General features: G+C 35.8%; 7 protein-coding genes and 1 long non-coding RNA gene across 16 annotated transcripts; 3 read left to right on the forward strand and 5 right to left on the reverse strand.

Annotated features, from left to right (window-relative positions):
- Nucleotides 1–17,835: 17,835 nt before the first annotated feature.
- On the forward strand, nucleotides 17,836–20,070 carry LOC112727873 (dynamin-related protein 12A). Of its 5 annotated transcripts, none has more exons than XR_003166016.3 (5): nucleotides 17,836–18,736; nucleotides 18,997–19,069; nucleotides 19,346–19,447; nucleotides 19,564–19,614; nucleotides 19,719–20,070. XR_003166016.3 is itself a non-coding variant. In XM_025777796.3 (5 exons), exons 2-5 carry the CDS (start codon nucleotides 19,036–19,038, stop codon nucleotides 19,791–19,793), a joined length of 252 nt encoding a protein of 83 aa, XP_025633581.1. In that variant the 5' UTR covers nucleotides 17,848–18,736; nucleotides 18,997–19,035; the 3' UTR covers nucleotides 19,794–20,070. The 5 variants fall into 5 exon arrangements, 2 of the variants coding, with proteins under 2 accessions (XP_025633581.1, XP_025633580.1); XM_025777796.3 differs by having other exon boundaries at nucleotides 17,848–18,736; nucleotides 19,729–20,070; XR_003166017.3 differs by lacking the exon at nucleotides 19,564–19,614 and having other exon boundaries at nucleotides 17,858–18,736.
- A 620-nt stretch (nucleotides 20,071–20,690) lies between these two features.
- On the reverse strand, nucleotides 20,691–23,910 carry LOC112727874 (uncharacterized). 4 transcript variants are annotated; one of them, XR_011868778.1, is made up of 7 exons: nucleotides 23,497–23,910; nucleotides 22,214–22,360; nucleotides 22,026–22,120; nucleotides 21,799–21,910; nucleotides 21,498–21,603; nucleotides 21,151–21,392; nucleotides 20,691–21,029 (listed from the first exon to the last, which is right to left on the reverse strand). It is a non-coding gene; the product is annotated as an uncharacterized lncRNA (long non-coding RNA). The 4 variants fall into 4 exon arrangements; XR_011868777.1 differs by having other exon boundaries at nucleotides 21,508–21,611; XR_011868776.1 differs by having other exon boundaries at nucleotides 21,498–21,611.
- A 266-nt stretch (nucleotides 23,911–24,176) lies between these two features.
- On the forward strand, nucleotides 24,177–26,193 carry LOC140177089 (serine/threonine-protein phosphatase 7 long form homolog). Its single transcript, XM_072209562.1, has 3 exons — nucleotides 24,177–24,382; nucleotides 25,172–25,887; nucleotides 25,971–26,193. The coding sequence occupies exons 1-3, from the start codon at nucleotides 24,305–24,307 to the stop codon at nucleotides 26,086–26,088; spliced, it is 912 nt and encodes a 303-aa protein (XP_072065663.1). The 5' UTR covers nucleotides 24,177–24,304; the 3' UTR covers nucleotides 26,089–26,193.
- A 3,070-nt stretch (nucleotides 26,194–29,263) lies between these two features.
- LOC112727875 (uncharacterized) lies at nucleotides 29,264–31,568 on the reverse strand. Its single transcript, XM_025777799.3, has 4 exons — nucleotides 31,408–31,568; nucleotides 30,601–30,657; nucleotides 29,907–29,973; nucleotides 29,264–29,784 (listed from the first exon to the last, which is right to left on the reverse strand). The coding sequence occupies exon 4, from the start codon at nucleotides 29,779–29,781 to the stop codon at nucleotides 29,287–29,289; it is 495 nt and encodes a 164-aa protein (XP_025633584.1). The 5' UTR covers nucleotides 29,782–29,784; nucleotides 29,907–29,973; nucleotides 30,601–30,657; nucleotides 31,408–31,568; the 3' UTR covers nucleotides 29,264–29,286.
- Nucleotides 31,569–33,188: 1,620 nt separating this feature from the next.
- On the reverse strand, nucleotides 33,189–40,073 carry LOC112727876 (N-carbamoylputrescine amidase). Of its 2 annotated transcripts, none has more exons than XM_025777800.3 (10): nucleotides 39,377–40,073; nucleotides 36,837–36,925; nucleotides 35,768–35,816; nucleotides 35,274–35,365; nucleotides 34,977–35,128; nucleotides 34,853–34,899; nucleotides 34,706–34,739; nucleotides 34,283–34,449; nucleotides 33,840–33,936; nucleotides 33,189–33,708 (listed from the first exon to the last, which is right to left on the reverse strand). In XM_025777800.3, the coding sequence occupies exons 2-10, from the start codon at nucleotides 36,914–36,916 to the stop codon at nucleotides 33,533–33,535; spliced, it is 894 nt and encodes a 297-aa protein (XP_025633585.1). In that variant the 5' UTR covers nucleotides 36,917–36,925; nucleotides 39,377–40,073; the 3' UTR covers nucleotides 33,189–33,532. The 2 variants fall into 2 exon arrangements, with proteins under 2 accessions (XP_025633585.1, XP_025633587.1); XM_025777802.3 differs by lacking the exon at nucleotides 39,377–40,073 and adding an exon at nucleotides 37,174–37,916.
- Nucleotides 40,074–40,260: 187 nt separating this feature from the next.
- LOC112727877 (uncharacterized) lies at nucleotides 40,261–42,842 on the forward strand. Its single transcript, XM_029290792.2, has 4 exons — nucleotides 40,261–40,312; nucleotides 40,405–40,583; nucleotides 41,209–41,548; nucleotides 42,061–42,842. Exons 1-4 carry the CDS (start codon nucleotides 40,298–40,300, stop codon nucleotides 42,139–42,141), a joined length of 615 nt encoding a protein of 204 aa, XP_029146625.1. The 5' UTR covers nucleotides 40,261–40,297; the 3' UTR covers nucleotides 42,142–42,842.
- A 1,741-nt stretch (nucleotides 42,843–44,583) lies between these two features.
- LOC112727878 (plant-specific TFIIB-related protein PTF2) lies at nucleotides 44,584–46,596 on the reverse strand. Its single transcript, XM_025777806.3, has 2 exons — nucleotides 46,273–46,596; nucleotides 44,584–46,202 (listed from the first exon to the last, which is right to left on the reverse strand). The coding sequence occupies exons 1-2, from the start codon at nucleotides 46,377–46,379 to the stop codon at nucleotides 44,870–44,872; spliced, it is 1,440 nt and encodes a 479-aa protein (XP_025633591.1). The 5' UTR covers nucleotides 46,380–46,596; the 3' UTR covers nucleotides 44,584–44,869.
- Nucleotides 46,597–63,926: 17,330 nt separating this feature from the next.
- Nucleotides 63,927–65,413, reverse strand: LOC112730349 (uncharacterized). Its single transcript, XM_025780440.1, has 2 exons — nucleotides 65,333–65,413; nucleotides 63,927–65,156 (listed from the first exon to the last, which is right to left on the reverse strand). Exons 1-2 carry the CDS (start codon nucleotides 65,411–65,413, stop codon nucleotides 63,927–63,929), a joined length of 1,311 nt encoding a protein of 436 aa, XP_025636225.1.
- Between the last annotated feature and the right edge of the window lie 5,006 nt (nucleotides 65,414–70,419).

Below are 70,419 nucleotides of genomic sequence, written 5' to 3' on the forward strand. Positions count from 1 at the left end.
TGGGTACCTCAAGTTTCTATTTTCTAGTCTTTTTACAAGTAGTATTGAACCCCTCAAATGTGAAACTTGTATTCGTAAAAAAATAACAGAGTTTCTTTTCCTCCAACCAACACTAGAGTCAATTCCAGTTTTTCTCTAATACATTCTAATGTGTGGGGCCCAGCCCCTATTTTCCATAATAATTTTCAATATTTTGTGTTATTTGTGGACGATTTCTCTCATGTGACTTGGATATATTTTTTAAAACACAAATCTGAAGTACTTGATAAATTCTTTACTTTCTACCAAATGATTCAAACTCAATTCAACAAGAAAATCCAAGTACTTCACTCAGATAATGGTGGAAAATTTATAAACCAATCAATGTGTGATTTTTTTTTATGAAAAATGGTCTTATCCATCAAACTTCCTGCCCAAGTACACCCCAACAAAATGGTGTGGCTGAGCGGCAAAATCGTAAGTTACTTGAGATGACCCGAGCCATGCTTTTTGATGTACAAGTTCCAAAAACCTTTTGGCCTGAAGCTATAGCGATCTCTGCCTACTTACTAAATCACCTACTTACCCAAGTTCTCCACCACAAAATACCCTTACAAGTCTTGGCTACTCAGACTGCAATCCCGCCTATTCTAACCTTACCACCTCGAGTATTTGGATATTCCATCTTTGTCCATATCCTCAAATCAATAGAACCAAACTTGATCCTTGTGCAGAAAAATTTATTTTCGTTGGGTATGCTACACACCAAAAGGGGTATAGGTGCTACAATCCAATCACTTATCGTATTCATGTGACCATGGATTGTGATTTTTTAGAATTCGAATTTTACTTCAACTGCCAACATGGCATTCAGGGGAGAACAATAATGAACCACCAAGTTGGTTAAATAACCTTTGTTGCCCAGAAACTGTTCAAACAGAGCAAGTAGATGGAGCCATAGAGCATACTTCACTCAACGTAGAAAATAACTCGATACATACAACCAGTGAGAGTCCTTTTGAGAATGTCAGACAAGAGGTAAGTAATTGTCAATTTGATAATTTACTCCCTGTTTTTAACGAGGCCACTAACAATAACAGTATAGCACTGGAACATGAAGAATCAGAGCCCAATACCTTTATTCTTCCTCCAAGAAGAAACAGAGGGATGCTTCCTGATCGATACTCACCAGAACATGTTCCCCGTAACTCTAGATACCCGATACGGGTGGCTAACGAAGGAATAGCAAATGTTGCAAAGGTTTTTCCCACCACACTCTTAACAGAAGACATTCCAAGAACTGTCCGAGAAGCCAATGAGAAAGCTGAATGGCGAAAAGCCATGAATACAGAAATGGAAGCTCCAGAGAAAAACAGAACTTTGGAGAAGTGTATCCTACGCACAGAAAAAAAGCCAGTCGGGTGCAAATGGGTTTTCACTATTAAACACAAGGCAGATGATACTATGTAATGGTACAAGGCAAGGTTGGTGGCCAAAAGTTATACACAGACCTATGGTATCGACTAAACTAAAACTTTTTCACCGGTTTCAAAGATTAATACTATCAGGGTGTTATTTTCAATAACAGCAAATGAAGATTGGCCACTCCATCAATTTGACGTCAAGAATGTTTTCTTGCATGGAGAGTTGAAAGAAGAAGAGTACATGGAAGCTCCTCCAGGTTTCTCAACGGGATTTAGAAAACATGAAGTTTGCCGGTTAAAGAAGGCTCTTTATGGGCTTAAACAATCTCCACATGCCTGGTTTGAAAGATTTACAGAGGTCATGAAAAGGTATGGGTACAAGCAAATTAACTCTAATCATACCCTTTTTTTTGAAAAAATGGGGAGATTTAATCACTTGCCTAATAATCTATGCGGATGATATGATCATAACGGGAAGTGATGCTGAAGAAATTACAAAATTGAGAAGGAACCTATTTACAGACTTCGAAATAAAGGATTTGGAAAGACTAAAATATTTTTTAGGAATAGAGGTTCTACGATCCAGCAAAGGAATCTTTATCTCCCAAAGAAAGTACATTTTGGACCTTCTGGCAAAAACAGGAATGGTAGATTGCAAACCAATAGATACGCCAATGCAAGTTAATCACAAGTTGAAGATAGTAGAAGGTGCCACCCTAGCAGATAAGGAAAGGTACCAGCGACTAGTTGGGAAACTAATTTACTTATCACATACTCGGCCTGACATAGCTTATGTTGTGGGAATAGTAAGTCAGTTTATGCATAAGCCACAAGAAGATCATATGGAAGCCACCATGAGGATAGTTCGATATTTGAAGGTTGAGGCATACAATGACGCAGATTAGGCGGGCAACCCAAACGATAGAAGATCAACAGCTGGTTACTTTACACTTGTTGGAGGTAACCTGGTAACTTGAAAAAGCAAGAAGCAAAAAGTTGTAGCACTTTCAAGCGTAGAGGCAGAATTTTGAGGATCGTTAAAGGCATAACTGAAGTATTGTTGATAAGAAAATTGATGACTGAGATTGAGTTTCCACCACAATTGCTAAGCCAATTGAAATGTGACAACAAAGCCGCAATCAGTATTTCAGAGAATCTCGTATAACATGATAGAACAAAACATGTTGAGGTAGATCGACACTTTATCAAAGAAAAAATTGAGAATGACATTATTGAGCTTCCATTTGTGAGATCAGAAGATCAGTTAGCTGATATTCTTACTAAAGCAGTTTCAAGACATATAAGCCCTTGCTAAAGTTCTAACCAAACTGAGTACTGGTGATCCCACTACTCACCTTGAGGGAGAGTATTAGAATATCATAATTAGAAAACAAAATCAGAAAAATATCAGAGAGGATCAGAAGAAAATCAATATAATTTATTAGGATATTATTCCATAATTAGCGTACTCATTAGCGTACTCTTGGTCTATATATTGGTAAGAACCTTGTAATCACATCACATGAATAATATTTACAACCCTAAAGCCTACTAAAGCTTCTTGGTCTAAATAATTCTTCTTTTCTTTTCTAAACTCTTTGTACCATGATAACATTTACAACCCTAAAGCCTACTAAAGCTAAAAAAAAAAAGCAACAACTATAAATGCTCCTAATATTAAACCACTCACAAAGACAAAACTTTCATCATTTTTGGCAACACCATTGTAATTTTTTTTCCACTAACATCAATTTTTTCAGTACCTTAAGTCTTTCTTCTAACCACTATCCAAACCTACACCACCCAAACAAGCATTCAAAGAAAGATAACAAAAAATGTCATCAAACCACCGAAAAAATCACAATGTGGTTAATTTTTCTACAAACAAAATAACATATACAATAATCATCACCTTATTCTTAACAAATTTCTTACAAATTAAGTAGTTCAATATCAACAAAACTTAGAAATACCTTGAAGTAAGGATGCTCAAAGAACAATCTATTTGGGTTTCACATTGTGTGAGACCTAGAGACTACAACATACATCTTGTATTTATACTTAGGGTGTTTTACTTTTCTAAAACGCCCCTTACCCACAACAGTGGCTCTTTCAACCTCAACTCATCACTAGCAAGTCTCCTACCTTGTCTCCTACTTATTATTGATGTGCTGCCTCCACTCGCCATTACCAATTTTCTTTTGCTAGTCTTGGTCACTCTCGGTCGAAAATACAAGGGACAAATCAGTTTGGAATTATGTTGGAGGAAGGTTGAATAAAAAACTCCAAACTTATACAAGGTCCCCTTTAAAAATAAGACACATTAATTTTTAAAGTATTATTTAATTGTTATATGACATTATAAGGATAATACATAAAATTATATAATTTTTTTTACTAAGTAAAATTTAAATGAAACAATATTTAACTGAGTTAAAATTTAAATCTCTTTTTGACTGCAAAATCTTCTTTTATAAAAAAATTTTTACGTTTTCTTGCAGGAAAATATACAATTGGGTTTTATTCTTGTTCAGTTTTTAATTGAATGGTCCCAAAAAAAGTATAAAACTGTTGAGATTGAAATTGTAATAATTATGAGAGTGAGGATCATACAAATGTGGGACTATGTGTATGAAAACATAGAAATAATTGTGTGAATGAATAAATTAGAAGTACCTGCTCATCCATCAATACCATTTCAATGGAGCTATTGGATTTGGGGTCTTTGAATTTTGGTAAAGACCAGAGTCTGATTACTTTTACATGAATCTTCCAGCTCTCTTTTAGCGGTGCAATCATCTCTAACAAATCATATTGTCTATCCATTTTTCTCTAGAAGAAAAAAAAGAACAAACGTAAATTCCAGCAAGTATGTATGGTAACAGTATAAGACCATACTTCCTAGGCTTTTATAGTAACTAAGAAGAAGTATATTTTTTGGGTAAATCATTTTAAAATTAGACTGCATCCAAAATCACATTTCTTCCTTAATCCAAAAGAAGAAAAAATATGTCTTGATAATTTAAAAAATAAAAAAAGATTCGAATTGAAAATACTACTCTTATTCTATATCATAAATACTATCAATTCAAAATATACTGAGTAAAAAAAGATATGAAAATAAGAGCTGAATTCATGTCTTCCTGTGATTAAAATATATATATATATATATATATATATATATATATATATATATATTGTATAATAATACCCATAATATATGTATCAAAAGAATCCATAATTTTATTGTTGTTTTCTAAACCAGGCATCATACGTAGCAAATTTAAGATAGTTTTATCCCAATCATATGCCTTTTTTATGAGCTTAAATTATTAGAAAAAATAATTTTATAACATAGTATCATATTTTCTATAATTTAAAATTTGAGGCATTGATTTTTATTGACTCCAAAAAAAATATTGCAACAGACACATATATTTAGACAAAATAAAAAAAATTACGTAAAAAGACGTATTAAAAATAGGATCAATTGTATGATAAAATTAATTATATATGGGTCGCATGCAATTTGGGATTAGGATTTTAAATTACATATATTAATGAATTAGTTTAGAGACTTACCATGATTACAACCAATGTTCTGAGAACAAGGGAAGGACCCAACGAAGGATCCATTGGGAAGCTGTTGTTAGGACTGGACATGTTTGTGTGTAAGTATTTCAAGTAATTGGTTTTTTCTGTGTAATCTAAAACACAAAATACAAAACACACAACCCTGAGCTGAATAATCAAATAATCATCTACAAATTTTACAAAAACACAAAGTAGCAGCAGTACAACAGAACCAGAACCCAAAAATCAAATAATCATTCAACGATTTCAATAAAACATAAAACCCTATAATCATTCAATAATTTGTTGATTTCAGAACAGAGATCCAGAGAATAAAATGAAAATCGAAGAACAGGTGCACACCAAAGCCACTGACCTTCGAGACAATGACGCCAAGACGACGGCGACAAGACGACCTCGAGCAGGACGAATCCGACGGAGGATGGGCACCGAATGAGGAAGAAGACATCAAACAGGGGATTTGACTTGGAAAACACCGACATCCAAAGAGAGACTCCTCGGACAGCCACGGACGGCGGCAACCGGTCACTCCGTTCGGCGGCGGTGGAAGCTAGCTAGGGTTTTCCCTTTTTGTTATCTTTGAATGAAGGAATGAATAAAAGTAACAAAAGAGAGGAGGGAGACCAGCAAGCAGTAATGTGTTATTCCCATTTTGTTTTCTTTTGTTTTCTTTATTTATCCTAATTTACAAAAGTAACAAAAGAGAGGAGGGAGACCAGCAAGCAGTAACGTGTTATTCCCTTTTTGTTTTCATTTGTTTTCTTTATTTATTATAATTTACAAAAGTAACAAAAAAAGGAGGGAGACCAGCAAGCAGTAACGTGTTATTCCCTTTTTTTTTCTTTTGTTTTCTTTCTTTATTCTAATTTATAAAGAAACTACTTGTGATTGATCAAATTTTCTACATGTATTTTGGTAAACGAAGAGATTGATTAAAAAAAGTTCTTATTTATGATCATTGAATATATTCTTTCTATTTTAAAATAATTGTTGCTTTAATTTTAACTTTTAGATTTATTAAAAAAATTAAAATATTCATTTTAAATTAAAGTAAAAGCTGTACTTATTTTAAAACTGAAGAAGTATACGATAATGATAATAATAATGATGCTGAATGAGCAAAAGATTTCAATAATGCATGATTTATTCCCAAGTTCTCAAAGTAGTAATCATATCCATGTGAGAGAGGGGATTCCAATGCAAGGTTCAAGATATTCCGAGACCGAGTATGCTATGCATAGTTGAATTTCACTTAACTCTCCTTGCAATTGCCAACATATTATCACCACCACTAATATTACATTTATTTCTTCAACGGCCTTTCATTTTTTTATATAATTATTCAAATAATAATAATAATAATAATAATAATAATTTATTAAAAGAAAACACACTCAAATCTTGGATTAAATAAACAAATATACGAAACAACTCTTGTATCAAGTTCTAAGAGATAAATTAATGTCAACACAAATTTTAAAAAATAAACTACTCATATATGGTAGATCCTAATCACTCTCAAACAATCATAGTTTATTCAGATAATAGTTTAAATAAATTATTCTCATATATTATAAATCGAACTGTGATTTAGTCCTCCATCACAACCCACTTTCCTTTCTTAGATTTGGACAAAACTAACTCCTCTCCAACCTCTTCAATATGTTCCTTAGCTCCGAAAATCTTAGAATTATGTTTCTCATCAACTGCAGGTGATGGAGTTGGCTCACTCTCACAAGCCTGGATACGCCATCATGTACCAACAAATATAAGAATAATAAGGGTTAAGTACTGAAATCGTCCCTAAGGTTTGGGGTGAAAATCAAAACCGTCCCCGACCTTTTTTTGTTATTAAAATCATCCTCAACGTTACAAAACGTTATAAAATCGTCCTTTTCTATTTTTTTGGACCAAATTACCCTTAACTATTAATAAAAATAATATTAAAAAAACAAAACCCCACCCCCACCCACACCCAGATCTCTTCGTCTCTCCCTCCACCCCAAACCCCCTCCCTCACTCCCTCACCCCATCACCCCCTCACCCCACTGCCGCTGCCCCTGCGTCCAACCCGCCGCTGCCGCCCCTGCGTCCAACCCGCGCCGCCCTGCGTCCAACCCACGCGCCGCCGCCCCTGCGTCCAACCTGCGCGACCCCTGCGTCCAACCCGCACCGCCCCTGCGTCCAACCCGCCGCCACCCTTCGTTCTTCCTATGTTTGTTTTTTCTTTTTTTAATTTTTGAAGAACATATACATGATTGATGATTATTGAACTTTTGCTTCTTCCTCTGCTCTACTTGAACTTCTGCTTCTGAAATTGTAACTTGATGATTATTGAACTTTTGGATCTGAAAACTAAAATTGTAGTTGATGATTATTGAATTATTGTTTATTAAAATTGATATGATTATTGAAATTGTTATGCTTTTTCTGCTTCTGATTTGCTGTTAATTTATTTTGTGGGGTGATTGGGTGGATGGGGTGATGGGTGAGGGATGAGGGGTGGGGGGTAAGGGGTGGGCTGAAGGGGTTACAGGAGGGTGAGGGAGGGGTGAGGATTGAGGGAGTGGGCTGAGGGGGTTACGGGAGGGTGAGGGAGGGGAGAGGGGGAGGGGGGAGGGCTGAGGGAAAGGGGGTTGTTTTAATTTTTTAATATTATTTTTAATTATTTTTATTAATAATAAAGGGTAATAAGGTAAAAAAAATAAAATTGAAGTGGAAAATGACGATTTTATAACGTTGAGGATGATTTTAATAACAAAAAAGGTCGGAGACGATTTTGATTTTCAGCCCAGACCTTAGGGACAATTTCAGTACTTAACCCGAATAATAATATTTTAGTTACTATGTAAAAACTAAGAACACCATTGTAACAATTTAAATTGGAAATCATTTGACACAAACCTTAGAATTGTCGCATGGACCAGTAGACAAACTCAATAGTTCAGAATTTTCAGGGGACAAAAGGCCCTACAAAATAATTGATTCAATAAAAAGACATTATCAAAATCTGGTTGATCTGTTTTTGCAATACTGAAACAAAAGAAAAAGTTATTAGCCAGAGGGGGTTATAGGGTCAGGATTGTATTTATCCAGGAAAACAGAGACCAAAGAATTCTCAGCACATGAATCACATATGGTTCATAAGAGTTTAGATTCCTTATGTAATAATTTAATAATAGAGTAAAGTATCGTTTTTGTCCCCAACGTTTGGGGTAAATCCTATTTGTATCCCTAACGTTTATAAAAGTGATTCAATGTTATCCTGCCGTTAATTACACATCATGAGCGCTTTAGTTTGAGTTCTAAAAATCTCTTCTTGAAGTTAGAATACAAATGTCTGGGATAGAATCGATGATCTACTCCGAAAAATAACTCATCAAATGTTGAAACTAATTTCTACAACATTTACATAATTCACTTTTCTAGGGACATAATTGAATCCAAACACAAATAGTGGGTATAATATTAAAATCGAACACATCCAAGTCAGACCTAATTGAGAATGAATACATCCAAGTGATAATAAATGAAAAATATAATCTGATTTGTTAATATAATTGATAGTATGATAACATTGAATCACTTTTATAAACGTTAAGGATACAAATAGGACGATTTAAACGTTAGGGACACAAATAGGATTTACCCCAAACGTTGGGGACAAAAACGATACTTTACTCTAAATAATAAGTGGGTATAATAATCTAAATTGTTACTAATTTCCTTATGTAACAATTAAATAATATTTTTTATTACTTAAATATTATTAATATATACACACAACTTGGCCAAATATAAATTTTTTTTTGGGTAGATTAATATTTGCATAAGTGACATATACACAATAATCTTTATATCCCAAAAAAAATTATTAATCAATTTTATTCCGATTAATGGTACACAAAAAACAGATCCAAGACGATCAAAGATTAGCAATACTTTATTAATATTTAAAAAAAAAATCAATTTATTACTTATTATAAAAAAAAAGGTTCAAAAAATTTCTACCAAACTAATAAAAGGAAGACCGTTTCATGTAAAATATATACATGTCTCAATGTATAATCAAATAATGTAAAATATATATATATATATATACAAAAGTAACCCAAACGGCCACATATTTATATATGTGAAACAATACTTAAGACATATAAACTATCGCACACAATCGCAACATCTAATACATATACATGTATATTTCTATATATGCAATATTATAATGTAATATGGAACGCATATATATATTGACCCAAAGAAAATAAAACTGAATATTTTGATGATTAAAATATAGATAGCTGTTGGAATAAATAATTTTATTAACTTATATTATCCATATTGAATCACTAAAAATATATTATAATGCGAAAGTATATTTTTACTCATAAAAAATTAAAAATTGATGGAAAGATTTGGATCTTGTGGTTCTTTCGATCTTTCTCAACCAAAGCTTTCTATATTCTAGGCGGCTGAATTACAACTCTTTTGATGGAGAAAGAACAACAAAGGCGGTTTTGGTATATTGGGGACCGAAACTCTGAAGGCACTATTTATATTTGAGCATGGCACCCATTAAATCCTAAAGCCCGAATAAAATAATATCCAAAGTCCAAAAGATAATATCCGATTTTATTCTCATTTAATTCCAAATCAAAAGTAATAATGACTTATTCAATTTACCATTTATAACAATAAATGAAACCACTATTATATAAGTCATTTAATTTAAAATGACATCATTTGTGATTATAATTAATATATGTATCGCCCACAAACAAACTAAAAAAATTAAAATAATTTTCTAACACATATAATATCACCGTACTTTGAAGGGCTGATTTTTTTGGTTATGGAAGATGTGAATGTGTTGTGCCGGGTTATAGATCATAGAGGTACTATACCATTATGTGGGGCAGCTTTTTCTCAGATTTGGTATTAAGAAGTCGGACCATCCGATTTCATTGTTTTTAAATTTTTGTTAGCAAATCGGAGGGTCCGTTTTGGAGGGAGGAAAGATCTGAAATTCACATAAAGCTTATCGGACCCTGCGATTTGTGCATGTATAATTTTTTTTTATTTTATGTAAATGAAGTCGGAGAGTATGTTTTGATTAGAAATTTTTTTGAAATAGGTTCAACAACTCGCTGGGTACGAGTTGTGCATGAGTATAAATTTTTTTATTTTCGTAAAATGAAATCGGATGGTCCGTTTTCATTATTATATGTTTTTTTTTGAATTAGGGTAAACAACTCGCTTGGTCCGAGTTGTGTGTGTATATATATACATGCGAAGGTGTGTAAATCGTAATCAGCCGACCAGATCCAATCTTCTTCATCTTCTTCGACTTCTCTTCTTCTTTCTCATGGTCAAGTGTCGATCTGGTTGTGTTGGAAAAAAGAAAGTTGATAGTGAAATTTCAGTTTTTGTTTAAGTGAGTGAGAGAAATGGAAGATAGAGTTCTTTTGAAAGTGTATTATTTTGGTCAGATTTTGTTGCAGACGTCGGAAGGAGTAAAATTTGTTTGTAAAGATCCGTTAGATGTTATTCCCTTCACAATTTCATTTGAAGAGCTTAAAGGTGTGATTGTGAGAAGATAGATTTGGGGATGTCAAGAAAAATATCATGTATTTTGTACAGATATTCCGTACCAGTATTTGGTGGATTTATTCAATTTCAGACCAAATATTGAATATATAACGGACGAAGTGAGCATGCAAGAGATGTTTTCAATGTATATTGAAAGTCGTGCTCAAATCTCGTTCATCGAGTTGTACATTGAATTCGAACAATCTGAGGCCGACCGAAATATTTTACGGAAAGACTACAATAGTGACAGTGAGGAAGAGTTCGAAAGCAATTACGAAGTTGTTAGTCCAAACGAAAATGAAGATCAAGGTGACGGCACTGTGGCTCTGAATGTGACAGACGTGGCAAATACACTCGCGAACGAAGTACCATTTGAGGAGCCATCTTTTATGCGAGTTTTGGATTTGGAAGCCATGCATGCTCCGGAGTTTCCAGATTATATGAGTGCAGGTACTCAATTAGCATTTGTAAAAGAGTTTATTTAGTCAAGTTTAAGGTAAAAATATTTTGAGTTATTTAGTATTTAGGAACCAGTATTTATTTAGTTATTTAGTTAATTAGGATTTATTAATGAGTATTTATTATAGTATTTATGAAGTTATTTAGGCGATTGGTATTTATTTTTAGTTATTTAGTTAATTTGTATTTATTTAGTTATTTAGTTAATTAGGGTTTATTAATGAGTATTTATTATAGTATTTATGAAGTTATTTAGGCAATTAGTATATATTTTTAGTTATTTAGTTAATTAGGGTTTATTAATGAGTAGTTGTTATAGTATTTATTTTTAGTTATTTAGGCGATTAGTATTTATTTTTAGTTATTTAGTTAATCAGGGTTTATTAATGAGTGTTTATTATAGTATTTATGAAGTTATTTAGGAAATTAGTATTTATTTTTAGTTGTTTTGTTAATTTGTATTAATTAACAGTATGTATTAATGTGTTTATGTTTTTATTTTATTGAGATTGAGATAACAACGTAATGTAAAACTTATTTATATCATTATTGATGTTGTGAGTACTGATTTACTTTTAATTTTGGTCATTAAACAATCGTGTATTAAATACTTATGGTATGGCTGCCGTCCTGGTAGAAGTTTCTATTGTCGCAGATGATGAATTTTCCGTGGGATGAAATTCAGTTCTAGGAAAGTTGTTATTAAGGCGATGAAGGAGTATACCCTCCGAAGAAGTGTAGACTACCGTGTGTGTATGAGTCGGAGCCATTGACATTTTATGCGAAGTGTACACAGTACGTGTCAGGGTGTGGTTGGCTTATCAGAGTTAGCATAATCAGTAGAAAGTCTAATATTATTACAAAAAATCTAAACAACTATTTTTTTTATTTCTAATCTATTATATTACAAAAAAGTCTAAACAACAATTAACTACATTTAAACATATATATTTCTAACTATTCTTTAAACATATATTCCTAAATTTCTACAATTAACCATAACTACTTAATTATAACTTCTAATATTATTCCAAAAAATTCTAAAAACTTATTTTTTTTAATAATCTATTATATTACAAACAATTCTAAACAGGAACCAACTACATTTACACCTTATTTAAACATTTATTTCTAAATTTCTATCAATAAAATTATACATTAAGTCACATATCTTCTTCAGTTCAACTCCTAACAACCATAAATATAATTAAATTTCTAAAAATAATAAATATAATTTTGAAATATAAAAAGAATTTAACAAATAAACTTACATAATCAGAATAGTTGAGATATTTTACAATGTGAAGTTCCGGACGATCAACATTTCTAGGTTTTGCTTTCTTTGACATTTTAGTTTTTTTTTTTTTTTTTTTTTTGCCTCAAATAGATGAAGCAGAAAGCGTTGAGGGAGGAAGAAGATGAAGGGCTGGATGCTGGGTGGGGAAGGAAGGAAAAGTGAAGTTCCTGGGTACGCATGCAATGGAGGGGGTTGGTAGTGTTAACGGGGCACCGTCTGTGGGGAGCACCACGCCAACAACACGTGGTTTGGGGTAGACAACTTGGACGGTCCGCTTTTGGAGGAGGAACTCGTACGGTCCGAGTTCTCTTGTACCAGTCGCACGGTCCGATTAGTGTCTTGCTGACACCACAGGCCGGTAAAACTCCCCTTCTCTCCATTTCCACGTCCTACACAAACTCACTCTCCATAATAAAATTAATTTGCGTACTTTGAAGCACTAATCTAAGGCTTTCTTTTTTATTTAAGCAGAAACGTGTTACTACTTTCATTTTTACAGGCACTGCATAAAAATCGAATTTGAACTTTCTATTTCGTTTTCGCAGACTTCAAATCCAAAAATGAATTTGAAATTTTTACCCACATTTTTGTAGATATGTTGTGCGAAAGTGCTATTTTTTCTGCCATGTTTTCGGAATCCTTCTTTGCAAAAGCGGCAGCTTTTTTGGCCATGTTTTTGCGGGAAACAAACTAATCCATTTTAGTACTTAATGGGTACGAAAACAAAACTAAATACATAAAACGGTATATTTTTGCCTTTGTGTTTAAACTGGTAAATAATATATTTTTGGTGTTTTTTTGGTACTATCATAAATTCATACGTATCGATACGATAAAAATGTGGACAAATTAAAACACGACATGTGAATATATTTTCTACATCAATAAATAATTTTTCTTTTAATAAATATATATCATATCAATATTTTTACTAAACTACCCTTGTACTTTAATAAAAAATAAAAATATTTTTATTTAATTTTATAAAAAAACTTAAATACCCTTTTTCTTACATTGGACAACTACTCTAATCTTTTTAATTTAGTCAAAACTAAATCAACTTTAATTTTACATTTTTAAATCTAAAACAATTTAAAAATCAAAAGTTTGAAACAAAAACATATATGAAAAAAAATGGTATTGATCTTGTTTAGGGTTCTGGACAAAGAAGAACAAAAGGGAGGTGTTTCTGTTAGAGCAACTCCAACGGTAGAAGAATTTTGAGCCTCATTTACTGTGTGTCAGTAAAAGGTGAGGACCTACCATTGAAGCAAATCAAAAGTGAGTTCCTTCACAACGTTCAAAGCAATAGAAGTCCTGCTCAGAGGAACTCCCTTTTTTTCAAAGAAATGATATTTTATTAATAAAATTAATACTTTATATACATATGTATTGAGCTGATGTATAGTATACTTTACATATATAATTAATTATTATAATTATTAATAAATTAAATATGATTTAATTATTTTATATAATTATATATAAGTAATTATATTAAATAATTAAATCATATTTAATTTATTAATAATTATAATAATTAATTAATTAAATAATTAAATTTTTATTTAATTAATGATTTATATTATTATATTTAGGTAGCCGTTGCAGAATTAGCCATTGGAAACTAGCTGTTACTATGTTACCGTTATTATTAATAAATTGATATTTTGTTACTCTATATATACCACTTAGATACACTTCTATTCTCACACTTTCTACTACTCTTCTTCATCTTCTTCCAAGTTTACGAAATCAAAGTTTTGCTAATATTATTTTTTGTTCGAAAAAATGGATCCAAACCAACTCAACTCTTTCTTCAATTACTTACAAAACTTTTCTCAAATTCCAAATACCCAACAATCTCAAACCTCAAACTCTCAAGTCCCAAATCAAAATTTCACACTACCGAATACATTTTAAAATCCAAATCCACAAAATCTTTCTAATTTCAATTTTCAAGCTCCTTATAATAATCAATTTCCTATATTCTAACCGCAAAATCAAAATTCACAAACACCACATTTTCCATTTTCATCCATATTTAACCCCTCTATTGGAAATGTTACTCCAACTTCTTTGCTGTTTCCAACTCAATTCAGTGCATCAAGACATAACACATCTAGTGTTGGTGGCTCTTCTAACACATCCTCTCATACTCCTATACAATCTAGTCTAAATTCGCAATATTCAAATTTTGCCAACCCTTGTGGATTAGATGCTATCGACCTCAATGATGATGATATTGAAGATCGGAGGCAAGATAATATTCAACACTGGCATTGGAAAGAGGATGAGATGTTGATCAGTGCGTGGTTAAATGTTTCAACTGACCCTATAGTTGGTACCGATCAAAAGGGGGAAATATTTTGGAGTCGAATTCATAGCTACTGTGTAGAATTTTGCTCCGACATGACAAGGGGGGTAGTTGCATGTAAGAAACGATGGTATAAGATCAATAAGGTTGTTGCACAATTTGCTTGTTGCTACGATCAAGCTAGTCGAAACATAAGGAGTGGTTCGAACGCTGATGATATAAAGGAGTTGGCCTATAAAATTTATTTCACAAATTATGGTAAAAAAATTCACTTTTGAGAGGCATTGGAACATGCTTAGGTTGGAGCAAAAATGGAGAAGCCAACTACCTACACAAAGTAGCGGCTCAAAGAGAACCAAGGTTAGTGCAACTGGAGCATACTCATCCTCATCAAACCCAGAAATACCATTGGCTGACGAACTCGGTGTGGACTCTCCCGTTCGCCCACAAGGATCAAAGAAGAGCAAGCGAAAAGGTAAGAAAAAAGCACAAATGTGTGAAGATTTTAGCGAAAAGAAATCATTAGTTGTTAATAAATTATCTCTCATGGAAGATATTAAGAATGTTAGAGAAAAGGAACTAATGGATAGGGAAAAAGAAAGAGAAGAGGAGAAGGAACATAGAGCAAAGATTATGGCAATCAAAGAGAAGGAGTTACAAATTCAAGTGGCAATGAAAGAACAAGAATTACAAGCTCAAGCGGCAATGAAAGAACAAGAATTACAAACTCAGAGGTATATTAAAGAAATGGAGATAAAAGCAAAAGAAAGGAAAATGGAAAGTATGGCCAAGGAAAGGGAAAGGGAGATGGATATGCAAATACTTAATGCTGACACGTCTACAATGAGTGAAAAACGACGAGCTCTTCATGATATTGCATGTGAGAAAATAATCGCCAAGTGATTTACTTAATGGTTCCTTGTATTCGTAGAGTTATGTATTATGTTCTTATTTTTATTGCGTATTACTGGCATGTGATGTAGTTTGTTTTATTTATTTATGATGTAAGTTTTTAAATTAGTCAATATTATTATGCCCTTATTGTTCATGAAAGTGACCGTTGCAAAACTAGCCGTTAACTATCCGTTAATGTACTTATTGCAGACACACTTATAAATATCAACTATCAATGACTCCGCAACTCCACTTCAACTCTTGTTTCTCACCTCGAAAGAGATCTAAAAATTACATTTCTAGATATGGCTAGAAATTTTGATGATATGTTTAATGAGACTTTGTAAGGTAAAAGAAGACGGCAAGATAACACACTCATAGATAATTGGATGGATGAGTGTTTACTCGAAGATTCAGAAAAAGAAGATATCGATAGAAGCTTTATCCCAATTACTCGTAGATGGATCAACAGAGATCGAGAAGCAGGACATGATCGCCTTTTTCAAGATTACTTTGCAGATGAACCGGTGTATAATGCTGACATTTTTCGACGGAGATTTCGAATGAGAAGACATGTGTTCCTTCGGATAGTAGACGCTCTCTCAAACGTCTATCCGTATTTTCAAAAGAGGGTTGATGCAACTGGAAGAATAGGCTTGTCGCCACTCCAGAATGTACTGCTGCGATACAGATGTTAGCATATGGCGATGTTGATGATTATGTGCGCATAGGCGAGAGCACTACAATTGAATGCTTGGAAAAATTTGTTAAATGTGTCATTTCGGTGTTCGAGGATGAATACTTGCGAAAACCCAATCCAAATGACGTACAACGCCTACTACAAATGGCGGAGGGTCGTGGCTTCCCTGGCATGTTGGGTAGCATTGACTGCATGCATTGGCAATGGAAAAATTGTCCAAAGGTGTGAAAAGGTATGTACATGAGTGGTTATCGTGGGGTTGCAACTATAGTACTTGAGGTTTTAGCATCTTCAGACTTTTGGATATGGCATGCGTTCTTTGGAGTTTCTGGTTCAAATAACGATATCAACGTGTTAGATCGTTCTCCAGTATTCGATGATATTCTAAATGACCGTGCTCCAGAGGTAAATTATACTATTAATGGTAATAATTATACTATGGGATACTATTTAGCAGATGGTATTTATCCTGAATGGGCTACATTTGTCAAATCAATCTCAAAGCCACAAGGGGAGAAACGCAAGTTATTTGCACAATACCAAGAAGGGCAAAGAAAAGATGTAGAGCGAGCATTCGGTGTGTTGCAAGCACGCTTTGCAATTATACGTGGTTCAGCTCATTTTTGGGAAAAGAAGAAGCTTGCCAACATAATAAGAGCTTGTATTATATTGCATAATATGATTGTTGAAGATGAAAGAGACACTTATGCAAGAAATTTTGCTCAAGGCTTAGAGTATGATGATGTCGAAAATGGCTTATCACAACCTCAACTGGGGGAAGAAGATTTTGCACCATACCATCAATTTCTCCAAAAAAATGCCCAACTTCGAAATAGGCAGCAGCATAGACAATTGAAAGAAGACTTGATTGAACACATATGGCAATTTCATAATGTTTGTCGTCAACTATAAAGCTTAACTATGTTTTTCTTTGTATTAAGTAATTTTACAAATTAGTGTATCCCCGAATTATATATTGTATATTATTGTTATATATGAATTTATTTAATATTAATATCTTTTAATAGTGGATTATTTTTAAATTTATAAATTTAAATTACATTATTGAAAAAAATTAATTACATTAATTTCAAGTATTTTAATTAATTAATTAAGTGGGACCACAACAGGGACTAAAGTTAGTTCCTCCTAATGGAGAATAGAGAGATGCTTTGAGTTCCTATTTACTGTTTATGACGCAAAAGCTGATGTGGAGTTACTTTTTATGACAGGTGGACCATAAACAGAAATTGGAATGAGTTCCTTATTAGAGATGGTCTTATTCCCAATTTGGGTAACTAACTTAATTAAGCTCTTTTTGATAAAATAACTTAAACAATAAATGACTCTGTTAAAAATAACTTATAAATAAGTTATTTTGTGTTTGGATTTTTAACTCTAAAAGTGCTTATTTTAAAGAAATGTAATGAAAAGTAAAAGTATTATGAGAGAAGTCATTTTTTTAACTTCTCTATAAGCTTCAAAATAGCTTCTTAGAAAGTTACAATTTTATTTTAAAAATTGCACCCGACATTAATACTGCTACTTTTCATAAGTCAAAAATAAAAAAAAAGCTACTTCTAGAGTTTTCCAAACGGACCCTTAGTCCGTCTCCTCTCTGCTCTTCTTTCTCCGAAGCTCTCTTCGTCTCGTTTCCACTCTGGTCTTCTCTCTCAAGCACTGTTCATCTCATCTTTGGCCAAGAAGAAAATGAAGCTCTGTTCGAATCGCCTCCCCTCCACAACTCCCTGTCGATTTTATGTTCCTCCACGACCTCCTCGTGTACGCCCTCAGCAACCCGTGGGAGGAGTTCTTGCTAGTTGCCGGAGCCTCCACCAGCAAGAACCTCGGCATCTTCTGCTTCAACGAAGACGACACCCAAGCCCTGCTGTGCCAGGTTTTCACGGTCCACCCTCGCCTGCGTGACAGCTCCAAAGTTGTTCCCGTTGCACTCAACAAGGTTCCCTAAGTTGCTCCTCTCTTCTCTCTCTCTCAGTAATTTGATTCACCTTATGGTGTTTTATTGATCCACTTTATTGAATTGCTTGGTAATGACTTTTATTGCTTTTTTGAATTGACGTGACATTTGGCAATATCCAAGTATGGTTATGATTATATGGACGCTTATGTACTTGTATTCATGGATATCAGAGATGATTGAACCTATTCTTGATTATTGTTTCTGGTTATAATATTTGAGCTATCTAGAATGGCTATGTATGTGTATGTGGATGAGCTTCATCATGAATGAATTTGGTTAATGTTTCCTCTATTGTCTTTGCTACAAGAAATGCTACTATCCCATTGGTCATATTTCACTCAAGCTCTATGTTTCAGTTCATCAAAATTTATGATAAATTAAGAAACAGGTTGCTTTAATTCATCCCGGCTGCTGTTTTCTCCTTATTGCATGTGGCAAGTGAAATTTCATTGCGAAGAGATGGCAGCGACGACAGAAATGTCAATGTCTTTGTTCAAAGGAGGTAGCATGTTGCTTTGCCTTTTGGTTCATTATTTCTTTCTTTCTTTTACTTTAGGCATAGCAAACAATAAATAAGTTAGGAAAAGTACTAATTCAGCTTTTTGGTACTGAATGGTATGCTGGATTGATTTCACCATGTCATAGTGACATGTATTTATCTCAATAATGTTTAATGATCTGTAGTGGTTTTCTTAATACTTTTGTCTTTTGTATATTGTTATTGTAATTGGAGAACTAGCTTATCTAGTGACCACTTTTCAGTTCCATAAGATTGATGAAGGGAGGGAGTATGCAGAGTTTATGCATTTTCCAATGAAGAAGTTTACTGAGTTTGGTAATTCTGCAATACGAACTATTTGTTCCTTTTTAATAGTCAGTCTTTTTTCTTTCTCATTTTCCCGTCGTGTATGTATTGTACTTAATCTGATAAATGTTGCTTACGATTATTTTGTAATAACTAAGTGATAACCTGTTCTAATAATAATAATAACAACCAAGAATTCTCAAACTCTATTGTTAACCTGTACAGTCCTACAAGTTTAGAAGTTTAGTTTCCCATATTCATTCAAGAGTAAACTCTTTAGTGGATACTAATTTTCCTTTTCTTTAGTTACTATTTGGCAAGAGATCTCTGATGAGACTGACAGAGAAACTGGTCGCTCCAAGGGCATTTCTTCTGTTCCTATCCATCTTAGTATCTACTCCCCTCATGGTGAGACAAGATTTATAGAACATATTTAGTTTCAGCAGCAACATTATCATGCGTCCTTCAATTATTTTCAAGTTTGAAAAATTTGTTTCATCCATTTAATTTGGTGATTTTGACAGTTGTTAATCTAACACTGGTTGATCTTCCTGGACTTACAAAAGTCGTCGTTGGTGTGTTCTAAGACTTGAATTTTTCTTATAAACATTAAGACCAGATTTCTAGCATATATTATGAAAAAAAGAAACGTTTATAGTAATCACTAAATTTTGATCAGGTTATTACAGAGGGTCAACCAGATAGCATTGTGCAAGACATTCTACCAAGCACTCCTTCCTGCTTTGGCAATTGAATTATGCTAGATGATTTTAAAGGAAAGAGGAGATATGTCATGGTGCTGATAGTTTGTGAAAGCACTGCTGAGGGAATGTAGAATTTGCTTATTACATTCAAATCTGCATGATTGAACTATGCTGGATAATTTTGAATTTCTTTAGGGTGTATGCAATATGCTTTTTAATTTGTAATCTGTCCATAAATATCCATTTTTCTTCTTGTTTTGAATACTAAGGTGCCTTGAAAATTTTATATATTGTGAATTTTATAATGGACAAAAGGTTCTTTTCGTACTTTTATATTGCATGCTTTCAGATTCTCAATCTAGAGAACAAAGTTAAAATTGTTTAAAAGGACTAATCTTAAATGGTTCATTATCGGTTCAAAACTTAATCCCTAGAATAAAATGCAGCCAAATAGAGAAACCTGTCACAAGCAAAACCAAATTATGCATCAAACTTGCTTAGCTTATAAAAGATTATGGAAATTAGTTAAAAGATCCAATAATTTGTACCCATAGTTTCATTCAGCACAGACATATGGACCGATCAACCTTCTTTACACTTATACTTTTATTTTTAGTGTTGTTTCCAGTAACTGAAAGAACAGAACACACCAATCCCAACAATAATGGACTACTGCTATATGCTTAGCCTATTGGTATATAAATAAACATAAAGAAAAAGATGCATACAAATATAAAAAGTTGAAGAAAATGACAAAATTGACTTCAAGAGTGAAAATCTCAGCTTTTCTTGTTATCTTATCTTTGAATTTTTAATTAGCACATATATAAAACAAGCTTTTAAATGCTTGCTATGATTTATTCTATGGCATTGCACTTTTGTCACATTTGTATAGAGCGTTAAAATGTCTTTGCATGCATGATTTTTACTTCATGAAAAATAAAAGATAAGACATAACCGATGCTATTTATAAATATAATATAATAATAATAATATAAACTTTAAGATAAGGTATGAACTAATGGAATTACATTCAATATACTATTAGAATATTTCATTCACCATTTTTACATTTCGCTAATCATCCAGTAGTAATCATGAACTTTCAACTAAGAGAATCTTAGATCCTTCATGTCCAAGCTATGAAGAAGGGTAAGTACTTCATGAAGCAACAATGTCTATGTACAAGAAGCTTCAACAGCAAGACTTTTAGTTACTCTTCTCCATGGATCTCCAAATGTATCAATTGATACTTTAATTTTACAGATGCTTGATCCAATGCAGGCCTGTGTATATAATCAAAGAAAACTATGAGTTGATTCGGCGTACGATACGATACAAAGTAAAATGAAAAATAACTAACAAAGGTACCTAAGAAAATGTTATTTAAAGTTGTGTGTGTATCACCTTCTTAACAATGGATAGAGCCTTGTTGCTGCTGCAGCTACCATGGTTGAAGTTCCCACAAGTCCCACTCGGCGTGCCAAAATTGGCAAATTTAATAGAAGAGATGATCTGCTTAGTATTAGGACACTCTAGTGACAAAACTGGCCCTCATCTTCTTCCTGATTCTGAGGGTAAGTTTGATTGTGGGTTCCACTGTCCAACACTTCGACTAGATAGACCAAGTCTTCACCTTGAAGACCAATCTGCATTCACAAAGATATATATTGTGTATCCTTCTAACAATGTATCTAGCTAGCTAGATACAACCAAGAATCAACAGTGACAGATAAAAGCAAACGGAATGTAACTTGATATGACCATTGTTGGGAGGAGAGGTCAATAGTAGTTCCATTCTTCAATCCTTTCAATGTCACTGGCCCAGGGATCCCAGCACCCCATGTGTCAAAGAAAAATCTATAGTTCTGATTTGTATAAGAATCATATAAGCTTATATGTATAGCATGGAAATATTATGACTTCTAGTTTCTAAATCACATAAGGAGAAAAGATAACAAGGCCAATGCTTCAAAGAAACAAAATTTCCTCTATTAAAGATGCTTATATAGTATATAGTATATATATTCAAAAAAGAAGAGAAAGAGGAATTACTTGAAGACCCACAGTTAAACTCAAGAGATCAAACTGTATTCTTCCCAGCTACAAGTGTGATGGGGATATCCACATTGACTTTTAGCATTGCCACTGTTTCCTTTTCCATTTCCTGAAAATATACTTTCACTAATATTATTTGAAAGAAGGAAAGCCTTGAAGAAACGATTGAATTGTCTTCACGTGATCAGGTTCAAGCCGTAAAATCAGTCACTGATGCAATTTACCTGCAAGCTTTCCATTTATGAAAGCATGAAGGGCATGTCCAAAGGATTCGATGTGAAGAACAGTTTGAGCACTAAAATCATCTTCAAAATTAATGCTTCAAATGAAAAAAAAAAGATCATAATGGATCATGCATAGATTTCAAATCAGATAGAAGAAAGCTTTTTCAACCATTGAGAGGCCTATATACCTTAATGAGTACCACTAATAGTCACTTATCAGCAGTGGTATTTATTTGCTCTACTAATCCAAATTTTGAGAATGAATCATTCTTTGACCTCTAGTCAGTCGCCCAATTCTACATACATATGCTTTTCAAGAAGCTATCCACACACTCCTGCACATATTTTGGCCAAAATGAAAACTTGTGATTTCTTAGCTTCTTCTTAATTATTAAAAATTTCCATTTAATTTGCTTCTATGGTTGTCTAATACAAAGGACATTGAAAATTTTAGTGTTTTCATATAAAAACTAATATGGCAACAAACGTGGAATTATCAAGAGAAAGTAGGGAGAATGCCTACGCTGAGAATGCTTGCTATAAGGAGACCGCGAAACTTGTCTAAAAATGAAACCACCGTACTGACTCAGTGAGTTAAAAGTGAACATGTGTTTATCATTAAAAATATACTCAACCTGGTAGAGTTACAACCCTATTGGGAGTAGCCTATAACCATTAAATCTTTTTTCTGTAACTTATGAATAGTATTAGAAGATACAATCAAAGTTTAACAGATCTTAGAACCTCAAATAGAACTAAAAATCTATCAACAACATACTTCTCTATCCTGATTAGATGTAGGGGATAAAGTCCTTAACAACCACATGCAAATAAATGCCACATTGTACATAAAACTAAAGGTTTTCTTGCATTTATGTCTGTGATTATAGGCGGATAAGTAGAAATAACATACAGACTACACTAATCCATAAATAGAAAAAGGTTCTATTTACTACACAATAAACCAACTGAATGTGAAGTATGAGCTTCAGAATCATAAAACTCAACACAAACATCAAGCCTAAATTTGATCAACCAAATAAAATAACTAGCCTATGGTACACAACAAATTATAACATCAACTGAAACATAGAGCTTGAGTAAAATATGACCAATGGGATAGTAGCATTTCTTGTAGCAAAGGCAATAGAGGAAACATTACCCAAATTCATTTATGATGAAGCTCATCCACATACACATATATAGCCATTCTAGATATAGCTCAAATATTATGACCAGAAACAATAATCAAGAATAGATTCAATCATCTCTGATATCCATGAATACAAATACATAAGCGTCCATATAATCATAACCATACTTGGACATTGCCAAATGTCACGTGAATTCAAAAAAGCAATAAAAGTCATTACCAAGCAATTCAATAAAGTGGATCAGTAAAACACGATAAGGTGAATCAAATTACTAAGAGAGAGAGAGAGAAAGAGAAGAGAGAAGCAACTTAGGGAACCTTGTTGAGCGCAACGGGAACAACTTTGGAGCCGTCACGCAGGCGAGGGTCGACCGTGAAAACCTAGCGCAGCAGGGCTTGGGCGTCGTCTTCGTTGAAGCAGAAGAGGTCGAGGTTCTTGCTGGTGGAGGCTCCGGCAACCAGCAAGAACTCCTCCCAGGGTTGTTGAGGGCGTACACGGGGAGGTCATGGAGGAACATAAAATCGACAGGGGTCATGGAGGGGAGGCGATTCGAACAGAGCTTCATTTTTTTCTTGGCCAAATACGAGACGAAGAGAGCTTCGGAGAAAGAAGAGCGGAGAGGAGACGACCTAACGAAAACACCTCCTTTTTGTTCTTCTTTGCTCAGAACCCTAAACAAGATCAATACAGTTTTTTTTTTTTTTTTTCATATATATTTTTGTTTCAAACTTTTGATTTTTAAATCACTTTTTTATTTTTAATATTGGAGGAGGAATGGTGTATAACAACGTTATGGAGGTGCATGGTGCTTAACCGGAGTGTGACGGCCTAGATCGAAGAAATCGGACGGTCCGTTTTGGAGAACAGTAATCGAACGATCCGATTACTGGCTGGGCAGGTACACAAATCGGACCGTCTGATTTGCGCCCCCAGCCACGTGTCGCGCATGCAAGTTGGCCCAGCAAAGATGAAACACTTCCAACCATACGAAGCTCCCTTAAGCCAGTTTCACTTTCTCTTTCACTTTGTTCCATTTCTCCTCTCCCATAAACCCCACCCCCAGCCACGGTAGTTCACTCCATTGTTGAAGGTTTCAGCTAAAAAAAATTGGACCACACAAAAATTATGCCTAGAAAAAGAAGAATAAAAGATGTCAATCATCCGGAGTTCTACATTGCTAATTATCTTGATCATCTTAATTATGTAAGTTTTTATTTTGAAAATTTTTATTTTAGTTAAAATAATAATTATAATGTTAGAGATTAGTAATAGTTTATTATAGTGATAATGTTAGAAATTAGTGGAGTAATAATTTTTAGATATTTGAGTTTAATTAAAATAATATTAGAGATTATTGGGTATTAATATTGTTTAAATATGTTACATTATAATAATAAATTAATTATTATTATTAATAGAATAATTGCAATAATAATATTGTTAATAATAATACGGTTATTAAAAAATTTGGATGTATGATAAATAGAATAACTAATATTAATTGTTATGCATCCGTTTATTGTAATAATAATAATTATTACTGCTAATAGCGTAATAGTTTAATTATCAGTAGAATATAGTAGTGCTAATATTGTTGTGTTATGTACGTGTGAAATTAAATAAGTTAATTAATTTTAATTATTAATAATAAATAATTTTTTTGTAGTTACTTAATATTGTATTAGTCGTTCGTAAATAAATATTATGAATTAAAAATTATTGCATTAATTATTTATGTTATAAGTTTAATATAAATATTTAATAAAGGGTTAGTGATTGATTTATTATTGTATGTTTGCTGTTAGAATAGAATAAAATAGAGTAGTTAGTTATTTGAGTATTAGTAGATAATATAATAGTTATTTGTATAAAGTATTGTTATTATTATTATTATATTTATTGATTCTTATGTGTTACTGGTTATTTGATAATGAAAATTTGATTCTTTTAAATTTAATTTGTTAATTTATTAATATTATTGTTCTTGTTTAGGGATCTAGAATGTTGCAATGTGACCACTACATGCCGCCGGATCGGTACAATCCAATAGTGGAGGGGTTTTTACAGGACACCGGCTTTTATCATGTTTCACAGATTGAAGTTGTCCAATGTCAGTCGGCATTGGTTAATGCTCTGATTGAGAGATGGCGCCCCGAGACTCACACCTTCCATTTTCCGGTTGGTGAGTGTGCCGTGACACTGGAGGATGTGGCGTTAATTTTTGGTTTTCCGACGAATGGTTTGCCAGTTACGGGACCGACACTGAGTAGTTATGAGGCGTTAGAGGCTGAATGCTTGGATCAATTTGGTGTTGCACCTAAGCAGGCAGACTGTAGGGGAAGTTTCATCAAGTTGACGTGGTTTCGAGCATTGAAGGATCGGTTAGTGTTGGTTGATGATATCCAGATTCAGAGGTACGTGAAGTGCCACATAATGTTATTGTTTGGGACCGTTATGTTTGGAGATAAGTCTGGAGCAGGGGTGCACTGGAAGTTTTTGCCGTTACTCCGTAACTTTGCCGGGATCATACAGTTCAGTTGGGGTTCGGCATGCTTGGCACACCTGTACAGAGCGTTGTGTAGGGCAACTCGTGTCGACTGTAAGGAGATTGATGGTCCGCTGACACTCTTGCTTGCCTGGGCTTGGATCCGTCTACAATTCATTGCGCCGATTCCTAGCAATCCTCGAATCTTTCCGATTGCAAATAGGTAAAATTAATTACTAAACGCTTTGAAATAATGTATCTTAAATTGAATTGATAAATGTAAATTAACGAATTGCCTGATGTCAGGTGGCATAACTGGGAACGTCAGAATCGGCCTTACAGATTTCGTACCCTTGAGCACCTTAGGAGAGACCTGGATGTTCTGCAAGAAGGACAGGTTTGTTGTAATAAACACCGATGTTGACGATAAGTTTCTGCAGATACGGAGCCTTGAATTTTCTCAGAAAGTTGGACTCTATGTGTCTGATGCAGAACATGTGGAATGCTCTTGGAGGAGACCAAGCTCCGTTACTACGAGCAATAGCAGCTCTAATGGAATCGTGCCGATCGGAGATAAGGCCCACACCATCACGTGTCACAACATGCTGTCTCAGGTTACTAAGAAAAAAGTGCCAAGTCTCAGATGTCTCTCCCTCAACTATCGCAAATGCAATTGGCACGATGTTGTTGTTGCCATCCTGTGGCACTGCAACCATCAAACAACCCTTGTACTTTCCATACAAATGAGTTCCGTCTACCTGCACTATTGGCTTGCAATATCTGAATGCTCTAATACAAGGGTAATAACTCCAGAAGTATCGGTGTAGTACACGAATATTAGGAACCAAGTCATCTTCCTGATACGCAGGCATCGTTTCAAAATGAACGATTGCGGATGGCTCCTTGTGACACATGGCCTCAAACCATATCGGCAAGGCTTCGTACGAAGCTTCCCACCCTCCGAAAATTGACTCCACTGCCTTCTGTTTTGTCAACCATGCTTTGCGATAACTTATGGTGTAGTTAAACTTTGTCTGTACTTCCGCAATCACTGATTTCACCCTTATAGACGGGTCAACTTCTACCAATGGCTTTATTGCTTCTGCAACTGTGTTGGAATCCAGCTTCGAATGAACTTGAGAAATGGTGGCCCTAGTACAGGTGTGACTTCCATTGTATCTCCTTATCTCCCAACAGAACTTTCTGGACATTTTGCTCACCCTGATCAGCCAATCACATCCTGCACCATATTGGGTGCATTTAGCATAGAATGTCGTCGGTTCTGACTCATGCACCCGATAATCTACGCCTCTGCGGATTGTATAATCTTTCATCGGTTTAATTACTACCTCCCTAGAACTGAATTCCATTCCCACAGTAAATTCGCCATCTGGCATAAGGGGAAGCTCTGCTGCAATCACATCACAAATTGTAGAGTTGTCACAAATAATAATCTAATAAACTAATAATCACAGAACAATGGAAAACGTAGTTGTCAAAACCGATCCGGTCATCGAACCGGTCAGGTCACCGGTTGAACCGATTTACCCAGTCGGTCTGGTCAAACCGGTCAGTCCAGTCGAACTGGTCGGTCCGGTCGAACTTGATGGTCCAGTTGAACCGGCCGGTCCGGTCAAACTGGTCATTCCAGTCGAATTTAACCAACGATGACGGAAAATACTACATTTCTCAGCCAACAGGTTCACTTCATAATTAAACAGAAGACTTACTTATTGCATGCTATATTTTGCCTATTTACCGTTGTCTCTACTGTTTGTCATAAACTCAAAACCCATGCACAAATCATACTTTAACAAATCTTAATTTAAATTGATGGCTCACCTGCATTTACATATTGAGGAAACTCCGGTGCATGCATGGCCTCCAAATCCAACGACCGCATGAAACTCGGCTCCACAAACGGCTGCTGGTTTGCTAGTGCATTTGCCACATCCCCCACATCTGCCACCATAGCCTCGTCAGCTTGATCTTCGTCTACACCCGGATCAACAACCTCGTAGTTACTTTCGAACTCTTCTTCACTATCACTGTTGTAATCTTCCAATTCAATGTCTCGGTCCGCTGTAGATTGCTCGAACTCGACATACAGTTCGATGAACGATACTCGCGACCAACTTTCAAGATACACTGAAAACATTTCTTGCATGCTCGCTTCGTCGGTCACGTATTTCGTTTGAAATTGCACGAACCCACCAAAGACAAGTACAGGATATCTGTACAGAACACACGACACTCTCCTAGATATTTGAGAATCCATCTTCTCACAAATGACACCTTTTAATTCTTCAAATGAAAGTGTGAATGGAATAATAATATCCAACAGATTTTCACACACAAATTTTACTCCTTCTGATGTTTGTAATAAAATTTGGCCATGATAATACACTTTTAATCTTACTCTATCATCCATGATAATAGAGAAGAGCAGATATACAAAGAAGAAGAAGAGATCTGCAGAGAAAAAGTTGAGAGACTTGTAGCACCGGAGAAGAAGAAAATGAAATGGGCTGCTCAGCTTGGGTAGGAACATATATATATATATATATATATATATATATATATATATATATATATATATATATATATATATATATATATATATATATATCACACTCAAATCGGACCATCCGACCGTTTGCATTGCCTTTCGAAATTTTTTGAACAAAAAAATCGGATAGTCCGATTACTAAACAGCCCGTCCAAAAAATTTGAAACCCAGAAATCGCTGGGTCCGATTTGGGTGCTCTTCGAATATTTTTGAATGCAGCCCTAAAATCGCTCGGTCCGATTTGGTTGGGCCAAAAAACGAATATCTCCCTATGCAACAAATCGCATGGTCCGTCTTCCATGCACGCAACCTCACCACGCACAAATCGGACGGTCCGATTTGTGCCCCTCTCCCCTGATTGAAATCGGACCGTCCGATTTTCCGCCGTCAACTAACCGCCGTCACACCTGTGTTAAACACCTCCCAGCTCCATAAACGGGCGTTACACCAAACCTTCATATGTTAAAAAATCAGCCTTTTTAAATTGTTTCAGATTTAAAAATGTAAAACTAAAGTTGATTTAGTTTTGACTAAATTAAAAGGATTAGAGTAGTTGTCCAATATAAGAAAAAGGGTATTTAAATTTTTTTATAAAATTAAATAAAAATATTTTTTATTTTTTATTAAAGTACAAGGTAGTTTAGTAAAAGTATTGATATGATATATATTTAATAAAAGAAAAATTATTTATTGACGTAGAAAATATAATCCACGTGTCGCGTTTTAATTTGTCCACAATTTTATCGTATCGGTACATATGAATTTATGATCGTATCGAAGCAAACATCTATATTTTTTATTTAAATAAAGAAAAAGCCTTAATCTAAAGACTATTTTCTATTATTATTTCATGTAAGATTTTAAATGAAAGTATAAATATTTCAAATAGTTTATTTAATTATTTAGCAAATAAAAAATATCAAAATCATCGTTATAAAAAGGTCTTATTCTTTGGTTCATAATAACGTCCATCATTACTATTTATAATAAAAATATTTAATTGACTAATTTTTAATTAAGATCAATAATAAAGTGGTGATTCAAATTTTTTTTTTAATTTGACACGTCACATGCCAATATGCCATGTATATGATATTTCATAATAATATGAGTAAAGGACATTTTCGTCCCTGACATTTTTTTTGCAGACATTTTCGTCCTTAAGGAATGGAAAATACACTCAAGTCTCTGACCCCTGAAAAAACGTGGACATTTATGTCCTTCCGTTGAATTCAGCCGTTTGCACTGGACGGAAAAAGATGAGCTGGCAGAGGTGGCGCTGAGGTGGCCGTAACGGAGGCCAGGTGGCATGGAGCATTTCGTAATAGGATATATAAGTCCCTGGAGACAAAAACGACGCCGTTTTGGTAACCTCCCCCAATTCTCTGCCTTTTCTTCTTCCTTCGTCCTTTTTCCCTTCCATTCTTTTTCCTTGGCCCCTGCCTCCATCACCGCCGCACAGCGGCTCCTGTACTCTGTACCATTGGATTTATCCTCCAAACCTAGCTTCTGAGATTCTGCAGGGAGAGAAGCCACTAACTTCTCCATTGTCTGTAGTGAAATACTTCAGCTAAATTTCACTTTTCAATGGATATGTTTAATTACATTTCAAATCATCATGCAGACAGAAAGTTAATTCAAATTTACTAGAACAAAGAAAATATAATACGTACCTTGACTAGGCTATCTGTATCACGATCTCCATAATAGGACTCATGATCATGATCTCCATGGTCATCTCTGAAATAGGAAGCATATTTTTAAACTTATATTCAATCCAAAATCTCTAAAACTAATCACAGAGACACAGACCAAAGAGTTGCAATATTCAGGTAGGATGCACATAAAAAAAAGGAAGAAGAAAGAAAAAGAAAAAGATATGCATATTGATCATGTAGATTTTGTTAGAAATGAATTGACATAGGTTTAAGTGCGAGGGAATGAGGGATAACAACATATTGAAATAGAATAGACATTGTCTACATGTAAAATTGGAAAGTTGATGGATGAAAATCCCCTCAACATCTAAGTTTTCCTTACCATTACATGTGTCAGGACACACATCCCGTAAGACCCTTCTTTCAATGTTAAACCGATTTACACTAACACTTGCAACCTTACATTTTCTTACTGCTTCTGTCATTACTCTCAGCCTTTCATCATTTCTCCCATTCTAAACAGAGTTTAAGGACCACTCCGATAATCTTTTAGAGGCACCAAAACAGTAATATCATATCCATGAGAAATGCAATATCTAGAAAATAAACAAGCACCATAAAAGGTACATAATATCTAAAGGGATACAGAGATGAGCTACTTATTATTGCTCAAAAACTGAATAAAAAAAAAAGTTATTTGTATTATAACCTGATATCACTTCCTTTACGGAAGATACGAATTGATGGATACCCTTGTATGTGATGGCTGCATTTGATGAAAAATATGGTTGAATGGCAAAAGGTAAACATGAGGATGCCAAATGAAATTACAGAAACACAAAAACTAACAAAAATGACATAAGAAAAAATCACATTACAATAAAGAACATGTATTTCAAATTCATATTCAACTTGAAAAAGTATAAGTATAAAACTTCATGTCCATCTTGTGAACAAGGAGATAACTAAATTACAAATTAAGAAAAGAGAAAGATTGTAGAAGGAGATAAGTAAATTAGCTGAATCTTTGTTTTTGAAGGGGAACAAAAGCAAGAAAAGTTTTGAATTTTAATAGTACCTCCGGCATAAATCTCCTTCAACAATTATATCAAAAGTAAGCTACATGAAACCTAACAAAAGTGCATCATTGAATCAAAGGAATTAGCTCATTTTAAAACAGAGATGTGCATCAGACAGCAAAATGAGCACATAAGAGTTCATTGTTAACCAAAACAGGCAATGAGAATTTACACAGCAGCAGTGTAAAACATCAGTCTCAGCAATTTCCATTAACCAACCCTAATCCTAACAACTCAAGAACAATTGAACAAACTAAATATAATGAACTACAAACAGTGATTGCACAGACAGCAGCATTAAGCAAGCAAGACCTAATCCACTATCCACGCCAGATTCTCTAATCTAACCAAATTGAAATTAGCTAAACAAAACTAACTAAACAATATTAATTAACTAATTGCAATAACAGAGTGAATTAAATAGAGAGAAAGAAGACCTGGGAAGCACAGGGGTGGTAATGAGAGAGAGAAGAAATGATGGTTGGGTCCTAGTAGCGACGGTGGTGCGCCGGTAGAGAGGCGGCGGCGCGGCGGCAGTGGGTCGCCGAGAAGGTTGTCGCGGACGAACGGTGGGTGGAAGGAGGGTGAGAAGAGAGAGAGACTAATGGGAGTAAGGGAGTGAGAAAGGGAAGAAGACGCGAAAAGAGAGGGAGGAGGAGGTCGCCGGCGTTGATGGTGGCTGACGGAGGCGCCGCTGTGCGGCGGTGATGGAGGCAGGGGCCAAGGAAGAAGAATGGAAGGGAAAAAGGAAGAAGGAATAAGAAAAGGCAGAGAATTGGGTGAGGTTACCAAAATGGCGTCGTTTTTGTCTCTAGGGACTTATATGTCCTGTTACGAAATGCTCTATGCCATTTGGCCTCCGTTACGGCCACCTCAGCGCCACCTCTGCCAACTCATTCTTTTCCGTCCAGTGCAAACGGCTGAATTTAACGGAAGGACATAAATATCCACGTTTTTCAGGGGTCAGAGGCTTGAATGTATTTTTCATTTCTTGAGGACGAAAATGTCCGCGAAAAAAAAAGTCAGGGACGAAAATGTCCTTTACTCTAATAATATTATATATCATCTAAAAGGTCATATTCAGTCTCTTGAAAAATTAGACAATCGCATGAAAAATTTAAAAATTTCACTAACATGCCAAACATGAAAAAATAAAAAATAAAAAATACAAAAATCAGTTCTTCCAATAAAACTTGTTACAAGATGCAATCTCCTCAAGCTGGTGAAAATCAAACGGCTCCATTACTTGGTTGGTGTAAGCGGCTCAAAGGAGGTGTTCCATCTTTGGCTACTTTTATATTTCTTCTTCTCATTTTGTTTTATTCTTCTTTTTAAATTTTTTCTTCTTTTATGTGTTTTTTTTTTCATTTAAAAATTGTGAAAAAAAAAGAAGAAAGATAAACATAGAAAATGTGTATAAGAAATAAAAATGCTTAAATCTTTTTACACAAAATACATAAACATATCAATTTTGAATTGGAAGCAAACTCATTGATTGACGATACAAAAACTTTTTAATAATAAGCACAAAATTTTGAAGAAAAACACAAATTATAAACAGAAAACAAATATATAAAATTATTGACGATACAGAAATTTTGTAATGATATACACAAGTTTTTTTTTAAAGAAGAAAATTTTAAGAGTAATATAGGAAGTAAACACATAAATTGTTTGACCATAAATACAGAAACTTGTTAAACACAAATTTTTGAAGAGAAATACAAAGAAAACAAACAATTTTTAATAGACACCTAAATTTTGTGATAATAAACCAAAAATTTTTTAAAGGTAATTATTGACAATAAATACAGCAATTTTGTGACGAAAAACAGAGAAATATTTTGGCAATAAACACAAATTTTATGACGATAATTCAAGTACATTTCTTAAAAAAAAATTTTAAGAGTAATGCTAGGTAACTAGTTTTTTAAGTCAACATTAGTCTATTTTTTTTTTAATTATTTTGCTTCTCTTAACTTCTAAATCATGAATCATAAACTATTAATTCTATACCCTTAATTACAAACACTAAACCCTAAAATTAGTTAGTATTGACAAACTACAAGTTAGTTCTCTATAATTTTTTTTTAACAGGGAAGAAAACGATGGCAGAGTGTATGAGGAAAAAAAAATCTTGGATACATATAGTTTTAAAGTTAAAAAAAAAAAAGAATAAAAAGAATAAGAATGAAATACGAAATCTCACTCAAATAAATAAGTCAAAATTGATTTCTTGCATGGATTCAAATTTATTTTTATTCGTTTACATGCACTTGCAATAAATAGCAAATCCGGAACAGTTAAAATAGACTCCATAGGAAAATTGCACGGAGTGATGTTCAATTGTTCATACATCGCTCAAAATTATTCAAATGAATAATTTATTCACCGAGTATTTTTAGTTCCACATTTATTAAGTTACATTGATCTGACAGATGATATTTTGTAAGCTGTTCCTTTGCTTTCCTTGTGAGTGACTCTTGTGCTCTTGAAGCATGTAGAATTTTGAAGCATCCCAATTATGATTCTTGAGCAATCACAAAGTGAAATGCTAATGTATCATACGATAGGATTGGTGCCATCAAATGTTAAAAGCACCTTATATAGCTCCGGGCGCCGGTCGCGAAATACCCCCCAACAATGTCTCTGGGATTTGATCTTGTCCAAATCGAATTGAGCAACAAGAACAGCTTCATGTTTATCATCAGCAGCTGCAACTATTTCTCCAGTTGGTCCTGATCAAAGATATCAAAGAGAAGATTAAACCAAAAAATGACAAGTAGTACTAAGCTATGCCTGCAGCTAAAAAGACTAACATTTTCATAGTCGGATATTTTATGCGCAGAAAAGAGAAGAGCTGGATTACCTGCTATAAAGGAGTTTCCATAAAACGTAATCTCACTATTCCCATGCTCGGTCTCAATTACCTCTTTCCCTATCCTATTTGAAGCTACAAGAGGTACCTGCATTTGTCAAAATTAATCTAGTAAAAAAAAAAAAATAGTAGCCCTTGGCAAATTGCAATTTCACATGCAGAAAAAAGATGGTAAAAAAAAAAATTTCCTTTTCTCTTACATTCAGCAAAGCATGTATTGGATTCTTTTGTTTTAAAGGTTCAATGCGACAACTACCTTCAAGACTAGCAGTCGTAAAGAGAAACAGTTGCAAGCATGGAATGCATGCATATATTACATAAATGAGAGATGGGAGAATACTCATCTCATGAGCAGCCCTATAATTATTAAAATTTATTATACTATAAATTGTAACATATGTGAATGTGGGTGGTTAAGTAGTACAAAATCCTACCAAATTAGCCCCAGCATGTCCTTGCATTACACGCTTCCAGTGGTCACGAGAGTCAAGACCCTGGTCTTGTGGTTCAGAACCAATAGCAGTGGGATAAAATAAAATCTCTGCACCTTGAAGCGCCATTGCCCGTGCTGCCTCAGGAAACCACTGGTCCCAGCAAATAGCTGACATGAAATAAGAGTTGTCAACTTTATTATCTAATTCCTTCCTTCAGCACAATTTGGTATCAGGAAGAACAATAAAAAATGTAACTTTGAATATTGTTTTAGATAGCTAGTATAAAGCTAAAGTAAAAATTAGCATTTTTAGAAAGAAAATTTTAGAGATTCAAAATCCTTCAATAAGTCTTAGAAATCTTCCTATGGAAGCGTACATGTAAAATGAACAGAATGTAAACAGTCAATAATCACAATTTCTCACCAACTCCAATCTTTGCAAATTTAGTCTGGAAAACCTGTTATGCAAAACACCAATGTTACAAAATATTCGGTAGTCACAAAAAGGAATCACAAAAACCAAGCTTATTCAAAGCAGAGAAAATTATTACAGGCAATCCCAAGCACCCACCTTAAATCCAGTGTCACCGGGATTAAAATAGAACTTTTCCTGGTAACCTATATGGGGATTATTTAACGAGTTAGGACAATTGTACACATACTATATTGTGCATAAATAACTTAACACGCGATACCTGGTCCATCTGGAATATGGGATTTTCTATAAATCCCAATATCACTCCCATCAGCATCAATTATGGCTATTGAATTATAATGTGCGTTGTTTGCCTCCTCGAAGAAGCTAACTGGTATGACTACGCCTAACTCTTTTGCAAGTTCCTGCATCCTACATTACAAAGGTTGAAACAAAAATAAGATCCACTACAGAATTACACAGACACAGTAAATAATTGTTAATATAGTTCCACTAATTGGCACACAAACACTAATAGAAAAGCACATTACAGAAGAAACTTCTTTTGTTTCTTTACCTGAGAATTGTAGGATGATCCTTATATGGCTTAGCTCTTTGAATGTAATCTTCTCTTTGTGCTTGACAGAAGTAATAACCTTCAAAGAGTTCCTGAAATTAGTCATGCATCATTAAGAGATCCTTAACACACAACCCATCAGGGTTTTCAGAGACTCCAGTAATTTCACCCAGGGAAAATAAAGTAAGAACAGAAATCCCTTTTGCCACATACATATTCTACTAAACCTTTAGTGGGCATTTGTTTCAACATCGAAAGTTAAAAACTAAAAATTAAATTTAAAACTTAAACCAAACATGGGAATGATATATTTCCATGGATAATTCCCTGGAACAAATTAGAATTCCTTGAAACAAATCCCACTTAGCATTAGTAAAAAGTTAAAGAAATTAACATAACACTGTGTGGCATTGGATCTTCTATGATTGATATGTCAAATAATTACGAAACACTGCCAGGGAAAGGCATTCAGCCCAGGTATTAATTATGCACACCTGAATGAGAACAATGTTTGCACCCTGTTTATGAGCATCTCTAACCAGCCTGGAGCAAACAAAAGCATCACATATCATACATTCCACTTTTGTGATTGAATAATATATACATAGTCTCGTATCAGCACATATAAGAAATAGGAAATGAATAACAAAGCTCGACAAATAGAATAGAAGTCAAAAACACAAATAAAACTAAAGTAATCTTTTAAATATAAATTGCAAGTCAAAAAAGACAGGAAACTCAAAATGACGATCCTTCCTGAACTAACATTGAGATTGCCAATTCATTCGGGAAAAGGTTGCTCAACGATTGATCGAGTTAATCTTACAACCCATTATCAGTTACTTTCGAAGTTCAGAAAACTTTAGTTGTATCTCCAATCAATAACCATCTGATTAAATTACAGCTCAGTTTTCAAGTTAGTTACTAGTTAATTAGTTTGTTAGTTTATGTTATGTTTATTTGCAGGAGATCTGCAGCCGTATATATGCTATATTCTTTCCAATATTGAATGACACCTTGATTTATTCAAGAACAGCAATAACCAATGGCAAACCCGTAGTGTAATAAGAACGACATTGATACTCAGGAACATGGCATATGGAAACATCAGATGCTGATTCAAATTCCGTGGCAAAGTTCAAACAACAGCAGTACATATTCTTGCATATATAAAAGATTATTTGAGCAGGACAAATAAACCATTAACATCAAATAATTTTAAACTGACATGACAACTACTTATGTTAACATAGGGATTCCCAACCAGCAAAAATGGCAAGTTAAGCAATGTCAATCTCCCTTGTGCACACACACTGCTCCAAGGAAGCTGTCACATCTCATATGGCATATGGAATTCCATTCTAATGTTCATACTATTTGTTCAAAATGTGAAATATATTCAGATGATTCAAGAGCTAAAAGGGATTCTTTGAACATGGGCAACTCATAAACTAGTATAGCAAGGTCGATATTTCCGAAAATGAATTCAATTCCAAACATGGGTTTCATGAGCCCAGATCAAAACGCAATTGATTGAAAGAGAATAAGGAGTAAGAAGACGACCTTTCGGCAGTGTCAACATTGGTATCGACATCGTCGGTGCAGGCAAACTGCAGTGCTGATACCACCACGTTCCTGCCCATGTCCTCTATCTGCAGTAGCAAAACATCGCAAAGCAAAGCAAGAATATTTGTAAGCAATACAGCAATAATGATAAAACAGTAGAAGCAGGATATATTAATTATAACTCAAGGTTCCGAAAACCGGACATCAAACCTCATGTATCAATATATTCTATTATAACCTTATTTGCATTAACTCTCTTAGCCTTTGGCACTGCCATTAGAGGAGCTTAAAGCCCACACATAAAAAGAGGCAAAAACACAGAGAGAATCACTACCTTGCATAACAGAGGAGAGGAGACTGAGACTGAGGGAGTGGAAAACACGAACAATGAAGAGATGCGTCTAGGGTTTTTGGTTTAAAATTTAAAAAAACACAAAAAAAAATTGGGTGACAGATATCTCAAAATTCGATTTCTGAAAATTAAAAAAATTCGCGTATGGGCTATGGCATCTCTATCTCTATTTACTCAAACAGAATATTCTCGCAAAGAAAGTGCAGTCATAATTGATTGATTGTTCATGATAAAATATTCCCATAATAATTTCTGAAACACGTTGATGCATCTTCATTTCATTTTAAGACAACAAAATTAAATATTAATTTTTTTATTTTTTTAACAAATTAAATACCACTTTTTAAACATTATAACAATTACCTAATAATTACACGTGGTTTTGAGTGAAAAAAAGAAAAAACAACAAAATTAGAAAAAAATAAAAATAAAAAAATCCTAAATAAAGGTTCTGAAAACCTGACCGGTCATCAACCGCTTTAATCACTGATTCATTGGTTCATTAGTCCAACCGATACAACTGGTGGTTCAACCGAAAAAATCGTTTTAAAATAAAATAATAAATAAATTATAAAGGACCAAATATAAGGGTACTCCAAGAACTCCTACTAGATGCAACATCATTCAACATTATCGCACATTCTCACACACAAATACAAAGCCTTAACTCAAAGAACAACCACAGCAAGTGACTTGGAAAGAAAATGTAAACACAGAACAATCACAAGCATACACAACATGTGAATATTATTATAGCAAACATAATAACAAAATAGCTCTTCTAATGTGTCTCCGAAAATATCCCAAATAAAAAAAAAACTACATAATCTGATCCACTTTATTCAGAAAGTTACATATATTAGAAAAATTAAGAATCAACTAAAAGAAAAAGAAGAGGAAGGCCTGGTTGATTCGATTCAATTGCCTGAGATGAAGAATCAAACAGGGTTGAGAAGCTGAGAGTTTAAATGTTAAACCTCAATATTCAAATTTCAAATAACATGACTCCATTATTGTTATTATTACACACTTCTAATGTCACAAACTCGATATATATTATAGTCCGTTGACACTTGTGTATTCACAACTTGGCCTCATCATTCTGATTCATTCCTTAAGTAGAAGAAAAAGTCCCAATCAGCTTTCGTTACAATTTTATCCAGAGAGTTGGGGTTTTGGTTCGGAGTTCATGCCGATGATGATGACGAGAGGGATGAATCCGTGAATCAGTAACATAGGCAGTGCAAATTTTAACAAAGCTCATCACAATGATTAACAACAGAAAAATGCACTGAAGGAGTAGTGAATCAGTAATATCGGCAGTGCAAATTTTAACAAAGCTCGTCACAATGATTAACAACAACAAAAAGCACTGAAGGAATAGTGAATCAGTAACATAGGCAGTGCAAATTTAAAATTTAAAAGTTATCAATTTAAAATTTATCATCAAATACAATCAGTGAGCAAAGGCAATCAATCAAGCTCTGACTGAGCATTCTGTTCTGATTCTGTGACTGGGAAGCAACAAATTCAGCAACAAATTCAAGTTACAGCAACAAATTTAACAAATTAAATCGCAACAACCTAGCAATTTAGCAAATTAAAACAACAGCATCCCAACAATTTAGCAAATGATCAACTTAACAAGTTCAAGAACATAAAATCACAGCAAAAACAAAAAAAATTAGAAGTAACAGAAGAACAACAAAACAACAACACAAGAACAATTAGCAAATTAACAAGTTCACAATTACAGTTAAAATTTACCAGAAGAATACTAATGCAAGGGGAATCATCATGCTAATATGTTTTCTGCAAAGATGCTATTTGTGCAGCTAAAATTTCCTAATTACTAAGATCCAATTATTCTAATTTCACATGCAATCAACTTACTAAGTTTCAAAAAGCTAGAAATTATAAAACCAACCAGAAATATGGTTAAAGCATTTCATCAAACATGTTGAGTGCGGTAAAATTAAAATGAAACGAGAATTCAAAGCTTAATATCAATGTGATAGAGAAGAGAACATAACTATTGTAACTTTAATTCAGCCTATGAAAAAATCCAAACCACTACCAAATCAAATAGTTACTTATTGTAATAGAAATCAGAAGTTGCAGAGTTTGAAGCAGAGTATTGGTGTTGTGTGAGTGTATTGTCTGCTGGCGGGTTTAGGGAACTTACGGCGGCGACAAAAGAGAGCAGTTCGACGGCTAGGTGAAGCGCGCGGGTTGGTCGCAGAGTTTGAAGCAGAGCAACGTGGCTTCCAGACGAACACGAATGCGAACTCGAATGGTGAACGGCGAGTGAACGCGAACGATGAACGCCAAGCGAACGTGAGCGGCGAATAACGCGAACGAAGACGACAGCTGAACGAAAATGCGAACGTGAATGACAAACAAACGGCGACGGAAGAGCGGCTGAGCAGACAAAGACGATGGACGCCGAGCTCGAGGAAGTAGCCGCGATCGGTGACAGCGAACAGGGGTTGAAGACTTGGAGCACGAGGAAAGTTAGATAGACAGACGGATGGTGAACTTTGAGTGAGACGGACGTCGGTGGTATGCCACTCCTTGCGGCGGTGGTGCAGGCTTACAGTGCTAGGGTTTTTTGTCTGGGTTTGTGTGATTTCTTTCTGAATGAAAGAAAGAAAGGGAGGAAGGGAGAAAGAAACGAAGGAGCTTCCGTTTTGTGTAAACCGGCCAGGTTCCGGTTTGTCCGGTTCCGGTTTGGTTTTCCACAATTAAATTGAATTCTTGCCTCTACAATGATTTCTAGAGAAATAAAAGTCTTTCACTTTCTATCAAAATGACTTTTAGGAAACTATCATACCTTACAAAACCAGAAGCTGGCAAGACATAATTTGAATAAAGCCTGACATAGCCAAAATGATTCATTAAGGAATGATATCTATCATTTAGATTAACTTAGTTTGTGTAGAAGTTTCTCTCCTCAAAGGAAGGAGAAGGTTTAGTAGTAGTATCAATAATTTTTTGGCTAATGAATTTTTGTGTAGCTAAAAGATCTTGTTAATTTGTTATTATTTTGGCTAGGGTGGAATTCTTGTACAGTATTAAGCCCTAAACAACATTGCTGGTTGATGAAATGGAAAGACAAAATGTACCGAGAAATACATACATATATATATATATAAGAAATGACTTCCTTATGATATTTTTTGCTTCTCAGGATGGTATAATGTTTGGTTTCAGGTATACATTCCATCTGTCAATGAGAAAAAGAGGTTGAAAAATGGTTCCCTGTCTGAAAAACCAAAACCCCTGTTCCCAGGATGCCTTTTTTTGCGATGTGTACTGAACAAGGAGCTGCATGACTATATAAGAGAGGTTGATGGTATTGGAGGTTTCCTTGGTTCCAGGGTTGGAAGCATGTAAGCATATTGTGTTTGTATTGAATGCACCGCTTATCTGCACATCTTGCTTGTTGTTTAGAATTATCATACCTAATTGCTGTATTTTTTTTTTTTTTTCTCTTTTCCTCAATCAATAAATTGATTCTAAATTTCAAAGGATGATCTGTCTAGATTTCAACTTCAGATGAGTAATATTTTGAGTGATATTTCTTTCTTGCTTCCATTGGTTTGCATAATGATCAGATGGAAAACTGGATACACTAGAGTGGATAGAATTAGAAAAGATGTATATAAGATAGATGATAGAATTTCGTCTTAAATGGTATGGTCGTTTGGATGCTCCAACTAGGATAGTGGATTAGATGAAGGATAGTCCTGTAGCTACTAGCTAGAGGTAAAGGGTAACCGATGAAAATCTTAGAAATTATTAAAAGAGATTTAAATATAAATGTAAACACAAAAATGATTTTCAATAGAGCACTATGGTGGTGGATTATATAAAACTAATACCTGCTTCAGCTCTGATGAAATAAGTTGCTGCTGAATAGCTATGTACATGATTTCAGAATTAAAAAAAAAAACTATTATATAATTTATTCTATGTTCAGCTTAAATGGAAACTAAGTTTCTCAAACATTTGCAGAAAGAGACAGATTAACAGACCAAGGCCGGTTGCTGATGAAGATATCAAAACAGTCTTCAGGCAGGCAAAAGAAGAACAAGAAAAAGCTGATCAAGCATTTGAGGAACAAGAGCGTGGTGCAGTCCAAAACTCTGGGATTCCCAATACGGAGTTAGAACCTGATGAAGTTTCTGATGCTTCTGTTGAGTCTAAGCCTAAAAGACGATCCAGAAAAACTTCTGACCAGCTCAGTGTTCCAGGTAGCAAGCTCTTTGTTCCAGGTTCTACTGTTAGGGTTGTATCTGGAACATTTTCAGGTTTTACCGGCACTCTCAAGAAGCTGAACCGCAAAACCAAAATGGTGAGATGCTTCCTTAAAACAAGAGTAATTTCTATACATTAACATCAGGTTGTAAGCCTGTTAAGTTGCGTGAATGTGACAAATCATTGTGAATAGGTATTATAGTGGGTATAATGCTGCTTTGGCACCTTGTAATTTCATTGACTGAGGGTCAGTGCATGGAAATTGATTCCAAAAAGAAATCCCTGAATTTTTCACTAGTATTTTTACTCTTGTACCAAACCCTCCCACAATCCATATTAGGATTTACATGATCAAGTGGTAAACAGGCTTGTCCCTTCTCAATGGTCTCGAATTCAAGTCCTGACGACATACGAAGCCTATGCTAGGAGAGGCAGCCACAATTTCTCAAGCTAAATTTATTGGATTCTTTGTAAACTCAAAAAATAAAATAAAATATGGCTGTGAAAGTCTGATCCCTTAAATAATGTATTGAATTACCTGGTTACTATATTACCTGATTTGTTTTCCTTCCCTTCACTATATTGACTCGATGACCCTTCTCCATGCAGGCCACTGTACATTTTACACTATTTGGGAAGGAGAACATAGCAGATATAGATGTCAGTGAAATTGTTCCAGAGACTAATTGATGCTTGTAAGTTCTGCGCCGTATTTGAAATGCTATGCATCACATTTTCTGCTGTTCATAATAGTGTTAGTAGATAGCTTCGGATCGTTGAAATTGGAAGGGAAAATAAAAAGCTTTATAGAGTTACTGGATGCTCTCTCAGCCTTCTCCATTTATGGTTAAGCTGAATTTTTGAAGATATTCATTCTTACCTAGTAGTCTAGCATTGACTTGTGTTGTGAGTCATGCATTGCGGATGTTAAGCAATCAGCTACCTTAGTAAGATTAAGACGACATTATGGGAAGCTGCTGTCAGAAGTGTCATGCTCAATTAACGAAATACAACTTTTGAAGCCTGAACTGAGACCCGAGGGACAAAAATCAAAGGTAACGGTTACGATATGCTTTAGCCATTGCTAATAGAAGTTTCACGACTGAGTCGCTCATAGTTCTGTTCTGTTGAAGGGAATTGATATCTTGGATAGACTTGGTTATTATTTAAGTTATAAGGCAATAGGCATGATTGTGTTTGTGATGTAAGTTTTATAACACAGATTTTGATATGATAGCAGTTTTTCTTCTCAATAATGTACATGCTAAGTGAATTTGTTTTCTCCTCCTTTTTCTTCCAAAGTACCTTTCGCTCAGTGCAATTTCCCAGCACTTCTGTGTATTAACTGTTGCAAGTAATTAAGATACACCATCATTTGCTGGATTGTCTAATGTGATGAGCATTTGTCGATTTTCTTTTGGCATTGCTCACATGTAAAATATATTCTCAAATTTGTGGAAACCACATTCATCAACATTGGTTTGCAATCTGTATATGCTCCACAGTGGAGATTACTTGCATGTTTTTTGTAGACTCCTGATCAATTGCTTGTTTTTATTTATTATATTTAAACTTAATATAAAAAAATTAAACAAAACAAAATAAAATAAACTAAAAGGAAGGTGTTAGCTATACGGTGAAGATGACATTCTATCGTCACATGAAGAAAATGAGATCTATGGTAAAGAACTAAAGATAGATGACACGTACAGGAGTTTACCATAAATCTAATAACAAATGATGCATCTAATATTTTTCTCCTCACTTCCCAAACTACCCTTGTCTTCTTTCATATTTCCAAAGCCATCCTCTTCACCATCAATGTCCAAGTACGCAAAAAAGCTATAGAATATCACTACAAAAATTAGAAGTATTAGATCTAAGGGTACTCTCTTCTATATGCATCTATCTTTATCATAGATGTCATTTTCTTCACGTGAAGTAAAATTTGCCTTCTTCCTTAGCAAACAACAAAAAGTAAAGAATGGATGATTGATAATGTTATTTTTTTTTATCATGCATTATATATATTATAAAGAATAAAAAATATGCAAATACTTTCCTTGTAGAACAACCCTTTCCTTATCTAAATTAGATTCAGATTTCTCTTTCTACAGCTTTATAAATTTTATCTCATATTTATCAAGTTTTCCAACACCACTACTAGATTGGGGTAGTGGTGACTAGCTAGCTGCGATAATTTCCATAAAGTTCAAACTCAAGTGGCAACAAAAAGATAATAATAATAATAAAACAGAATATTAAAGAATCAAGACAATTATTGGTAGCATGACCTACACTTTCAATTCGTATACTAGATTCGTTTTTCTTAATTTTTATTATAAGCTATGGTCTATCTGAATCATGAGGGAAATTCATCTTTATGCTTCTTCAAAAAAGCTGCTCTTTACTTTTATTGACATAATCAGATAATCTTTTCTAGGGTAACAAAGTTCAATTGAAGCCCTCAAAAGATGGAAAAGGAGACTTTCATTAAAGCTTTTTATTCATTTTACAAGCAATAATGCAGTGTCCTGGAATGCCTTTATACCAGGCAGCTGGGAGGGGCAGCTGCTGAACATGCAATGTTATTGACTTATTATTGGCCTCCACTAAAGAAATAAATTCTATTGTAATAAAATTTAACATATAAACTTTTAATATTGATTTTTAGTCCCTCTTTTTTCCATTTTTTCTGTTTTAGCCCCCCTATCGTTCAGAATTTAGATATTATAAGTATTTAAAATTGGGATAACTGAGGCCGATTCTATTGTCAATCTAAACCCCTCTCAGTTGGCCAGCGCCACTCTCTTCGTTCTCTCCGAAAACAACATCAAAGAGACACAGTCCTCTTGTTAACCGAACCAGCCATCAAGCCAGGGAAACTAGAGGACAAATAAACTGTAACAAATTATCATCACGATGATAAACTAAACTTGTTTTTGAATATGATGAAAAACTGCAGAAGTAGAAGAATATAGTGAATTAGTTCACTGTACATATTTGTCAAAATTCTAGCTTTGACTATGTCTCTTTCTGTGCTTAGAATCTAGCTTAGTTAACTCCCTATACTTATGCTTAAGCATCCCATATAACAACAATGATCATCACTTCATCAGTCACAATATCACATACTAACAATAAACAAGATGCTATATTAGATATAGAACTGACTATAAAATGGAAAAATAAGATGTAGCTGTAGTTTGAATTGCACTATCTTGAAAGCAAATCCAAAATAACAGGTATACATGATTGTATAAAATCAATAGAATACAATGTCTTTATACCCTAAACTCTATCACAAAATTGGAGGAAAATGATATATGCTCTGTCATATAATAATTGACGATTTTCAACAACAGGGGTGATAAAATGGCAGCAGACCCAAGGTTTCTCATGAATTCCAGTAAACCTTTCATACAGTACCGGAGTTAAACACATGGAGATCCAGTAAAGTATTGTAATGGCCCTTCTCAATTTCCTCCTCCTTTACTCCATGAATAATAAGGGTCTCAATGATTAAGTCTTCCCAATCAACATCATCAACTACCATTCCTCTTCTCTTCTTGCTTTTTTTCTCAGGATCAACAGTACCATTGGCATCTAAGGGGTGCATAATTTTTTCTATCCGCAACTTAGCAGCATTGATCCTTTCCCGCCTCATTCGACATTTCACCTGCCCAGCGACAAAAGATGGTGGCATTGTATCCACTCCAACATCCTTCTCTAGTAATTGTTTGAGTAGAAGCTTTTTGCTCAGCTCTGATTTTCCCTCCCACCACTCCCAGCAATCCCGAATATCAAATTTGAACGTACTCCTTTTATGAGCATTTTCACCACTTCTTGAATTATAAGCAGAAGGATTCTCATTCAGAAATTCCCTATACATCATGGACAAACATTCAGGTGAAATCTCCATCCTATCCACATCCTCAATACCAGGTCTCTCAACATCACTTTGCGTTGAAAAATACTGAGAATCGTTTTGGGAGCTTGTGCCACCAGTCCTGGATTCAGTGTACGCATTATTTTGTCTCAAACACTCCTTAATCACATCCTCCATATTCAAACCAAGCTCATCAAGACTCTTCCTCTTTTCCCCTGGTCTTGCCATGGACTTCTTCTCCATGTATTGAATCAAAAATGGCGCATTCTTAACTATGTTCTTGGTAGTAACATCCTTTCCCCATGGCAACACTTGCGCAGCCTTCACCAGCGTCTCGAGGAGCTCCTTGTACCTAGCTCGACAAGTGGAAACCGCGGCATGAACCTCCGTAGCTAATTCCTCAATCCTCACCTCAACTTGATTCAACTCTGCCACAAAAACCAAAACTGCAACCACCAAAGGAAGCGGCCTGCGCCCCGTACTCAAGAACCACTTCACGGCACACTGTATCAAGAACACACCCTGCTTCTTCATCGTGTCCAGCTTACTGCCATCAACATCTTCAAAACAATGTGAATTCTTGAGAGTCCTTTCCAACGAATGCACTATATCAAACTCAGGAAAATCAGACCTCAAATCCAAAAAATCAACAACACGAAGAATCATCCTGCCAAGCTCATAGACATCACACCCAACAGCAGAGGCAACTTCCGCCATGGGCAAAGGTCGATCATCCTTTCGCATAACAACATAAGCACAGGAGCCAATCAAAACGGAAAACCAATTGCCTTGCCCAAACTCACCCTCAGTGATATCAGAAATCATGGATCGAATCTCATTGCTCTTGGAACCTAAGCCTAACCTAGAAGTTAAATCGTCAATTAAACTGTTGGCAGCAAAGTGTTTCCTTTCTTTGTAAGTGTAGACACTACCTGAACCGGTGGTTCCAAGTCTGATGAAGGTGCCCTGAATGCCGGTGATTCCGCCGATTTGGGCGTCGAATTGATCGAACGGTTGGATGGCACCGCAAGTAGAACATGCCAGCTGGCCAGTTATATCGTCACGGAAAAACGAGGTTTTGTTGCACTCGGCACAGGCGCGAGAGCTCGACATTGAAGCAGCCCGCTTAGGCAAGGGCGAATCGGACAGGTAAGGCGGCGTTCTCGGAGCTCACGGCGGGAGCAGAAGCAGAAGAGCCACGAATGGGAGTGAGACTGAGAGGGAAACGCTAGGGTTGCCGTTTTGGAATTTTCCCCTTTTTCTTTTTATTTTATTTATTTATAAATTTTTAACAATTTTAAAAATATATCTTGATTTTGATAGATTAAACAGTTAAATCCATATAGTCACCCAAAAAAAAAACAGTTAAATCCATATAATTTTTTTTTAATTTTGCTAACACATGTTAATATACCTTAAGCGCAGTTCGGGCCTGCTACACATACAAGCAATAAGGCCTTACAAGTCTTACAAGCCCCAAGCCCACAAACATACCAGACGCGCACTAATTAGATTGAATGGAGCGTAACATTCACGCGCTCCCACTCAAACGGTTACGCTTCGCTTCGAGTAAACCACCCCTTAATGGCAGACTCTTCCACTTCTCAAAGCAATTCAAAGAAAACGCAACCCTTCCATTTTCGAGCAAAATTCGAAAATCAAGATATACAACTCGTCGCTAACCTTCGAAACTTCCATCAACACACCATCAAACTCTCGATCAAGAATCTCCAGAGAAAACAAAGCTATAATACTCAAGGTACGTTACATTACGATTCCTGTATATTTTCCAGATTACGAACTAGGTTTTACTGTTCTTCTACGTTGTTGTACGTTTTACTGTTCTTCTTGCTCTACATCTCATTTTACAGTTTATAATGTTCTAGGTTTTACTGTTATTCTTGCTTCTATGTTACACTGTTCTTCTTCGTTCTTGTAGGTGTTACTGTTCTTGTTGTTCTAGATCTTCTGGTAACTGATTTTTGGAGGTATATTCCGTAGATTGGTGGGTGTATATGGAGTAATTTGTTGGGTGTATATGGCATAAAATGTAGGGTGTATATTTCTGAACTGATATATTGTTATAGTCAGCACTTGCTTATATTTGCTTGTCCATGGGTGTATATTGCTTGACCTTGTAATGTTGCTTGATATTGATGCATGTTTGAGTGATACCTGACTGATATATATGGATGTATCTGAATCATATCTATGGGTGTATCTTACTAATATCTTTGCGTGTATCTGACTCATATATATGGGTGTATCTTACTTATATCTTTGGGTGTATCTGACTCATATATATGCGTGTATCTTACTGTTATCAATGGGTGTATCTGACTCATATATATGGGTGTATCTTACTGATATCTTTGGGTGTATTTTTCATTTCAGAGAAAATGGCAGCGAGAAACCAACCTGGAAGAAATGTAAGAACAAATATATGTCTTACATGAAATCAGTTTTATATAATAGATATATATCTGACTATAATTTTATTTTTGTCTTACAGCAAACAAAAGACCTTAAGTGTGCCACTCATCTCCTAAGTGATAAATTCAGAAACATGAGTGAGGAGAAGAAGGCGATTGTGAGGGATCTGGGATTCGGTGGCTTGATGCACATCCCACCACTAAGGGTGCATCACCAACTGTTAAGGGAGCTGGCTAACAACTTCAAATTGGAGGAGAATAGACTGGAAACCGGATACGGTTCTTTTAAAATTACCCCAAGAAAAATAGGTCATGCGCTTGGCATCAACGCAACAGGTAACTCGATAAAAATTATAGGTGTATATTAACTGATGGTTGGGGTGTCTTTAAATTGATGCTTGGGTGTATTTGAACCGATTTTGATACTTTGTTGTTTTCCTTTTTGTAGGAGATCTGTTTCATCAGAAAGTGGATTATAAGAAACTTTCTGAGGATGACAAAGTAATTTTTAGAAGATTCCAGGGTAAGACCCTCAAAAGTCTTACAGATGAGATGATGGATATTGGCGTTGGTAATGAAGAGGATCGCCTAATGTTCAAGAGGATTTTCATCCTCTATATACAGATGGCGTTCCTTTTGCCAAAGACAATAAACAAAATCTCGCCTGTACACCTGGCCCCAATTTTTGAGATGGACAGCATAACGGAGCGAAACTGAAGAGGGCATGTTTTGACCTTTATCGTCAAGGGTATAACCGACTACAAGGAGAAAAAGAAGAAGGCAATTGATGGCTGCCTCTTTGCCCTGATGATAATATACTTTCATCTTTCTAAAAATAAAGGCAAGAAGAGGGCTGAAAGACCGCCAAAATCCTGGATTGCTAACTGGAGTAAGGAGCAGTTGGTCGAAAGAATGAATGCAGAAATAGAGGAAATTTTGGTAAGTTGAACATAATATGTTGGGTGTATATTTATTTATCTGAACGCTGCTAAATAAATTATCTGATGTTTCAGGGGATTGTAAAGATGGCGCAAACAAGAGAGAAAATGAAAAAAATAGAGAAAACAGAAAAAAAAAACAACAAATCAAAAAAACAAAAAAAAAGGAAGGCAAGTTCAACATCGTCTTCGGAAAAAGAAACAACTGATAGTGACAGTTCTACCTCTGAGTCTGAGACTCAAGAAGACTCGGAGGATTCAGCAAGAAAACAACCCAGCAAAAAGGGAAAAAAGTAAGTATTTTGTGGAACCATTTGGGTGTATTTTGTTTATCAAGTTGGTTGTATGTTGTTTATTAACTTGGGTGTATTTCGTTTGTTGTGTTGGGTGTATATTGTCCATTCAGTTGGTTGTATCTTGTGCATTCATCTGGGTGTATTTTATATCTTTAGTATGTTCTAAATAGTGATTGTTTGCCTTCCAGAATGGACTCCAAAAAAAGGAAGAAGAGTCAAGAGGATTCAGATTCTTATTCAGAATCCGAATCAACTGATGAGTAATGTTATGAAATTATTACTCCTTTCTTTTGACTTCATTATCAAGATTTCGTGTATTAACTGAATTGTCTCTTATTAACTTATAGAAGCGAAGAATCATCACCGGTGGAGAAGCAAAGAAAAAAGAAAAAGACACAAAGAACACCAAAAAAGTAAGCACTTCTTTGGACAATATTCTGTGATAAAATTAATTTTTTATTTCTGATTCATACTTGTTTTTTCCACCCAGAACACAATCCAAAAAGAAAAAGGTTGTTGCTGAGCATTCATCTCCTGAAGAAGATCAATCATATGATGGGTACAGTAATACGTAAGCTATATTACCGTCATCATCATAATTATTTTAGTTAACATCTTCTTTTATGAATGTAGTGAGAGATATGAAATATCAAGTGAAGATCTAGATGAAATCTTAAGGGAAAACGTTGAAAATTCTGGTGGACAAAGGTATGTCTTGCTGGGGTGTATATTTCAGATTTTAGTGTGTTTTCTTTGCTAATAATTATTTCTTGTTTTGCAGGGAGAAGGAACCTGACATGCGATCGACAGAAGGTCGCTATGTCTCTTCTGAAACGTAAGATGCTTTATTTAATAAAATCTTTTTATCATGATTTACGTGTATCATATTTTGTCTGAAATAACATAAAATCTGTTTAGAATACCGGACGTGAACTTGGGAAGTGATGATCCTTCCTCTCAAAGACACACAGAACAAAGTAGTGTAAACAAGCCTGCAGAGAGCACGTAATTTCTCTTTCAAAGAACCGTTAATTTTCTTCTTTTATTACCTTCTGCTTCTAATTTTGTATATATTTTTTTAGAAAAAAAAGCCCTTTATTATTTTATTCAAGAAAAAAAAGGCAGGAAAAAAAAGCAAAAACTGCAAGTATGTAAGTTCTCAAAAAACAAAGCATGTCTTCCTTTTGAATTGTTCGGGTGTATTTTTTGACTTTCTTTGGGTGTATTTTAGGTTGAGTTTGGTTCAAGAGTCAGCGAGTGAGCCGGCTGATTCGAATATAATGGTTGTGAGGGAAGAAACACCGTTGGACGCACTTGCAATGTGAGTTTTTCAAGAATATCTTGCACCTTATAACCTTATTATTTTGAAAGGCATTGTTAACCTTTCGTTTTTCTACTTGTTTAGAGTTCCGATTCAAGTTTTCGTGCCGGTGTCCCAAACAACCACTGTGCCAGAATTTGAAGAAACACCTGAGACAGATTTTGAACCAACCCCTGTGCTACAAATTGAAGGAACTACAAAAACGTAAGAAATAGTATTGGGTGTATATTTGTTTTGAGTGCGGGTGTATATTGGGTTACAGTTCGTGTGTATATTGGGTTACAGTTTGGGTGTATATTATTCCTGAATAGTTTTTTTTCGTCATGATTAATTTGATGTGCCGTGCAGCACTCCTGAACCCCCAACAACTTGAAGAAAGCACAGCCACACTTCCCCCAGCTCCATCTAAAAGGTAAGTTCATTAGAGTAAAATCAATGTATGGGTGTATATTGGGTTACAGTTTGGGTATATATTGTTCCTATATAGTTTTTTTTATGTCATGATTAATTTTCTGTGCTGTGCAACACTCCTGAACCCCCCCCCCCCCCAAAAAAACTTGAAGAAAGCATACCCACGCTTCCCCCAGCTCCATCTAAAAGGTAAGTTCATCAGACTAAAATCAATCTTTACTTATAATCCGTATATTCTTACTCTTATAATACGTTATACATGATCACGCAGTTATCCAGCCACAGAAGACGCTGCTGCGCTGTTGATGATGGCACGGACAGCATCGTATGTTCCTAAAACAGATCCGATGCCATCATTCAGCCTTGGCTTCACTAATTGTAGGAGGAGGTGGACCACTACAGAGTAGAATATGCCTCGCGGATACTATTCAGTGAATTGAATAAAGAGAGAGATCAAGCAATTAGAGCGAGTAATGCAATAAGACTGTCGAAGCCATTGTCAGTATTATTGAGTCCATTTTGTCAGATTAAGTCTACTGATATAGAAACTGAGTAATCTAACTGCTATCTAGGTTGTAAATTGAACAAATGCTATAAAAATTTGCCATTTATAAACAACTTCTATTCAATGAAATTTTTTTCCATAGTTAAACTGTCTGTGCTGTATTCAAAAGCTCTATATTACAGGTGATAAAATATGAAGGAAAACATCAAGGCGGATCTAAAACACAAATTATAAACTTTTACACCCAACCAAAGTTTAATATACACCCAAGATTGCTTAATATAAACTGTCTGTGCTGTTAAACTGTCTGTGCTGTATTCAAAATGTATGAATTACAGGTACTATAATATGAAGAAAAATATTAAATCAACTATACACCCATACCCTGGGATTTTTTACACCCAAAAGAACATTACTTTTACACCCATATTCTGTAACTATACAGCAAAAGAGTTATCCCCTGCTGCTGGTACCCTGAACTGATAATTCATAACATGTCCTTGATATTGGCTGGAATTTGAATGCACCACTGATGCGGCATCAAACAAGTTTATCTGAATATAAGAAACCCACATATTAGCTAAACTATTAACGAGAAAAATAAATTCAATCACCAAAAATTTAAAGAACATTACTTTTACCTCGCTTAAAACTTTCGTTTTCTTCTTCTTTGTGGCATTTGCAATCTGTTTGTCCAACTTTGAACCTAGCCTATTTTTTGGACGTCCTCTTGTTCGAATCCTTGGCGGACTTTGAAGCTCGTTAACGGATTCCAAGTTGGCGTCTTCGTGGGATAAAGAAGATGTCCCCTTTCTTTTGGCTTTTAATGATTCCATTTCAGCCATGACATTATCGTACGCACGGTGCAGAATTGCAGTCAGCTCCTTCTATTCGGATGCAAATTCACAAATATTTTGCGAACGAAAAACCAATTGGTCAAACCTCTTGCTTCTTGGCTCCAAAAGTGGCTCGTCGTGGCTGCTCTTGATGTGTGTGTGTCGCCTCTTTACCTTCTTGCTCCATCGTTCCAGTATATATCTCGGTGACACTTGGCTTACTCGTTCAAAGCTTAACACGCTTAGTGCGTGACGACACAGTATTCCTCTCGACTCGAATAATAAACATTGGCATTTTACCTCGACTGCGACTGAGTCGTAAGTAACCACAAACTTGTTGAATATTGAGCTCGAAACTTGTTCTTCGACTTCGTATACTGAATAGCCTAGAGTGGAATTCGTTAATCTGGTGATGCAATTCGCCTTTCATCTGAATTGCACTTGGACTTCCCTAAACTTTTGATGAGTGTACACATCTTGAAACTGAGGTTCAATGGAGGATTTGGTTGCACACGGTATGACCGTGTGAAAATCTGCAGCATCTGATTCTCTCTCTGCTTGCTCTCGGCTTCCGAGGCAATTATCGTATTGTTTGACGAACTGAATAAGCGAGCTGTTCCGGGTGATAAACTTGTTAAAAAATGAATGCATGCTCTCACTCCTTTGTGCGCTTCTCATCCCTGCCCTGAAGTGGTGATCCAGATAGATAGGAACCCATATATGACGGTCTTCATACAGATCTGCAGAATACACCCAAACACAGACTATAAATACACCCAAAAAAACATGCAATTTACACCTTTGCTGCATATTTTAAACAAACATTACCTGAAAGCCACTTGTTGTTCGCAAGACCAAAATTCAGCAGAAAATCATTCCAATTCCTATCGAATGAGTCTTTGCTATGAGAGTTCCAAACAACTTGGCTCATTTCTTGTTCAATATCTGCATGTCCCTTGTACCCGTTTAATTTGCTTGGAATCTTCTTCATGATGTGCCAAATACACCAACGGTGAATTGTTGTTGGCATACAGGCCTCTAAAGCCCTTTTCATTGATGCGCATTGATCGGTGAGAAACCCTTTCGGAGCATTTTCTCCCATGCAACGAAGCCAACATTGAAATAACCATTTGAATGATTCAATTTCTTCGTTTTTCATCAAAGAGCATCCGAGAAGTGTTGACTGACCGTGGTGATTCACCCCGACAAAAGAACCACAGACCAAATTATACCTGAAACAAATTACCATAGTGCAGAATGCAAAATCATTAGGTACACCCCAACAAATGCTTCGTATACACCCAAAAAAACAGCCAATATACACCTCTGTTGCGGATTCATAAAAATACATTAATTTAGCATCATAAACAGGGGCAGTTTGTTACCTGTTTGTATTGTAGGTGGTGTCGAATGAAATGACGTCTCCGAAATACTCAAACGCAGCTCTGCTTCTTGCATCGGCCCAAAAAGCCAGCTTAATCGATTGATCCTCCTCGAGTTCGAGCTCAAAAAAGAAATTATGATTCTTCTCTTTCATTCTTAACAAATATTTCCCGAATTCCTTTGCATCTTCTTGTTCGGAAACATTCCGCACTTCCCTGGTAATGTAATTCCTCACGTCCTTTTCGATAAAATTTAACTCGCGGTGACCCCCGGCAGCCGCAACAAATGATTGGTAGGTTTTGCTTGGTCTGATACCAGCCTCCTCGTTATTCTCTATTGTACGACGAATGGACATGCTTAGTTCCCTGTGCTGTTTGAGCATCTCTGCTTTACTTGGACAGCAAGGTTGTGAATGATCCAGCACAACCTTTGAAATTATCCAAGCACCGACATCCTTCAATGTGTGTATATAAATTCTTGCAGGACAATTTAAATCGGCTGTCGGATTGGTCTTCTCGGTCGGAGATATTTTAGATTTCCATTTTCCCTCTCTGCTACATGTAATCAATTGATTCTTAATCTCGTTTCCCTTCCTATTTGTGCTCCGAACTCTTGTAGAGAAACCTGCAGCCTTGGCGTAGTTCTTGTAAAATTTTCCATCATCTTCAAGGGTGGTAAAGGTCATTCCAACCTTCGGAACAAGCTGGTCATCAACAACCGAGAGAGGCTGCAGAATACACCATGTTAAAAACTGTAAATACACCCATAGATATGATTCAAATACACCCAATCATGTGATACACCCGAACTGCAACAACTCAACTAAAATGACAATAAAAGCCATAAACTGTAAATACACAGGCTGCAGAATACACCATGTCAAAAACTAAAAACACACCCAATCATGTCTGATATAATACACCTGAACAACAACAACTCAATTAAAATAACAGAAAAAGCAGTAAAGTGTAAATACACCCACACTTCTAGCAAAAATACACCCAAAAAAGATCTGATCTACACCCGAGCGTCTGCTATAAATTCCAGATAATTAATCAAAACTAATACATTACATTTAATTCACAGATTTATCTTCATGCATTATTTTGACAGTCAATGTTCACGAATTATTCACCTACACATTGCTATACAAATTACTGCAACAAAATTCATAGTAATCCTATGTAAATCAAACCTCAGGAACTTCATTAAATTCAAATTCATAATCCACTTTGCCTGGATTCAGATGACAATCTGAGGTTGAATCATCCATTATCTTCAAAACAAGTTCAAAATTTGATTTCAGAAAACAAAAAATCAAATAGAAAACGAAGCTGGAGTTGCACAGAGAGAGGAAGTAACGTAAATGACAAAGAACATACCAGTGAGAAAGGAGAGGAAAAGAACGATCGAGAAGAAGGAGGGAAGACGCACGAGAAGAAGAACGAGCAAATCTGAAAATAAGGAGAACGAAGAAGGAAACAAATCTTTTAAATTTGGTAGTTATATATACGCGGGATCTTATATAGCGCGTGTATTAGACGAATGTGTAGCAGCGCGTTTTTTAGGTTTATTCCTTAATGAACTTGTAAAGCATACAAGCCCTAATGGCTTGTATGCGGAGCTTTTCTGTTTAGAGAAATGTGATGAAAAGTAGAAGTATTACGAGAGAAGTCATTTTTTTTTTAACTTCTCTATAAGCTCCTAAATAGCTTCCTAAAAAGTTGCAATTTGGTTTTGAAAATTGCACCAGACATTAATACTACTATTTTTCATAAGTCAAAAGTTAAAAAAAGTTACTTCTAGAGTTTCCCAAACAGGCCCTAAGTGTTTGTTTGGACGCCATTATTTTGATAAAAAATATCTTTTTTATTTTTTTAGCGTGTTTGGTGAATTTCTAGTAGTAAAAGTAAAAGCATTAGAAAAATAAAAAAAACATCTTTTTTGAGAAGTTGTAATTTACATTTTTTTTAAAGATTTTTTTCCTTAAAAAAATATATTTTTCATGTAATAAATAAACAAAAAGTAATTTTATATTGTTATACCCAAACATAATTGATAGATAAAAAGATCTTTTTGCATAAGATATCCAAACATAAAATTATTTTTACTCTTCCATAAGATCTTTTAAAAAAAGATAACTCGAAAAAGATCTTTTCTTAGAAGCTCACCCAAACAAACCTTAAGCCTCTTTTACTTTTTGAAAGTAGCTTTTAAAGACATCTTTTTAAAAGCTGCAGTACTTGTGTTTGGTAAAACAACTTTTAAAACTTAAAAAAATTACAATAAACATGTTTATAATGAAGAATAATTTCTTTTTTCAAATTCTTTAAAATTTTATATATTGGCTCACGATCACAGAAAATGAGACACATATCTCAACTAAATTACTCTTATGATTATTGTTACGATGGGTAACTAGAGGTTAATGGGCTGGACTTGTTGGGTTGGCCCAATCGTCTAAGAAGGAAAGTCTCCGAGCTAGTTTGCGTGTGGGAGCCTCCTTCCGATTTGCGTGTGTGAGGGAATGGGGGGTGGTACCTGCAAAGACACTCCGATGCTTAAGTCAGCAAGGGTCTAAGCAAGTTGTTAGAGTATTGGAACTTAATGATACCTGAGTAGGGGTGGCAACGGGGCGGGTAGGGGCGGGTTTTTGCTCTACCCGACCCTGCCCCGCCCTACAAAAAACCCGCATCAAACCCGCCCCGCCCTACCCGCGGGTTGTAAAATGTTAAATCCTAACCCGCCCCTATAATTATTAAATCTAACAAATAAAATTAAATTTTAAAAATTATATAACCACCATTTACATATATAATATAAATTAAAATAAAAATTTATATGTGATATAATATTATTAATTATTTTACTAATTATTTTATATATGTTACATATATTATATATTAAAAATATATATATTTACATATATATTATATATACCGGGGCGGGTTTAACCTAAACCCGGCCCGGCCCCGCCCCGCCCAAGAACCCACCCCGTTAAAACCTGCCCCGGTGTGGGGGCGGGTAATTACCCGCCCCGAGCGAGTAGGGGCGGGGTGGGTACCCGCGGGTTCGGGTTGTGTTGCCACCCCTATACCTGAGGGGTGTTAGTGTATTTATAGTTGTGAACCAATAACCATCGTTGAAGTAGTTCCACCTTTCAAGGGGAATAACCGTCCCTTTATCTTAGGGAAGTTGAGATATGGCTGCTGGAAGTGGGTTGAGAGATTTTAGGGGCAGTTACTTATTTAAATGAGTGTTATCTGCCAACTAATCTTCGTCCCCGACTTCTTTGGACCAAGTCGCTGTCGAGAATCGACTTCCCGAGGGAAGGTCGGTGCAGAGTGGGGTCAATCCATTAGATCGGGCCTCTTATTTGGGCCTGGACCTTGGTGTTGGGGCAGGGTATGAACAATGCCCCTACTCGAGTACAATCTCTTCTAAGAGTTGGGTTCGAGTATTTTAACTCGGGCTTGTAGCCGACCTGATGAAGGACCGACGTGATTTTTCAGAACTGACGTGATTTAAAATTTCTCAACAGTCGCATCTAATCAAACGTCGCATCTGTTAGGAATTTGCGTATTTACACACGGGGATCAGTTACCTTGGTAACGGTGCGCCCATTAATGACTGCCTTCGTTTTTACCATTATGCCCCTAATGTGTTTATAAATACTTTCCCTTTCTTTCTTTGTTTCGTTTCTGAAAACTTTCACATTTGCACTTTCTATTCGAGAGAAACTTCTGTTCGAAGGGACTCCTCCTTTCTCAGAGCCACTGCTTCTACTCTTTTTCAAGTAAAGGTTAGTTCTTCTCTCTTCTCTCTTTTTACAAATGCTTTTGTTTGCATGTTTTTTCTTTGAGAGGAGCGTTTGACTGTAGGCTTAGTGACTCTATTTTGTTGAGGATCTGACCCCAGGTCCCCTAGAGACCCTATTTTTGATCCTTTTTTCTTTTTCCTTTGTAGGTTTCACTCTCCTTTTTACTTAGGAAAAGATGTCTTCTGTAGAGTCCCTTGCTCAATGGGTGGATGTTACGGTTCTTGGGGAAGAACCTTTTGTGGATACTGACTATATCACCGATCTTCGCACGCATCATAGGATTTGTGCTTCAGATGAGGATGAGCCGAAATATGAACTGGTTGTCCCGGGTCCGGAAGACCGGGTTTATTTTGGGAGGGCTTTTAACACGAACCCTCATTTCTTTTTTATGTATGAGAGCCTGTTTACCCGTTTGGGTATTTTTCTTCCTTTTTCCGACTTCGAGATAGTCGTTTTATCTCATTGTCGTGTTGCTCCTACCCAACTTCACCCTAACTCTTGGGGTTTTCTGAAAATTTATCAATTTATCATCCATACACTAGATTTTCTGACCTCTTTGAAGATTTTCTTTTTTCTCTTTCATATGACTAAGCCCTTCAGTGGGCAAAATAACAAGCAGCAGTGGGTGTCTTTCCGGGCTATACAAGGCCGGAGAGTTTTTACTCTCTTTGATGAATCCTTTCATGACTTCAAAAAGTTCTTTTTTAAAGTTCGAGCTGTAGAGGGTCACCACCCCTTTTTTCTGGATCAAAATTTATCTCCTCGCTTTCCCCTATATTAGTTGGAGGCTTCTCCAGTAGAAAAATATAGTTTGGACGCCCTGGATGAGGTGGAGGCGGCCGTTATGGGGTTTTTTCGAGAAGTGTGGGGAAGAGCCCCTATCTTGATACGAAAAAATTCCTCCAGGGGTCTCCGACCTTTGTGCAGGCCCAGATAGGTAGTTTTATATGTTTTGCTCGTTTTACTGCTATTTTCCGATTTGATTAACTTCCGATCTGTTTGTTCCGACTTGTATGCTAATTCCTTTATTTCCCAATGCTTTTTTTTACAGAGATGGCAAAGAAGAATTCTAGAGAGTCTTATCAGAGGGTTCAAGAGGCCAAAACGAGGTCTCATGCGAGGGTTGGTGCTGTCAGGGCTGCTGGCCCTTCTCCTTCTCTTCCTCCCCCTCCTTCTCCTTGTAACTTGGGGACCTCCTCCCAACCTATCGTTGTATCCTCTTCAGCCTCTTCTCTTCTACCCCCTCTGCCCCGATCTTCCCCTGAGCCAGAAAAGAAGAAGCGCAAGACTTTAGAGTCTGGCTCTTCTTTTGAGGGTGAGGCCAAGTCTAATGCGCCTCAGTTCGTTTGGAATCATATATATCCTCATACTCGTATAAGTATGGATGATGCTTCCGTCCGAAACCACCTCAATTTTCTGGTTCAGGGGAGTGTTAGGGCGGTGGGGTGTGTACAAAACTTTTAGATATTTTTGAGAAGACTCCCCTCAGCTCTTTGGGTTTATCCCTGAAGGTTGAGGAGTTAAAGGGGAGAATTTTCTTATACCAAGAAGAGGAAAAGCAGTTGAAGGTGGAGGTCGCCGAGTTGAAGGAGGAGAGAGATCGTCTCCGGGAGAGGGAGAAGAAGTTAATGGGCCAGTGTGTCATGGCAGAGGGCCTGAAGGAGAAGGCGGAGTAGAGTTATATGAGTTTGTTTGAGGATCACGTGGACCTGAAGAAGGAGATAGCGAGGTGTCGGGAGGCCTATTTGGACCTGGAGGACTCCATTGCTGAGGGAGCCGAGGAGGCCTGGAGGATCTTCAAGGAACAGGTCGGGGTTATTACTCCAGACCTAGATCTTTCTCCTCTGGATCCGGATAAGATTGTGGTCGATGGGGCTATCGTTTCTCCTCCCCGACCTATTTCCGAATCCGAGCTGAAGACTCGGGGGGCAGAGGATAATGGACCCCCTCCCCGACCAGAAGAGGCCCCGAGTTCTTCAAAGGCTCCTGAGAAGGGTCCCGATCAGCTTGCTCCTTCTTCCGTTGGTGCTGCTCCGACTTCTCTTCCTGGTCCTGATGGTGCTCCGACTGCTCTCCCTGGCTCTGGTGGCGATCCGACTACTCTCCCTGGCTCTGGTGGTGATAACCTTCCTTCATCTAACTAAAATTATTATGGCTATATGGGGGCCCGGCCTATGGGTCCCCCGTTTTTTAAACAATTTTCTTTTATGTTGTTGTGGTGGTACTTTGCTTACAATTCTTCGGCCTTTTATGGCTATAAACAAAATATTTAAAAAAACCATTTTTTGGATAAGGGTTTAGGATATCTTTCTTGTGTGTTGTGCGCATGCCTTTTCTGTTTAAGTTTCGAAAAAACTTTTTGATCTTTCTCTTGAAATCCTTTTTCCTTGGCTGGTCGTCCTTCGTCTAAGGATATTTTTGTGATGCATTTCTTTTCTTCTCGGGACTTCCGACTTGAGGGTCGATTAATCTCCGAGTTCTTTTATGACCTACTTATATAACCTCTTTACACCGACTTGTACCTTGTCGTTTTATCCTGACGACCATCTAGGTCGGTTCATAGAATTTTCACGTTTTGTCGAGCTTAAATTGGTGCGTTTCGTAGAACAATAGCGTGAAAAAGAATTTTATAAAGGGATATTTTGAAAAAGATCTTTGTTTATTCGTAAGGGTACTTATTTGGCTACTAAGGGTTTGTTGCCCCTTAGCCCCCACTTTGATGCCTCGTTAAAAATTCTGCTTCAGAAAAACCCTTTTCTTTGGAAAAAAACCATGAAGTTGGGAAAAGAGTACACCAGGGAGTGGAGTTCGCTTTTAACTATAGTACATTTTCATATTACAAGCGTGCCACGACCTAGGTAGCTCGGTGCCGCTTAAGTCGGTCACCTTATAGTATCCTTTTTTTAAGACCTCACTAATTTTGTATGGTCCTTTCCAATTGGCAGCAAGTTTTCCATCCCCCGATTTGTTGACTCCAATGTCATTTCTAATCAAAACTAAGTCGTAGGGGGTGAAACTTCTTCGAATGACTTTTTTGTTATATCTGTTTGCCATCCTTTGTTTCAATACTGCTTTTCTTATCTGGGCTTGTTCTCTGATTTTAGGGAGTAGCTCAAGTTCTTCTTTGTGCCCCTGTATATTTCCAACCTCATCGTAGAAGCTCACCCTTGGACTTTGCTCACTTATTTCAATTGGTATCATGGCTTCTATGCCATAAGCAAGTCGGAAGGGTGTTTCCCCTATGGTAGACTGGGGTGTAGTCCGATAAGTCCAAAGTACTTGTGGGAGATCCTCGGCCCAGGCTCCCTTTGCATCTTGTAATCTTTTCTTCAATCCTGCCAGTATGACTTTGTTAGCTGCCTCGGCTTGTCCATTTGCTTGTGGATGTTCTACCGATGTAAACTGATGTTTGATCTTCATACTGGCTACTAGGTTTCTGAAGGTTGAGTCGGTGAACTGAGTGCCATTATCAGTGGTGATGGTGGCCAATGGCTCTACTTCTATCCACTTTGTGAAGTAATCCGCTCCCACTATTAGGTATTTTACTTGTCCCGGCGCTTGGGGGAAGGGTCCCAACAAGTCCAATCCCCATTTTGTGAAAGGCCATGGAGAAGTTATACTAATGAGTTCTTCAGGAGGAGCTACGTGGAAGTTCGCATGCATTTGGCATGCCTGGCATCTCTTCACAAATTCCGTGGCATCCTTTTGTAAGGTCGGCCAGTAGAATCCTGCTCGAATTACTTTCCTGGCTAACGACCTGGCTCCAAGATGATTTCCGCAGATTCCATTGTGAACCTCCTCTAACACTTTGGTTGTCCTTGAGATCGAAACACACTTTAGCAATGGTATTGATATTCCTCTTTTGTAGAGGATATTTTTCACCAGCGTGTAGTTTTGTGCTTTCCTCCGAATCTTCTTGGCCTCTTTTTCCTCTTTTGGGAGGATGTCGAATTTTAAGTATTCGAGTAAAGGATTCATCCATCCGAGGTCTAATCCGGAGACTTCAAGGATGTCTTGCTTGACCTCTGCTTTTGCTACAGAGGGTTCTTGGAGAGTTTCTTAGATCAGGCTTCTATTATTCTCCCTGGTTTGGTACTTGCAAGCTTGGAGAGGGCGTCTGCTCTGCTGTTGAGGTCCCGAGTTATGTGCTTGATCTCGGTTTCTTTAAAATGCCTAAGATATTCCAAGGTCTTTTCCAAATACCTCATCATGTTAGGGTCTTTGGCCTGATACTCTCCGTTTATTTGGGAGGTCACCACTTGAGAGTCGCTGAATATCATTACCTTCGTTGCACCGACTTCTTCTGCCAGCTTTAATCCTGCGATCAATGCTTCGTATTCTGCCTGGTTATTGGAAGCTAGGAATTCAAATTTGAGAGAAACCTCTATTTGTGTTCCCCCTTCATTGACCAGTATTATGCCTGCACCGCTTCCCGTCTTATTTGAGGATCCATCCACGTATAGTTCCCATGTAGTGGACTCTTCTTCTTAATCTCCTGCATATTCCGCTATGAAGTCAGTGAGGCATTGGGTTTTAATTGCTGTTTGAGCTTCATACTTAAGGTCGAAATCGGAGAGCTCTATTGCCCATTGAATCATTCTGCCTGCGATATCCGTCTTTTGAAGGATTTGCTTCTTGGGTTGGTTCGTTCGAACTTTTATTGTGTGAGCTTGGAAGTAAGGCCGTAGCCTTCGTGAGGCTATTACTAAGGAGTAGGCGAACTTTTTCAGTTTTTGGTACCTTAGTTCAGGGACTTGTAGAACTTTGCTGGTGAAGTACACAGGATGCTGCCTGACCTCATCTTCCTGTATTAGAGCTGACGCTACAGCTTTGTCCGCTACGGACAAGTACAGGACGAGCTCTTCCCCAACTACAGGTCGGGTCAGAATTGGAGGTTGGCTCAAAAACCTTTTGAACTCCTGGAATGCTTCTTCGCACTCTGGAGTCCATTCGAACCGGCATCCTTTCCTTAGTAGAGAGAAAAGTGGAAGGGATCTTAACGCGGATCCTGCTAAGAACCTGGCGGCAAGTCGGTCATTCAATTGTTGAACCTTTCTTAGGCAAGTCGGGCTTTTCGTTTCTAGGATGGCTTTGCATTTGTCGGGATTCACTTCGAACCCATTTTGTGTTAGCATAAATCCCAGAAATTTTCCAGCATCCACCGCGAAGGTGCATTTTGCAGGATTTAGCCTCATCCCATGTAACCTTATAGTGTTGAAGGCTTGTGAGAGGTCTGTCAAGAGGTCAGTCTCCTCATTGATTTTTACCAGCATGTCGTCCACGTAAACTCCCATTAAGTTCCTAAGGTGGGGAGCAAACACCTTATTCATCAGCCTTTGGTAGGTGGCCCCAGCATTTTTTAATCCGAATGGCATGACCACATAGCAGTAGTTCACTCTAGGCGTGATGAATAATGTTTTTTCTTGATCTGACTTGTACATCGGGATTTGATTGTATCCCGAGTAAGCATCCATGAACGACAAGTATTGATACCCTGAGCTGGAGTCCACTAGAGTATCAATGCTTGGAAGCGGATATGGGTCTTTGGGACACGCCTTATTTAGGTCGGTATAATCGACGCACATCCTCCACTTGCCGTTTTGTTTTTGACTAGTACCACATTTGCTAGCCATGCTGGATACTTGACCTCTCTGATGAAGCCAGCTTCTAAGAGGACTTGTACTTGCTCCTCCACCACTTGAGCCCGTTCTGGTCCGAGCTTATGTCTGCGTTGCTGCACAGGTCGCGACCCGGAAAATACCAAAAGCCTGTGGAACATGAGCTCAGGGTCTATCCTGGCATGTCGGAGGCTTTCCAGGCAAAGAGGTCAGAATTATCTCGTAAGACTTTTGTCAGCCTATGCTTTAGGTTTTACTCTAGGATGGCTCCTATGTTGGTATTTTTTCTTTATCCTCTCTGACTTGAACTTCTTCGATTTTTCCCCTGGCTGCGGCCGTAGCTCTTCTTTGGCTCTTGCCCTGCCGAGCTCTATGGTGTGGACCTCCTTGCCCCTTCCTTTTAGGTTCATGCTTTCATTGTAGCATTTTTTTGCCAATTTCTGGTCTCCCCACACCGTTGCTATCCCCGCAAGTGTTGGGAATTTCATGCAAAGGTGGGGAGTGGACACCAGGGGCGGAGCTAGGTACAAGGAAAGGGGGGCAATGGCCCCCCTAATTTTAATTTTTTACATGTAAATTATATGTAAATTTCAATTTAGCCCCCTTAAAATTTTATTTTAGTCTTATTTTATTGTGTAAATATTTGTTGCCCCCCTCTAATATTTCTTCTAGCTTCGCCCCTGGTGGACACCACTGCTCTGAGCCGATTTAGGATAGTCCTGCCGATCAAGGCATTATATGCTGACCCGACGTCAATGACTATAAAGTCTATGCTCAGAGTTTTGGATTTTTCTCCTTTTCCAAAAGTCGTGTGGAGGGGTATGAACCCTAGTGGTTTTATTGGCGTGTCGCCTAACCCATATAGGGTATCAGGGTAAGCTTTTAATTCTTTTTCATCCAATCCTAGCTTGTCGAATGCTGGCTTGAAGAGGAGGTCGGCTGAACTCCCCTGGTCTACTAGACTTCTGTGGAGATGGCCATTGGCCAGGATCATGGTTATCACTACTGGATCGTCGTGTCCAGGGATTACCCCTTGCCCATCTTCTTTGGTGAATGAAATAGTTGGGAGGTCGGGAGCGAGTAGACTCGCTTTAGGTGTCTTTTGCGAGATGACTTGGTGAGTCCCCCTCCTGCAAATCCCCCTGAGATCATATGTATATGTCTTTCTGGGGTTTGTGATGGTGGGTCTCTTCGGTCCCCGTCATCCCGCTTTCTTTTGCCTTGATTGTCCGACCTTTCCATGAGATATCTGTCAAGTCGATCCTCCCTGGCCAACTTTTCTATCACGTTTTTAAGGTCGTCGCAATCGTTCCTCGAGTGACCATACATCTTATGGTACTCACAATAATCGTCGCGGCTCCCCCCCCCCTTTTTATTTTTGATGGGCCTAGGGGGTGGTAGTCTTTCGGTATGGCAGATTTCCCTGTATACATCAACTAGGGAAACTTTTAGAGGAGTATAAGAGTGATATCTCCTTGGCCTTTCGAGGCCGATCTCCTCCTTCTTTTTGGGTTCTCTTTCTTTCTCTTCCAGAGAGTGTGAGTGTCCTGGTCGCCAGTTTGGCTCTCGCAATCTAGCATTTTTCTCCATGTTGATGTACTTCTCGGCTCTTTCCTGTACATCGCTCAAGGAGGTCGGGTGCCTTTTTGATATGGACTGGGAGAAAGAGCCTTCCCTGAGTCCATTTACTAGGCCCATTATTACTGTTTCTGTGGGCAGGTCCTGGATCTCCAGGCACGCTTTATTGAACCTTTCCATGTAGTCTCTTAAAGGTTCTCCTGCCTCCTGCTTTACTCCCAGGAGGCTCGGTGTGTGCTTTACTTTGTCCTTCTGAATGGAGAACCGCATCAGGAATTTGTGCGAAAGGTCGTCGAAGCTAGTTACCGACCTTGGGGGAAGACCGTCGAACCACTTCATCGCCGCTTTTGTCAAAGTAGTCGGGAAAGCTTTGCAGCGAGTGGCGTCAGAAGCGTCGGCCAAATACATCCGACTTTTAAAATTGCTCAGATGATGTTTTGGATCCGTGGTCCCATCATAGAGGTCCATGTTAGGACTTTTGAAGTTCCTTGGAATTTTTTCTCTCATTATATCTTCACTGAACGGGTCCTCTCCTCCCAAGGGCGAATCTTCTCGGTAATTGCGAGAGTTCTGACTTTTAAGGGAAGATTCTAATTTCAGGAGTTTTTCTTCTAACTCCTTTCGTCGCTCTATCTCCTCCCTCAAATTCTTCTTTGCCTCTCGTTGTCGTTCTAATTCCTATTCCAGCTGCTCCAACCGCCCTTGGTAGCCGTGGACCAATTCCATTAGCTCGGCTGCGTCGGGTGGTCCTTCTTTTCCTGATTCGTGTCCCTCTAAAGAGTTTACCTTTGGATTTTTTAACCCAGAGGTACCTTCTCTATGTTGGTCGTCCTCTCCTTGATGGAAGGTCATACCGCGTCATTATTTCCGGTGTTCAGATTTTCTTGTTCTGAATCAATCGTGGCGTGGCCATCTTCAGGTGAATTGTCCGCCATCGAAGGGTGATCTCTCGGTTTCCCGGCAACGGCGCCAATGTTATGATAGGTAACCAGAGGTTAATGGGCTGGACTTGTTGGGTTGGTCCAATCGTCTAAGAAGGGAAGTCTCCGAGCTAGTTTGCATGTGGGAGCCTCCTTCCGACTTGCATGTGTGAGGGAATAGGGGGTGGTACCTGCAAAGACACTCCGATGCCTAAGTCAGTAAGGGTCTAAGCAAGTTTTTAGAGTATTGGAACTTAATGATACCTGAGGGGTGTCAGTGTATTTATAGTGGTGATCCAATAACCACCTTTGAAATAGTTCCACCTTTCAAGGGGAATAACCGTCCCTTTATCTTAGGAAAGTTGAGATATGGCTCCTGGAAGTGGGTTGAGAGATTTTAGGGGCAGTTACTTATTTAAATGAGTGTTATTTGCTAACTAATCTTCGTCCCTGACTTCTTTGGACCAAGTTGCTGTCGAGAACCGACTTCCCGAGGGAAGGTCGGTGCAGAGTGAGGGTCAATCCATTGGATCGGGCCTCTTATTTGGGCTTGGGCCTTGGTGTTGGGTCAGGGTTTGAACAATTATATATCTGTATTTACATATGTATATACATGTTGTTATTATAATTTTGACTAATGTTCATACAAGAAAAATTTTATGATTGGTTTTCATAAATCAAGTCAACCTCTTCACATTTCAAAGAACAGATAAAAAATAAACAAATATCATAGATTTACTGAAAAAATACAAAAATAACGCACAAAAAAATAATATAAATAGATAGAAGTGCATACCTAATATGTGATAGAGATGTATTTGTATTGAAATTTGTGAAGATTAGGTTAAAAATAAAAAATATATGAAGACCGTATTAGAATTTGTGAAGGTTAGGATGAGAAGTTAGAAATATATGAAGATTTCAATGGCAATATAATAGCGAAAAATATGTGCGGAAAAAATAAATAAAATTTGATAAGTACAAGCCAGTTTTGAAAAGCTCCCAGTTAGGTGTTTTCAAAAGCACCCCTAACTTTTAAAAGCCGCAAACACAAGCACTTGGACTTTTTAATTTACCAAACGCAAAATGAGGTACTTGTGCTTTTTAAAAGTACAAGCATCTATTGAAAAAGCTTTACCAAACCAAAGTAGAAGTTTTTAAATTTTTTTATTTCAATAAATACATAATGAATATATTTAAAAATTAAAATCATAAATTTTTTTATATAAAAACTGGCATAAAAAAGTCTTGAATCCGGTCCTGTTCTGGTATACCCGGTTTAGCAGCAGACCGGTTTTAAAAAAAAAAAAAAAAAAAAAAAAAACTCCCCTCTCAAAATGAAGGGCGAAGGACGAAGCCGATTAGCCGAAGGTGTTTTCTTACTCAAAAAATAAATAAATAAATAAAAATAATAATAAATTATCTATTAAATAAATATTTAGATTATGTTTTGTTTGTGTGTGTCTTAAGACATAAATATAGTAAGACAATTTTTTTAAAATTAGTTTGATAATTAAACACAATGCAAAATATAAAAATCACAACATTATCAAAATATCAATGCTATCTCTATTTTCTTCTCGCTATCTCTAATCAACACTGCACTACTATCATTGTTCGCCAAAGCAACAATCCAAATCCAAGAAATGATCCTAACTACTATGTGACTGTCAATTCTTGCTTGTAAGTAGAGTCTTTTTTTTTTGTTTCACTTGTGCATTGCATTGTAACTCTATTATTAACAGTTTAGATTTGTTTTCAACAATTAATTAGAATAATCAACTACTTAACTGTATTTATAGAATTGATTCAGTTGACTTTAATAAGATTTTTTTACTATTGCGTTCGTTAAAAATTCTGCTTCTTTTATGTAAGAGTAGAAAAATCTGTTAGAACCAACTAAACCAATCTCATGAACACAATTAAGCGATTGAATACTTCAATTAATTAAAAACAAATTTAAAGCACTAGGTATGTGTCACATCCTCCTGTACAGTACTTACACAAACTAGTTTTTGCCATCTCTATGCGAATGATGTCCTTACAAAAATTAGCATAGGTAAAGAATCCATTTGTGTTTAAGTGTCTTAGTAATAGATAAATTTTGTATATTAATCTATCATTTTTTTAGTAACGTCTTTTTCTTTTCTTTAAAAACCAAACATAAACATCTATTAAACAAACTGCCTAAATTCACATACATTTTATGAGATAAGCTTTAAAGCTTTTTACCACAGGTGTTAATCACTTAATCCAGTCAATAGTACATTAAAAACAGGAAAATTTTTAATATAAGAGGATATTTTTTCAAAACACAACTAGGTTACTGGTCCCACAATTAAAGCAGTTTGGCCTTTGGTACAAGTCCAGTATTGTTGTGTTATAGAAGGCGAAACAAAGGGACTAGGAAAGCGAAATAACATAAAGAGAGAATTGGGATAACTGAGGCAATTCTATTGCCAACCAGTGTGTGGTTGTGACCCTTCATCCCTTTTTGCATTTGCATTCACACATTTTTCATTGTTTGCAGGGACAAGGTGTGATGGAATCACAGAAAGCATTATTAACTGTGGATAACAAGATACCAAAAAACAAAAGAGGAAACTCTATGTCTCCATGTCCATCCTCCAACGTTTTTGAAAAATTGCAAGATTTTTATTACAACACAGAGAAGAGATGGAGATCTTTTTTATTTTAATGTAAAATGGGGCTACTTTTTTACATATGAAATACGAAAATATTTTATTATTTTAGTGTTTTATATTATTATGGTACCAGTATAAAATGTTTGTGATGTTTTGTAAGAAAAAAAATATTTTAGTGTTTAACTATTATATAGTATGTCTTGAACCCATGACAATCTGTCTTTTCTTTTTCAAGGTCAACAACATCCCATGATAAGTATCCTCTTAAATCCCTATCATTCTGTTTGCCAAACCACGTGGCTATGCTGTGATATAATCCTCCATCATTCATAATTTAATATCATCAACAATAATTATTATTTTTCCAAAAAATAAAATAAAATTAATTTGGGGTATCCCATTTTAACTTAAGCATGTGAACTTCTCAACAAGAATATATTCAACAATCAACATCCTTTCTATACTCCTTGAAACTCTTAAAAAGAATGCTCTAACTTATTTTATGAGCTGTTAAATTTTGGTCTTATATCAAATACAATAAAAAAATGAGTAGTGTTAGGAAGCCAATGACTTAAACCTACAATGTATACAATTGGCTAAATCTTTGGTTTATGAATAAAATGAACATCATCTATACTATTCAGATACCAGGGATAATAAACATCTCATGTTATAAAAAGCTAATTTTGGATTCACCAAGATTCGAACTCTTAACCTTCCGGATATAAAACTCTAATACCATGTCATGAAACCACTCATCCCAAAAATGTAACCTGATAGGACAATGTAACACTAATAGTCATATCTTTAATACTTTTTAAACCTTTATTATACACATTGTACGTTTAAGTCATTGGCTCCCTATACTTTCTCTAAAAAATATATATATAATTCATTAATTCGTTAGTCACCCCCAAGAAGTGTCATGATCTTCATTTGATTTCAGCATCTTCTTTTTTGTCGTTGTTTAATATATATACTAAGAAAATAATTATTGTTTCTATATTATTTTGATACAAAGACAGATGTCATTAAATTAAGCAAATAAATTTCAAAAAAAAAAAAAAAAAATTTGGTCCGCCATATCTTTTACTAACAATTACATGCTAACTACCATTGCATGACATGACGTTGAAACCAATATCATTAACTTTCACTAGCTATAAAACACGATAGTATTGTAACCCATAAAATATGCATGTCACGTATATATAATTATCAAAAATGTTATTTTGTACACTAAAATCAACTACTAAAATCAATTATCAATATATTTATGTATAAATATATATATGATTTAATTTATTTTTAATGTGTATTTTATATTTTAACATGTATTTTATATTAATAACTGAATTTAATAATTAATTTTAATATACACATAATATAATTTTATAATTATACCGGAACTTTTTTGACAGGTAATATATAGAGGGAAGTTAAGTTTCATTTAAATATGTAGAGAAACAAGGTTAGTTAGATGAAGCGAATTTTATTCTACTCTGTCTTTTCTTATCCGTTTCATGGTAGTTTAATTTGTTTATTTCTGTCTGTTTTGATCTCCCATATTTTCAAATTAAGTCAAGTGTTCTGAATTGTTACTGGTAGTGGAGAAAGATTTCTGATATGGCTTCAACATTAGCCAATAATCAAGAAAAGATGGTCATGAGGATTCTGAACTACCAAACTGCAGAAAAAGTCTAATTGGAAATCTTGGCCAAAAATGATCTCTATAATTGTGTTTTCTTGTTTTAATAATTTTTTCACTATCTTCAAGAAAATTGCATTTGTTTAATCCTCTTCAAGTTTTAGGAATGCCCATTTCTTTTTTATTGTTGACTTTTTATGGTTCCTATTGTACTATTTTTTACATCTGTAAAAGCTCTTGTTTTTTTTAAATGATTTAATTTTGATGTATAGATAATATAAAAAAATATTTTTTTAAATTTAAAAATAGATATAAAAGTTAGTTGGTGTTGTTGATGTAATTATATATAATTAATTATTTAAAAAAAATTATTTAAAAAAATTATTTGTATATTAAAATTAACTATTAAAATTAGTTATTATAAATTTTTATATAAATATATATATGTAATTTAATTTATTTTAATATGTATTTTATATTTTATTATATATTTTATATTAATAATTAATTTTAATAACTGAGTTTAATATATATCTAATATAGTTAAAAATTATTTTATAATAATAGGGTATAAAAATTAAATTTTAAAAATTTATTTTAAAATATAAATCAAATAAAAGATGACAGACAAAGTATAAAATTTGATTAAAAATATAGCACGGCTAGTTATGAAGTTATGATTAGAGACGGTCTATAAAGGGGCACCAATGGCCTCACCCTTCTAAAAT

This window comes from Arachis hypogaea, chromosome 12 (assembly GCF_003086295.3).
Source record: "Arachis hypogaea cultivar Tifrunner chromosome 12, arahy.Tifrunner.gnm2.J5K5, whole genome shotgun sequence".
Lineage (NCBI taxonomy): Eukaryota > Viridiplantae > Streptophyta > Magnoliopsida > Fabales > Fabaceae > Arachis > Arachis hypogaea.

Excerpts from the sequence above, each read along its gene's own strand:
- LOC112727873 (XM_025777795.3), top strand. The coding sequence starts at position 18,664 with ATGTGGCAAGTGAAATTTCATTGCGAAGAGATGGCAGCGACGACAGAA. Across the intron at positions 19,448-19,563 it reads TAGTATCTACTCCCCTCATG|TTGTTAATCTAACACTGGTT; the intron begins GTGAGACAAGAT and ends TGATTTTGACAG. Across the intron at positions 19,615-19,728 it reads ACTTACAAAAGTCGTCGTTG|AGGGTCAACCAGATAGCATT; the intron begins GTGTGTTCTAAG and ends AGGTTATTACAG.
- LOC140177089 (XM_072209562.1), top strand. The coding sequence starts at position 24,305 with ATGCCTAGAAAAAGAAGAATAAAAGATGTCAATCATCCGGAGTTCTAC. Across the intron at positions 24,383-25,171 it reads ATCTTGATCATCTTAATTAT|GGATCTAGAATGTTGCAATG; the intron begins GTAAGTTTTTAT and ends GTTCTTGTTTAG. Across the intron at positions 25,888-25,970 it reads ATCTTTCCGATTGCAAATAG|GTGGCATAACTGGGAACGTC; the intron begins GTAAAATTAATT and ends GCCTGATGTCAG.
- LOC112727875 (XM_025777799.3), bottom strand. The coding sequence starts at position 29,781 with ATGGAGAAGTTAGTGGCTTCTCTCCCTGCAGAATCTCAGAAGCTAGGT.
- LOC112727876 (XM_025777800.3), bottom strand. The coding sequence starts at position 36,916 with ATGGGCAGGAACGTGGTGGTATCAGCACTGCAGTTTGCCTGCACCGAC. Across the intron at positions 34,900-34,976 it reads CCATATTCCAGATGGACCAG|GTTACCAGGAAAAGTTCTAT; the intron begins GTATCGCGTGTT and ends ATCCCCATATAG. Across the intron at positions 34,740-34,852 it reads CCGGTGACACTGGATTTAAG|GTTTTCCAGACTAAATTTGC; the intron begins GTGGGTGCTTGG and ends TTTGCATAACAG.
- LOC112727877 (XM_029290792.2), top strand. Across the intron at positions 40,584-41,208 it reads GGTTCCAGGGTTGGAAGCAT|AAAGAGACAGATTAACAGAC; the intron begins GTAAGCATATTG and ends AAACATTTGCAG. Across the intron at positions 41,549-42,060 it reads TGAACCGCAAAACCAAAATG|GCCACTGTACATTTTACACT; the intron begins GTGAGATGCTTC and ends TTCTCCATGCAG.
- LOC112727878 (XM_025777806.3), bottom strand. The coding sequence starts at position 46,379 with ATGTTCTACTTGCGGTGCCATCCAACCGTTCGATCAATTCGACGCCCA. Across the intron at positions 46,203-46,272 it reads ACTTGGAACCACCGGTTCAG|GTTAGGCTTAGGTTCCAAGA; the intron begins GTAGTGTCTACA and ends TTTAACTTCTAG.
- LOC112730349 (XM_025780440.1), bottom strand. The coding sequence starts at position 65,413 with ATGGCGGACAATTCACCTGAAGATGGCCACGCCACGATTGATTCAGAA. Across the intron at positions 65,157-65,332 it reads ACACCGGAAATAATGACGCG|GAATTAGAACGACAACGAGA; the intron begins GTATGACCTTCC and ends CAGCTGGAATAG.